Source organism: Carya illinoinensis, chromosome 9 (genome assembly GCF_018687715.1).
Source record: "Carya illinoinensis cultivar Pawnee chromosome 9, C.illinoinensisPawnee_v1, whole genome shotgun sequence".
NCBI classification, from domain to species: Eukaryota; Viridiplantae; Streptophyta; class Magnoliopsida; order Fagales; family Juglandaceae; genus Carya; species Carya illinoinensis.
This window is the reverse complement of record NC_056760.1, coordinates 24,841,810-24,902,757: the sequence shown is the minus strand read 5'-3', so window position 1 is coordinate 24,902,757 and position 60,948 is coordinate 24,841,810. Positions and strand designations below refer to the sequence as shown.

General features: G+C 36.8%; 1 protein-coding gene and 2 long non-coding RNA genes across 5 annotated transcripts; 2 read left to right on the top strand and 1 right to left on the bottom strand.

Moving 5' to 3' along the window:
- The first annotated feature begins 6,908 nt into the window (after nucleotides 1–6,908).
- On the top strand, nucleotides 6,909–12,859 carry LOC122276281. The gene is made up of 2 exons (XR_006228819.1): nucleotides 6,909–7,447; nucleotides 12,525–12,859. It is a non-coding gene; the product is annotated as an uncharacterized LOC122276281 (long non-coding RNA).
- On the bottom strand, nucleotides 8,249–34,950 carry LOC122276280 (anaphase-promoting complex subunit 4). 2 transcript variants are annotated; one of them, XM_043085876.1, is made up of 19 exons: nucleotides 34,704–34,950; nucleotides 34,498–34,609; nucleotides 34,332–34,423; nucleotides 31,409–31,492; nucleotides 30,432–30,671; nucleotides 18,385–18,462; nucleotides 17,680–17,831; nucleotides 17,272–17,432; nucleotides 17,082–17,182; nucleotides 16,930–17,004; nucleotides 15,630–15,809; nucleotides 14,926–15,008; nucleotides 14,735–14,833; nucleotides 13,221–13,325; nucleotides 12,502–12,640; nucleotides 10,970–11,197; nucleotides 10,739–10,891; nucleotides 10,234–10,269; nucleotides 8,249–8,624 (listed from the first exon to the last, which is right to left on the bottom strand). In XM_043085876.1, exons 1-19 carry the CDS (start codon nucleotides 34,770–34,772, stop codon nucleotides 8,448–8,450), a joined length of 2,364 nt encoding a protein of 787 aa, XP_042941810.1. In that variant the 5' UTR covers nucleotides 34,773–34,950; the 3' UTR covers nucleotides 8,249–8,447. The 2 variants fall into 2 exon arrangements, with proteins under 2 accessions (XP_042941810.1, XP_042941811.1); XM_043085877.1 differs by having other exon boundaries at nucleotides 10,188–10,269; nucleotides 34,704–34,947.
- A 6,952-nt stretch (nucleotides 34,951–41,902) lies between these two features.
- LOC122277529 lies at nucleotides 41,903–46,213 on the top strand. 2 transcript variants are annotated; one of them, XR_006229027.1, is made up of 4 exons: nucleotides 41,903–42,149; nucleotides 42,694–42,728; nucleotides 43,239–43,332; nucleotides 45,317–46,213. It is a non-coding gene; the product is annotated as an uncharacterized LOC122277529 (long non-coding RNA). The 2 variants fall into 2 exon arrangements; XR_006229026.1 differs by lacking the exon at nucleotides 45,317–46,213 and having other exon boundaries at nucleotides 43,239–43,599.
- The last annotated feature ends 14,735 nt before the right edge of the window (nucleotides 46,214–60,948 follow it).

Sequence of the window (60,948 nt, the reverse complement as noted above, 5' to 3'; positions counted from 1 at the left end):
GTCGTGATCTTCCCACCACCGCTAGAAATATTCATGATCGTGGCAGAAACAAGGGACGAAGACGCCTTGAGACAAGGGGAAGCAGACGAACCCTTGGAGCTTATCAACTTCAATTCAACCCAACTAGAAAAATATGTAAAGATTGGAACAAAAATAACTAAAGATGAAAGGCAACAATTGAAACAACTCCTCCTCAAGTTATAGGTGACAACTAAAACAACTTCTCTTCACGTGGAGTCATAAAGACATGCCAAGAATCGATGAGGATGTTATAGAGCACAAATTGAATGTCAATCGAGATGCACTGCTAATTAGACAGAAGAAAGGAAATTTTAGTTCTGAGAAGTATAGGCAATTGTAGAAGAGGTAGATCGGCTATTAGCAACAGGGTTTATCAGAGAAACTCAATACCCTAAGTGGCTGTCAAACATAGTGTTGGTGAAAAAGTCCAACAGGAAGTTGTGGATGTGCGTGGACTTTACGGACCTTAACAGGGCCTGTCCAAAGGATAGTTTTCCTTTTCTGCAGATAGACTTGATAGTCGATGCCACAACATAACACAAAGTATTGACCTTCATGGATGCCTCAAGGTATAACCAAATCCGGATGAGTCAAGTCGTCCAAGAAAAGACAACTTTTGTAACTAATCGAGGATTGTACTACTACAAGATTATGCCTTTTGGCCTGAAAAATGGGGGAGCAACGAACTAGAGGCTAGTAAACAGGATGTTCAAACATCAGATAGACCAAAATATAGAGGTATACGTGGACGACCTGTTGGTGAAAAACATAGAGTTCAGACAACATATGGAGGATCTAAGTTACAGGCCATGACGCATCCACCGTTGCTTAGCCAGACCAAGCAAGGAGAACCTTTTATCGTTGTATTTAGCCACAACCCCAAATGCTATATCAGTTGCTTTAGTAAGGGAGGAAGGAAAGGAGAAAAGACATGTATACTATGTAAGCAAAGCTTTAAAAGGAACTGAAATAAGGTATCGGAAGATAGAACTGATTGCTTTCGCCATTATAACAGCTGTGTGGTACTTGTGCCCCTATTTTCAAGCCCATCCAATAAAAGTTGTTACCTCGTCGCCTTTACAAAAGGTGCTGCAAAGGCCCGACACCTCCAGGCGACTGTTAAGTGGTCCATCGAATTGAGCGAATACAACATCAGTTATGTTCCCAAAACTGCTGTCAAAGGACAAGTCTTAGCCGACTTTGTAGCGGAATTCACAAATTTTCAAGTGGAAGTACCCAAGGCTCTCGAGACGACACAATGGCAAGTGCATGTCAAAAAGTCATCTTGCCAAGTAGCAGACGGCGTAGGTGTGCACATGGTGACGAGTGATGGGGTTGAGTCGAATTATGCAATACATTTAAACTTCAAAGTAACAAAAAATAAAGCCAAATATGAAGTGGTACTCGCAAGGTTGGCTGTAGCAGAGGCTTCAGTTGGGGAAGAAGTTAAGATGAGAGCAAATTCGCAAGTCATGGTTGGCCAAATCACAAGGGAGTACTAGGCAAAGAGACAAAAGCTGATAAAGTACATCCATCATGTTCAAGAAGGGTGCAATTGCCTTCAATACTTTCGAATCTTGCGGATTCCTTGAGTGGACAACTGGAAAGCTGATCAATTAACATGAGCAGCCTCCACAAAGCAAGAAGAAACTTTTCCATGGGAGGGCAGTCTTCAGGTCGTTGACACATCGACCATAGGGAATGAGGTCTTAGAAGTAGGAAGGAGCATAATAGAGTGGGCAGATGATATAATCAAGCACTTGGAAACTAGAAACCTTCCCACCTTCCGAGAGGAAGCAATGAAGGTCAGAAGTAGGGCGGCCCCGTCACCATGATAGATGGGACATTATATAGGCAAGGTTTTTTGACCCCATTGTTAAGATGCATCTTGAAGGAGGAGGTCGAATACGTTATGAGCGATGTGCATGAAGAAGTATGCGAAAATCAGTTAGGAGGAAGGTCATTCACTGCGAAGATCATGAGAGCAGGATACTATTAGCCCAACGCCCTAAGAGACGCAAAAGAATTCATAAAAAGATGTTTGAGTGCACACACCTGTCCCAAACACCCCCTGAAGAACTAGGTCGATAATCTCCCCTTGGCCATTCGTTCAATGGGGCATAAACCTAATCATTGTTGCCGTTGATTACATTACCAAGTGGGCAGGAGCTAAAGCAATGACAATAGTGATCGCCCAAAGCGCGATGAGGTCTTATGGAAAACAATAATATGCAGATTCAAGGTGCCACAAAGCATTATCTTCGGCAATGGAAATCAATTTGACTATGAACATTATCGCAAGTGATGTGCCAAACTCGGAATTAAGGTCAAATACTCGTCTCTAGGACAACTGCAAGCAAATGGGCAGGTTGAAGCAACCAACAAAACCATTGTTGGAATATTAAAGAAGAAGGTAGGCGATAGGAAAGGGACGTGGGTGGATGACCTTACTGGAATCTTATGGGCATATAGGACAATAGCAAAAACCTCAACGGGCGAGACACATTTTGCCTTGTCATATGAGAGCAAAACAATGATACCGATGGAAGTAGGATTGCCAAGCCATAAGATGAAAAGCTTCGACGTCAATGCAAATGACAAAAAGTTGGAAGAAAATTTGGACATATTAGAATAGGTGAGGAAAGATGCCGAAATAAAAATGGCAGCCTACAAAAGGAAGACGAAGCAGTACTTCAACAAAAGGTGAGACTGAGGTCCTTTAAATGGATGACCTAGTCCTAAAAGAAACCGTAGTAACTACAACAGAGGAAGAGAAACTAGGACTACGATGGGAAGGAACATACGTTGTGACAAATAGTTATCGCCCAGGAGCCTATTGTTTTAAAGATGCCACGGGCCATGAATTGCCCCACCCTTGGAAGGCTGAGCACTTAAGAAGATATTACATTTAATCCATGATGTATTAAGTTTGGTACAATAAATTAGTTGCATTAAGAAGCACGTGATTATGTTCTAAGTACTTTGCACATTTCTGTCAATTGGTTTACATTTGATTGTGTCTTGCTACTTCACACCCTTATTGCCAAGGTTACGAGGTCGAAGCTCCCTCCCACTACACTCTTATTGCCAAGATAACACGGTCGAGGCTTCCTCCTGCCACACCAATTGCTAGAGTTATGTGTGGTTGGTTAACCTTACCCTAACAAAAACATCCGAAAAGGTAGACGAGCCTAGTTTAGTGGTTAGGCGACTTCCTTGTGAAGGGAAAGTCATTGGGTAGAAACACAAATATTCAACGTTTCAATTGAACTCATTAGAAAAACAATATGGTCCAACTCAACGCAACAAGCACAACATAGTAACATAACATCCATTGAAACAACATTCATATCATTAAAATCAAAACACTTCCGCAAAAAAAAAAAAAAAAAAAAAAAAAATGCAGTCCACCAAACATATACAGTTTCTAGTTCCTAATACAAATATTTAAGAAAAATTTCAGGAGCTTTGAAGAGGGAAGGCGTCTGGTGCCCCTCCCAAGGGAATTGAAAATGTGATAAGTGGAAGAACTGGCTTAGATTGACTTCCAATCTAAGGTACAAAGGTCTATCCCAGGATGATTAAGTAAGAGCAACCTCGCTCTGAGAGCTACCTGACTCGACATTCAACTCGGTCACCTTCGCTTTTGAGTTTGACAACTGCTTTTTATGAGATTCCAGGATTTGATTTAGTAGCAAGTAATGGGGATCATGCTGCTTAAGTTCTTCTTTCACTGCCGCTAGATCTTGTTCTACCATGAGTTTCTCACCTTCAACTATGCTTAGTCGAGTATTGGCTTCTCGATGACCTTCTTCGGAGTTTAGCAAGCGAAAGACATAGTCAGTCTTTGCCTCATTCAATTCTTCAATGTCTGTCTCCATTTGGTTGAGGTGGGCAACCAGGTTGTCTCGTTCCATTCCACTATCTTCTACTTCGCGACGACAATGGCTAGCTTCCTCCAGAGAACTCACCAACTCTTATTTAAGCAAATCAACTTGGGTAGACAAGGAGACTACTTTGTTCTCAAGTTTACAAGAATGGGACTTAGCAAGAGATAACTCGCCAGCCATCTCCTCTTTCTCGGGTCAGGCAGCAAGGACAATGCTATGAGCACTATCGATAAAAAAATGGCATGGATTGATTCTCTTCCTCCAACTCAAAGCAAAAGAATACTTCGAAGGTTATGAACCACGAAGTGAAAGGCCTCTTCTCGGCTTGCACGGGAAGGCCGAGAGGAACTGGTTGGGCGAGAACCCGACGAACCCTAGGGATCAAGGACTCTAAAGGAAATGCTAGTAAAGCTTGCTGAGGTAGGAGTATCCTGAAAAGGCAAAGGCAAAACGCTGAGAGGATTAGAGAAAATGGGAGCTGGAGTGCTTGTGTTCATTCTAGCCTGTCGATCAAAGGTAACTCTGTGTCACCCTCTTGAGTAGGTGATACCTGAACGAGATCAACAAGAGGATTCCTCATTGGGAAAGTCAAAGAGGGTTCACCACCCTCGGCGGGGGAAATGCTGAAGGGTGGAGAGGGAATTGACACCCTACTTCCATTGGCAAGAGATATAGTTGGAAAGACGAAGGGCATCTTGTGGGTGACCCCACCCTAGATGGTCGAGGCGAGTGGTGAGCCAGAAACAATGGTTCCAGCCTCTGCCAATAGATCTTCAACATCCTATACTCGAAGGGATTCCCCAGAAGCATCAAAAGGAGGAAAGTTACTCGGCACGGTTGAAGGGGCACTGAGGAATTTGGTCCAAGGTCACAATGTTGTCACCCTCATCCAGATTACTGTAGTCACCTGTCTGCTGAGTGACTTTAGGGGGAACATTGGGTGACAAAGCAGCATTAGCCACTATCACCAACTCAAGATTAGCCTTAGCTTGAGCCATAAACTCGTCGTTGGAGTTGGTCGAAGGCACTAGGGGATGATTTGGTTTTCCTCTGCCACTCACTAGAGGTGGTGGCAAGGGCCCACCCCTTGTAGAACTAGACTCGTTTGAGGGTGCCACAACCAAACATGCTCTTCTGTTCTTTCCCTCTACTGTGGGCAGAGGGCCTCTTTTCAAACCAGTCATAGACAACAGGGCGCTCAAAAGTTCGTGACAAAAAAACGTGTGCCCTGCTGAGACCATCAAGAACCTGTCAATGTTGGAGGAAGTCAAAAAGAAATCTAACCAAGTGAAGTTGGCATTCTTTTCTACCCAAGTTTGTACCAATTAAAAGCGAGCCTCCTCTCAGGTAGAGAGGAGAGTCTCAAACCCGCGTTCATTGGGAACTGGAGACCATGAAGCCCTAATTGGGAACTCTTGATTCAAGGCCTCATCTACAGGAAACTCTCAACCATCACCTGATACAACGAAAAATTTCTTCTACCAATCATTGGCATGGGAGTATTTCTGTTCTAACTGGACCAATTTATTGCGAACCCTAAAACTACAAAGATTTCTATCCAAGCATTTGAACCCATGTAGAGAAAGGAATTTGCGAGCCATAAGGTCAGGATATTCATCACTTGTAGGCTCCAGCACTCGTTGCCGAAGTTTCAGCAAGCCATTAGAATCCGTCAGGCATTAGGCACATCACAATCAGGTCATACAAAGGGCAAATAAAGCCTCATCACAAACATGGCCATATATAAAGCAATAGAAACTATCATAACTCTCGAGTCAACTGCTCCACGACGCTGGTCAAATAGACCTAGAGCCATCGAATCTAGGATGTTGAAGCTATCCCTCACAGTGTCCAATTCGCGATAGGAAACAGTTAAGGACCATCGATGGCCCTCGAAAATCGAACGAGGGGCAGATCCCCCCCTCTATGGTGGGGTTAGCGACTGCCCCCTTGATGTGAGTAAGAAAATCGTAGGGTCGCAAAGAACTAGCACCACGAGATGAGGACGTGGGGTTGCCTTTAGAAGAGGCCATGGATTTATGAGGAAAGAAAAGAGAAGTAGTGAAGAAGTAGAGACAGGAATAAAGGAAGCCAAAAAGAGAGAAGTGAAAAAAAAAAAAGAAGTGAAAAAAAAAGAAAAGAGAAGTGTGCTGGAAAATAATAAATACACGACGGTTATAGGAAGTATGCGAAAGAGTGCAAAGATGAAACGACATTCTAACAAGGAGGCACAAAATGACAAAAAGCCCAAATAACGAAGCTAATTACAAGTCTCATCATGGTGCGCGTGATGAGACGTCACAAGGTAATTGGAAGGGGCTTAATATCTAGGACCTATTGGGCCATACCACATGCCTGAATGACAACTCAGCCCAATAACCCAATCAATCGAGAACCTAGTCCATCTCAAATACCATAGATTTATTCGGATAAGAAAAGCCATCAATTTATTTGGAATAGGCTAAGCCCCCAATAGCCGGAGGTTTAAATTTCAAATAATATATGAGATACTTAATCGACTAACAACAGAAACATCGTGAACTCTATTTATATCATCCAGGTATGACAATGGAACCTATATGATTCATTGGCTAGAGAGATATATATTTTTTGTTATTACTAACTTAGGCATCAAAGGCATTCCCTCGAACTACCAAACTGCATACTTGTTTGGTTGTAGGTGATCGTGTGTGAGAAGCTGCGGAACACGTCCTCAACACTATCCAACTTTTCATTTTATGTTTTTAGCATCTCTTTCGTCTATTTTTCTCCAAGTTTGCTAGAAGGAAGAAATCCAAACTAGCAACATCCAAACGTTCCCCTTTTTAGGTCCTTCATTTTTCCTTCATAGCCTAGCCCAACAACCTTTTCACCAATTGGGCAAATTCTGGCCGAAGCCATTTCACTGCCCACTCCTCCCAAGCCCAATGTTCTTTAGTTTATAATCTAGATAATTTAACGTCTCGTCTTCTCCCATCAACTGCATCAACTAAAGCCAATGTCATGGGTGGAAAGAATAGGTCATTAAAGTAGTTGAAGAGGGAAGCGATCGGGGAAGGCTGGAAACATTCTTGGAGGTGAAACGGTGGGCAGCAAGTGTTTAGTTAAACGGGGCGCAGTGATAAATGAAACAGGGAGTTTCTGGAAGAGATAAGAGTGAGTACGTGTGATGAGTGAAATGGGGCATATTGTACATTTTAGTTAAACGGTGCATTTTGTTCAAATGTTAGTACAAAAGACCACAGGAATGGGCTTAATAGGTATCTGAAGTGTATTGTATGAATCGATTGGAGGTTGAGTTTTTCCTCGAAATAAAGCTCAGTGTTTTCTCTCTTTTATTTCTAGTTCTTGTTCTTGTTGTCGTGCATCTCCAGAACTTCCCTAGTAGTCAGTATTAGAGAGGGAGATCCTCTCATGGCTGAAGGTACTCGAGGAAATTCTTTGAAGGCCTACCAAGAAATGAACCAAAAGCAACAAGAAGCTATGCAGCAGCAACTAGATGATCAGCAACAATCAAAACATGTCATCTCTGACAGGTTAGATCAAATGATTGATATAATTCGGACCTTGCTTGAATCTAGAAAAATGTTAATGTGCCGATTTGCACAGCCTATGTCCATTTCTCCAACAGTTTTACATATTCCGGTTCCAACAAATTTCACAAAACTACCATCCATTTCTTGGAGTTATAAAAGGGTATTAAGTTGATGATTTTTCTTTTTCCATGCACATATTTGATGAACCTCATCTTTGTTCCCTTTGTCACCTTGCTTAGTTCCCCTCGAAAGCTCACCATTCTTTACCTTCTCTACCCTCTTAGACCACCCCTTCCCCCTTCGTAATTAGAGATCTCCAAAAAGCGACAATGGTTGTTCGTACATTACTGTAACAAGTGTGCGCTGCTTTCCTCTATTGAATGATTCATGAATTCCTTACTACCCATCGACCTTAACATTGCATTCACTATGGACAATAGCCATTTCCACTTCATGCTTGGTTTCCTAAAATACAATGATCGACCCTCCTGGAGCGCTCAGTGACAATGGTGGCCTTAATGTACAATGTCATTGATTGGGGCAGGGGGCGCATTCTTTACTATTTGTAAATAAATAAATAAGGCTCAAACACGTCACAATTTATCGAAAATTCTCAAAGATTTCCTCCCTCCATCTCTTGGATGGGAAAGCAAGCATTCACAGAGATACGCTATGTTTATCTGTTGGCAATGCCCAAAATACAGTTGACTGAAACTTGACCATCCGGATTTACAACGTGAAAACCGGCAATCTCACCGTTGATATATATATATATATATATATATATAAAGAAAGCTTGAATAAGTAATCTGGACCCTGAAATAATCGACAATATCTCTGAAATGGGTGTATATACTACACAATTCACAACTCATGTAATGGATTCTCTTCATGTTAACCAAAAGGGAGGAAAATCCTATATCCCATTAAGACCAAGAAAAAAAAAGAAAGAAAGAAAGAAAGAAAGAAGAAGAAGAAAAACAAAACAAAACACAACTACTCAAATCCATTCAACGTGTTTTTGTTTTAAAGTACAGTAAAAAATAATTAAAAATATATCAAATAGAAGACACATCAGGTCATTATTCTGCATCTGAGACCTCATCTTCATCTTCCTCCAGGATGTAGACCAAGGCACGTTTTCTTGCAGCAAAAACACAAGCAACACCTCGGGATGCTGTTACAATAGGTTTCAATGTCAAGGTCAGGACACTAGCACAACTCATTTCAACATATCTACAACAAGGTTTATGTAACTGTCTAGGATCCAGTTTAAAGACACTGAACTTTCTTCTATGCATATATTCCCAATACTAGTTATCTTTGAGGTCAGATAATTGTCACATATTGATATAATAACTTCAAATGAGAAACTGAGGTTGCAACAATTTTGCTAATTCTTCAGCTTGAAAAGGTGAGTGCACGAATGCTTTACCATTTACAAGGTCTTGAGTACACTTCCTGTATGCACAATAACTTTTCTCTTTCTAATGAAATTTTCTCCCAGAAAAATACACTTTGCCCCAACTATAACTCCAATTCCAATTTGGCCACCAAACTATCAAATTTATCATTTTACCCCAAAACTACCACTTCCCTTGCATTTTAAAATTCAGTCATTAAAATCACATCAGGTTACCAGTTTTCCATCCAATGGTAAGATCTTAACAAATGGTTAAATTGTGATTTAAATTTCAATAAATAACAACCCTAATGCTTTGTTGGTCAAATTACAACAGCACTAGTTTGAGGGGGTAAAAGTCAATTTTCCCAATTTCTTATTGCTTTATATGTCTGTGTGTTAAAACTTTAATGATGAAGAAACGAGGTATTGGTCAAGTACAGAGGATGTATACACAAAAAACTCCTAATAAGAGACTGAAAAAAGAGTTTAAAAGTCCTGACAACTAGAGATAAAATGACTACGCAATCAATGATAAAGGTTTCAAGGAAAACAATCCTTCATATCTCCCAATGTCTTTCCTTATCTCGAAGCTCTAACAGATTCTCTCTCAAAATACAACACAAAGCATCCTGAGATAATCTTGCACAAAGCGTCTCTCTCGAACAACTGAACCTTCATTTTCAACAGGCCAACATTTCTTACAGGCTGAATTGTCCCACCCCCATATGGCCAATTAAACTCATTAGACTCCACCCTCCCCCAAAACTTCATATTTTGCATCCGCCACCAGTGGTCCAGTCTAAAGAAATTGGTACGCTCATCTGCCTAATGCCTAACCATTTCCCCAAGAAAGCACGGTTGAACCACATCAAATTGTGAGCCCCCAAACCTCCTTCCCACCAACACTGGAGATCACACTTGAGACCACTTTACCATATGAAATCTCAACTCCCCCGCACCACCCATGAAGAATAGGTAAACTCTATGGTTTTAAAGTACTCTCCTATTAATGGTGAATTAGACTTTGATATTATTGAATATGTAAACAATACGTACATAAAAATATCTCAAAATATCCATACATACATACACACATGTTAAAAAATACTCACACTCATGCTCATAAAAGGTACACACATACAATTATAAAAAAAAGTAGAGCATACACATACATACAGGACGCACATAAGCACACGAGAGATTTATATCAATAGTCAACATAATTAATTCATCATCATGATCAGTTTTTCCACTAAATAGAACCCCTACCAGGGTTATTGTTCTTCACAAAATTTAAAAAGCATAATAAACCAATACAAAATGAAAAAGACTCACTGCTAACTGCCAAGGGAGCAATTACAGAGTGAGGGATACTGCGAACCTTTTCATTCTCCATTTGCAGGTAGACAACAGAGTCCTGCACATAAAAACCTTCAGAGAACTTGGTTGTTTACAAAAAAGAAGCTTAAGAAAATAATCAAGAAAGAGCAGCAAGGAATGAAATTTAAATGTTCTTACAAAAAAAATTAACACATGCACACAAGTTCAGCAACCACACAAATAAGGAATAAGTTGAGAGAAGACAAATGAAATGCTTGACTTGAGAAATTTTTATTAAAAAAATGTAAAAATAAAGCAAATTAAGATGAAATAATTTTCGTTTCTAAAGGAACTAGCTGTTAGCCAGCATAGCCTGGAAAAAGGAGCTGTCACATTTTGGGGACAGAAGAGGTCAAATAAATAAAACACAGAAATCCAAAGAGAGCAAATTTACAAAAGTTAGACAGTTGGCAATGATATGGAAAAACTACAAATTCCGCACCAAACCTGCAACACCAACAACATTTTAAAGTGGAAACGAGGATGAAACAAGGGACCTAGATTACCTTTAGTTGGTGCAACATCCAATAGTCTAGACTAGTAGATTGTGAGATAGATACAAATGGAAGGTCACTTGCTTGTACAATCATCATACAGGCATCTCCAGAGCTTTCAGAAGAGGTATTAGTTTCATTTAATAACAAAACAAATTGACTTTCCTGTTTATACAAAATGGGTTAGACAACAACAGAAAAATCTAAGCCAAAAGACAGCAGATGGTATATCTTGGTCTTCACCTTATATAAGGAAAGATCCACACAGTGATAACCGCCAGGAACGCACAGCAATACAATTTCCAATGAAGTATAACCCTTCTTGACATTCATCAAGTGATTCATAAACCCTCTTGCTATGCCTACACAATTCGCAATCTCTGGGAAAGACTCATCAGGTATTTGGAAAGATATATAATCAATACACCTATTTTCACGAGTCTGATAGGCCGAGGTGGCATGGGAGGCGTCCTGCAGACATAAGAAATGAGACCTTAGAATGCAGAGTGATATTCATTCATACAACTAAGCATAACTCATTGCTGCGATTGTCTACAGTTCATATAGTCTAGAGCTTATTGAGGTCGTCACTCGAACACACTTAACAATCTATTATGCTCTCAACAACTATATTGTTTTTTCCAAGGGTGAATTTATAATTTTAAGAAATTAAAAAGGTGCACATGCATGCACGCACTTGTATATCATTTTTTCCATTGGTGAATTTAATATTTTGTCAAATCTCACTTTCTGTCCTCTTCTTTTTTTTCTGTCCTCTTCTTGAACCCAAACAACTTTGTAACACCTAGCCATCATAACCTCTAAAGCAATATAACTCCAACACATGACACCACCATTCCAACACAAAATTATCAGTTCCACTCCAATGACCATTTCAATTTGTTTGTTGGGATTGAAAGTATCAGTATTAAAACAATCCAACAAATAGTTTTATGTATATAAATTCATCAACACAATAAATTTCTTGAATATAACAAATTTAACCGGACGTTAAAGTTTGTTAATACTTAGACTTCAAATATAAAACAGAATTACTGATAACCGTTTGCATGAAAATTTGGCAAAACTGGTGCTGAAATTTATCAAAATGTCAAAAGATAATTTATGATAACTGTCTCAAGCAAAAACAGCCATTCCAAGGGGAGAAAAAAGGGGATCCAAAAAACTTGTTCCAACCTAGGAAATAAGCTCGTGAGCTAATAAGCTTATTTCACAGTCGAGACATGAAAGACTTCCATTCCCATGTTAATCCTAGACATAGATTGCTTCTTTTGGTGTGAAGCAATGTCAAACCAAGCTGAATATGCTGAGATGAGTGGAACATACCAGAAACGGACTGGAATTTTTTTTTTGATCAGGCTTTCTCAGAAACGGACTGGAATTTAAGCAAGATGGAACAGGGGATTGGGCATTTTGGGTTGCTTGGCAGTACAACGCATTTGCCATTCTGGCCAGAATGATGCAGAATTAATAACTTTGCATTAACAGTGCCCTGCCACAGTGAGTTTTAGCCACCGGCTCTAGAAATCAAATGCTTGCGATTTGGCCCGATTCTTGTAAAATTTGTCAACTCTAGAATTTTTTCAAGTTCGTAATAGGGTACACAAATTGTGTATCCTAGGTTGCGACCAACATCATAGAACCTAGATGCTGTTTTATCAGCTGATTTTTTTTATGGGTACTATTATCAATCACTGAATAATCATGCAGTTTTAACACTAACAATGTGACATAGAAAACACACAGCACAGTACCTCATAGTACGATATTGATGCAGGGACAGGGAAAGAGGTAGGTGCTGGCGACGATGGAAGAGGGAACAGTGGCAACAGATTCTCACAAAGTATCTTTTCAGATATTGTACAGTGAGGCATCTGAAAAGCTTCACTGAAACTGAAATAATGATATCATTAATAAAGTAATTTAAATTGATGTAAATTAGAAAAATATTACTCGAAAGAGATGAATTTCTGTGTATGTCAAAATATGTAAGAAATAGTAGTCTACATATTTATCTATAAGAGGGGGAAAGGGTTGGAGAAAAAGAAAAGATTTTAGATCATGCTTTCAAATTTGATTCAAGCAACAAAAGTCTAGCCAGTTTTTCTTCAATTTTGTTTATGCTCTGATTTTCAGAATCTTTGGCTTTTCCTGTTTCCCCTTCTTTTTCTTTCATTCTTTTCCATCCTAATAACATTATCACTTGAAAATATTTAAAAATGGTGTTCAGAACTCATTACTACATATTTTTATGCTTTGGAAACTAATACAACCTGCAATTGTGATTCTGTACTAAAAATTGACTTTATTAGAATTTACAGAATCAAAACAGCACTAATTGATTGATGACATACTGGAACAAAGTTCTCTTTGGTTTCGGAAGACGTTAGAGCATTGCGCTGGGGTCCATTTTCCCCTGCTATCTTGATTACAACTACACCATTTAATATTAAAAGAATGAAGAAGGGAATACCTAGACTCCATCAGCTGAAATTCTTTAGCTAGCGTCCTTCGCAGATATTCGCAATCCAAAAATCCCCCAAAATTAACTAATTCCTTAACTCTCTGCGTTGTTTCCCTGAAGCATTTAGACATCAGATTGCTTGAAGACTAACATTGACACTGCAAATACATATTGACATATTTGAAAGGTGTGCATGTAATCATGTCCACACATAGAATGGCATCAAAATGTAAACCAATTTTAGAGAACCAATGCCAAACTGTAGTTCATCTGGATTTCATTAGAGAAGTTGAAGAGACTTTCGCAGTTCCTATGTAATATAAGAGCATAGTTGTCCAATAATATATTTTTCTAGGAAAATTATGTGATTGACCGTGACCCTTGCTTCCATTTGGTATAAAGACCATAGTATAATCAAATTTTTCTATAAGCAGTTCAAGAAACTCTCTGATGCCCCTTCTTGTACATGCTCATCAATAATCTTGATCTGGTTCACACACAATATGTAATACCCCAATTCCACATTAGTTTCTAACAACATGAAACTGGGCTTTATATGTCATTTTATGGAATCTTCAAGTTGACTATTTTTTTTTTTTGTTATGGCACAAATGTGGCTAGTGCTACCCAAGGATCGTTATATATGGTATTAGGGCCAGGTTAGACAGTTAGCCATGCGATACTGGAGTATGGCCTTGACAAGCGCCTCAGGAATTTAGGAGAGTTAGTAAAACCCCAGTCCCACATTTTTTTTTTTTTAACAAGTAACACCTCAGTCCCACAATGGGAATATGGCTAACCTACATTTTTTTATCGACACCAAGTGTCTGGGAAAAGTCCCAACTAATCTCGATGGTGCATAGGTCTGAGCAAGGAGTTTCCCAGAAATGCACCTTGGATAATTCAAGAGAAAAATCCTCTAGCATGCTGGCCCCAAAAGTGTTTTGGGATGAGGTTAAGTCTCACCTTGGCTACATTGAGGAAAAACTAGGCTTTCTAAGTGATTATAGGGAAGTTTCAAATTGACTAGTCTTTTGGGGTTATAGCAAAAATGTGGCTAGTGATTCTCCGGATGTGATTGACTGTGACCTTTCCTTCTACCTGTTGCTATGGGTGGAGCAAATCCCATCCAGTACAAAGACCATGGTATAAATAAAATTTAAGTAGCGCAAGCAATTTTCCAATGCCCCCCCATCTTTAACATGTTCATCAATAATCTTGATTTCCATCTTGTGTACTTGGACTATGCATATTCTTTTTTTTGATAAGTAATATTAAATTTTATTAATGAGAAGAAGGCATAAGCCAGGTACACTGGAAGTATACATGTGACTTGGACTATGCATATTCTATTAATACAATTGTTTACTTATCAAAAACAAAAATAATCTTGATTTGATTTGCACACAGTATCAACCTCAAATGACAACACATGCAACTGCCTTGCAAGTATTAGCCAAGCTGAAATTATCACATGCACAAAAATAAGAGATGAGGATGTAAATGCCAAATGTTCAACTTACAATTCAATTTCGATATCACAGTCAACTTCAGATAGTTCCAGTAACTGTTTGACAGGATCTTGATCATATAAAAACCTCAAAAATATTACAAGAAGTTCACTGCCAAAATCATAAATAAATAAAATGACCCCCAAAAAATGTGTCAATAACCTTAAGAAATCAGAAGGAAACCAGAGAGGTGTACGGTGTACCTATCATAAGGTAGAAGCTGATCGCTGGGTTCTGACATTAGTAGCTTTATACATTTTAAAAGCCAATTGAAGAAATTTGAAAACTGAAAAAAAAAAAAAAAAAAAAGGAACGAAGACATCAGAAATACATATTCACAAACCCTAGATGTTATCCTCTCATTTGTTTTGGCCAGTTTTAAGGACTTCATAATTAATGTACACGCTGTTTAGTCAGGTACATGAAATCAGAAAACAACTACTATTTTAATTTTATAATTTCATATTACAATGTCGGTTAGAAACATTGATACTGAGAACAATGATTTCAAATAGAATATTGGCACGAGCATTGAGTAAGAGACAGCCAGATTGCTCATTAAAAAACAAAAACTGAAGGTTTCACTTATGTTAATAATTTATTATTTTGGTAATATGATAATGAAGATAGAAGGGGGAAAAGGCTACACTACAGGCTGAAACCAATTCTATCACTACAAATTCATCTTATAAAAGAAACTCTCCTCCATGCCCTCAAAGAAGAAACGATGAACAGCTATTTTTGACTCAACTAAAATTAATGCACTTAACCAATACTCATCAATAGCAGCATATACTGTCAAAGATTTTGACAATAATTTTGTAAGAGATACATAAATGGGAACTCAAGAATAAAGAAAAGAGTATTTCAATGTCAATAGTAGTAAGATACCCTTAAACAACCATACCTGCTGCACCACAGATGAAAGCACTCTGATAAACCGTTCGACTTGTACAAGTAACATACCCGCTTTTTCTGTTGCATCATTGATGAGTGTCTCATCCAAACCAACACCCTTATAGCGCGCACGCCACCTTGAAAGGCCTCTCAATTCTCCCATCCGGAATCCAATTATTTCAGCAGCAGGCTGGGGAAGGGATATTTATCATTTAGCTTTTAATCAAGCTCATTGGTATAAAGAATATGATAAACAAAACTATCACAGACACATACAACTTCACCAAATTGCAAGCAGCAACAAATATTATAAATAAGAAAAATGGCCAAGCTTTGGTGAGAAAGATATAGAGAAAGATATAAGAAATGCAAATTAACTACTTTACAAGCCTTGCTTAAGAAGATTGTAATGCAGTCAGCTTCAGCTCTTAGATATCAAGCATTACTTTGCATTTGCATGTTAGCTTTTGATAGTTGTAGACGGGCAGAGAGATTTATCCTGGTTTACGATAGTTACATTTCCATTAGCCAAGTATTATTTTCACGAGAAACTAGCTTTTACCTGGAACAGAATTTATTTCTTAAACGAAAATATGCTACACCCTTTATGGCCTGGTACTTTTGGCTTTTCAGATCCTAGTTCAAAAAGTGATCATTTGAGATTCGAGTGTTGAAACTTTTGACTTTAATAGACTTTGTAATGACCCAAGGAAGGCTCAAGCCACATTTGAGCTTATAATCAAGGACAAATCAAGATTTTTTTTATATAGGTAAAAGTAAAGGACTAATCAAGATCACAATTAGAATCCCTCGGAATTCATTATAAAGGGCAAGAAACTTTGCTTTCCCAAGCAATGTAGGATTTAATTCACCACCTTCCCTTCCTATACACAGTCTGGGGTATTAAATTATTCCCCCCTTAAATCCCTGAAGTCCTCATTAGGCCATCATAGTAAGTAGCACAACTCAAGTCTCATACTTCTGGTTAGGATTGGTTCTACATGGCTTATAATGGGGGATTCCCATAGTGGCCTAGTGCAAGGGCTAGAACCAAGTGGGAAGACACCCACCCCGCTGCAAACTTATTTTTTCCAGTTAAAAACTTTTAAAAGGCTATTAAAATTAAAGGTGATAAAAATGGAGTCTCAAATGCTCATTCTTTAAGAGTGTGGTCTCAAAAGCCAAAAGTGATGAATCATGGGATGTTGGATATATTTTCTCAGGAAAAAAGATCAGATTGCACCCCATAAAGGAGATCGTGAATAGAAAGTACCAAGTCATTAACTGTCTAAAATAAATACATAATGCACCTGTAGATGATCAAGGACAATGAGCTGAAGTTCTTTTCCAGCACCACAAACAACCTTCAACACACGCTTGACACCCTATTAAGTGATTAACTTGCCGTATCAAATGCAAAATCAGAATCTCCTTCACAAAGTTAACGCAAGGTTGAGCATACCACTTCACCAAGAGAGTTAACTAGAAATTGATGAACTGCTGGACTAGTCCGTGCACCACCTAAAAGGCTAAGAAACTCCTCTTGGGGAGATGAGTCAAGTCCTATATACAAATGGTATAAATGATTAAACAAAAAAATAGCTATGAATTACATTAATGGACTGTACTTTTGTGTTACTATTAGCAGTTACCATGGTCAATAATCAGTGTAGACAAAGAATCAAACTTCTCATGAAAATGGTGCATAGCATCAGACCACTGCTTACACATTACTGATAGTGATGCGCGGATAACCTCAGTCAAATCCTCAATATTAGATGCTTGTTGAGCCACCTGATGAAGCTCATTTTTCCTACAATGAGGGACAGAGAGACAGGGAGATGGGGATAGTTTGACACAGGGAGGACAAATATATATCATTATTATATCAACTTCATGCCAAGTAATCTTAAAGCCCAAAACTCTAAGCACATTAGCAAGAAAGAAATTGAAAATGTGAACAAAAAACAAAAGAGACAACCATTATATAAAATGAAAAAGGAAAACAATTCCAGGACCACACAATTTAGAATAAATCCCAATTTCTACTGCAAAGTTACCTCTTCCAAAATATAGAAGTATCAAGGACTAAGCAATGCAAGCCATCCGTACCATGTCCAACCAATTTACCATTTTGTGATTCATTGGTATCTTCAAAAAGTTCTCCAGAGCACATGACTATCAAATGACAAAGATCTTTTGATAAAGCAACCTAATACAAAAATAACGTAAAAGGATCAGATGTTTGTACACGATTAGGAGTTCACCTGCGAGCAACTTTAAAATAAGTATAAGAGGGTTTCTCTACAACATGTTCATGAAACTAAAAATTCTGTATGAATGCTAATCAATAGAATATGGAAAAGGGGCCATAGGTGGACTTTCCAACTAGGAGACTGATGGTCCCTTTACCCGTGCTCATGAAGAAAAAACCGATCCAACTCATTTGATCACTTATTTCCCTTTTTTCTTGTTGCATAATCTTTTCATCTATTCTAGAGAACTGTGGCCAATCATAAAAGAGGTGAGGTGACAAAAGAAAGAGAAACTCAAATAGCAAACAACTTGGATTCATTTCTTGGTATATGTTTATCATTAATGTTGCTCGTGTGAAAACAATCTGGTCAAGAAATTTAATTAAACCATACCATATGGATGTATAGAATGGTCGTGTAAACATCTTTTTTAGGTAAAAGGTGTAAACATCTTATTATCAAATGCACAGTGTAAAAATGTCAAGACCATTCACATGAAGGATAACATACCTTGTAAATGGAAGCATTAACAAGTCGGTAAGTAGCTTTGATATCCACAAGAGTAGGAAAACTGAACTTGTGTATGTTCTGAACAAGAATGAGGCAAAAAAAATTACTATAAGATAAAACAGGTAATTAAGCGACACGTCAAACATTAAACTGAAAATATATTGGACTAACTTATTAGCAAAAAGATGAAAATAAGAATAAAGAACCTGGAACAAGTTAGGTTAAAACCAAAGTAGTGACTATATTATAGGACTGTTAAAAAAAAAAAAGTAAAACCGAACCGACCAACCAGTTTTGCACAGTTCAGTCCGGTTTTTGGACTAGCACAATTGGTTTCGGTTTACGGTCTACATTTCACTTTGTTTTTTTTTTTAAGTTTTCAGTTTGGTCCTTGGGTATGCATTTTTCACCATGGACAAGACCGAACCTATTAGAAGCCATGTATGGTTAGTTATTTTTTAAAATTTTTATATACAATAAATATTATACAATTGATGTTCCACTAAAAATAACATTTGACTCAAGTGGTAAAGGCCTTGGGCTTGGGGGTATGTTCCCCCTAGGTCTAAGGTTAAAATCCCCTTTGGTGCAAACAATCTCTAGGGGACATCAGACTAAGGGATTTTCCCCTTAATAACCCGAGGTGCACTTGCGGGAAACTCCTTGCCAAGGGCCTGTGCACCCCCAGGATTAGTCAGGATGTTGTACCCGGTGCCAATCAAAAAATAATAATAATATTTGGCCTCTACAATTGATATTTGGGCTAAACATTTGTACATTTGGCCATAAAACCAACCAGCCCAAACCAAATCATCCTGGTAAACTGAACCAATAACTAACTATAGACCGCACTGGTTGGTTTCAGGGTCCATAAATATAGAACGATCAGTTCAGTTCAGTCTAGAAAACTACACAAAGACCAACCGAACCAAACCAATTTCATACTTACTGAATTTTTTATTTACAAGTATAATAAAACTTTATTAAAGCAAGTAACAAGGCATAGCCCAAGTACACAAGGAGTATACAATTGAGAACACTGAGATACAAATTAGGAGCTAGATGTGGATACAAGAAAATCATGAAAACTAATCCTAGAGAAAACAATAGCAAAGGCTCAAAGAAATAAGGTATATAGAAGAAACATCGAAGTTCATCCACAGAAGCGCCATAGCCAATTCCCAAGAAGCACCTTCTTAAAAATCCCCAACCCTCCATGAGGAATCAGCGAGCAAACCTTATCCCAGCTCACCAAATGAAGCTTGGCTTCCTCGCCAATTCCTCCCCACAAGAAAGCACGGAATCTCTTCTCAATCTGATTAGCCACACCAGTAGGCAAGGAAGATAATGATAGAAAATATGTAGGAAGTTTAGCAAGGGTGCTACTGATTAGAGTGAGTCTTCCCCTGTTTAACAAATATATTCTTTTCCAGCCAGTAGCCTTCTCTCAAAATTTTCAATGACACCATCCCATATCGCTTTGACTTATAAGCAGCATGCAGGAGAAGACTAAGGTATTTCATAGGAAGAGAAGATGCCTTGCATCCCAGAATACAAGCCTATTCTATTATATTATGCACATAACCCACTGAGACCATCACTGATTTCATAAAACTCACCTTTAGACTAGAGACGACTTCAAAGCAAAGCATAAAGGCCCTCAACGATTGAATGTGGCCTTGAGCCGGTTCAAAAAACAATAATGTATCATATACAAAAAGAAGATGGGAGATATTGACAAACGCAAGTCGAGTTCGAGCAAGTCGTGGGTAATCAAGCTATATTCATTTAATTTTTATTTGAATATGGATTAAGCTAGAGCTTATCATCAATGTATATTTTATGTTTACGACACCAATGGTTTATTTATTTTTTGAACAAGTTCTAGCTTGTTCACAAGCTACTTAGATGTGAAAAAATATATTATTTATATTATATCTGATAATTTTATTTATAAATTTTGACAAATCAACTTTTTGTAGATGCCTTTATATACCTTTCTATAGATTTATAGGAAGTTTTGAATCATGTTGCTCAATCGGTAGCATGTAATTATGTGGATGAACATAATTACAAGCAGTTTAGGTATTACCAAGTACTGAAACGAGTATCGATTTCCCAACATGTGGATGAAAAGAAAAGGTCATCAGAGACTGGCTCTCCTCCGGATGGTGTTGCAACTAAGGCTCTGCTCAAGGATAGCATTATTTAGTTGATTGATGAAGATGTTCTGCATGGAAAGAGTGTTGGATTAATTGAGATGGATAAAAATCCATTTAGACATAGTAGGATAGTGCCAAGGGGGCATCAAAAGAGTCAAGGGATATAGCTACAAGCTCTTCTAAGGTTGAGAACTCCATAAACCAAGCAATAATATCGTTATTGATTCTCCTTTCGGTCTCTGTAATATGGAAGATCATGAGGTGTCACTAGAGACAGACCATGGGAGGGGTTGACAAGATGAGTGAGTGGATTTTGACACTAAAAAGGGGAAAGAAAGTTTCACTAGGCTCGGTTCCACTACCTATGTTCAATATGAAGAGGGGGGGAGTTTGTTTATATATATATATATATATATAAGAGAGTGAAATAACAATGGAGAATGGATTGAGGTGGGCAGTAGTAGTAAAAGCAGTGAGACCACACCGATTTAAAAATAAATAAATAAAGCATCGAGACCATCATGTCCACTTTGGACCTGGAAGCTTACACAAAGGTGGAGCCAGACACTTGAGATCATGTAATCAATTGATTATAAAATTAATGATGTGATCAATTCTTCAAATTGGGTTATACAAATTGATAGGCATATGATCCTATTAACTTGGAGTTCCTTTTACATTTGTTTGAGGAGATCTGGTTTTGGGGAATATGGCAATCTTGGGTAGCTTATTGCATTACTACTATTTGTTTCTCTATTCTTTGTTATAGTCATGGAAGTACCAAGCAAATGCTAACAAAGTTGGTCAAGGGTGTTTTATTTCAGGTTTCTCTATGGGGGCTGCAAACATTGTTGTAATTAATCTATCCCATCTTCTTTATATAAATGATACTTTGCCATTTTGTGAGGCTGACCCAAATCACCTTCAGTGTTAGCAAGCTTTACCCCAGTGATTCAACTTTGAATCAGTCTTCGGATTAAAGATTAATTTAGCTGAATCAAAACTGGGTCCAATGGGTCATTTTTCTGATGTGGACAGTTTGGCGAGTAATCCAGAATGTAACATGTCCTCGTTGCAAATGAAGTGTCCCTACCTTCCATAAGGGACCACTTTTAAGGCAAAGATGATTTGGAATGAGATTATTGAGAAGATAGAGCATTTATTGGCCGGTTGAACGATGGTGTGTTTGTCTAAAGATGGTAGGATCATGCTTTCTAAGATTACCCATATATTTCATGTCTATTTTTTTTTTATTAGAGATAAATATTATTGATATGAATGAGATAGGCATAAGCCATGTACACCGGAAGCATACAGAAAAACACCTAAATACATTCTAACTGCGATGAATTAAAGACAAAAAATCATGAGCATTGTCCCCATTTAGTACAATAGCAGAAAACCAAAGCAATAAGGTGTGGAGAAAAAAAAAATTCTTCAGCTCCTCCCTTGTACATGCCTTATCATCAAAACAACGCGCATTCCTTTCTAACAAAATACACCACATGATACATAATGGAATCATCTTCCACACTGCAGCCACTTGATGACAACCTTGCAGCTTCCTCCAACAACCCAACAAATCCACCACCATCGAGGGCATCACCCAAGGAACATCAAGCCTTTGAAAGATCTCATCCCACCTTGCTGCCTCACAATGCAATAGAAGATGGTCCACAAATTCTCCATTCTTTTTGCACATATAACACCAATCTACCACTACACAACCCCTCTTCCTCAAATTGTCTGTAGTCAAGATCTTCCCAAGAGCAGCTTTCCATACAAAAAAAGCAACTTTAGAGGGCACCTGGGACCTCCATATATTTTTCCAAGGGAACGGAGTATGATCTTGTGTTATCAAGATTTTGTAATATGCCTTAACCGTGCATTTCTTATTATTAGACCTCCACTTCAATCTATCCCTCCGTGTCGTAGGCATCCCCTAGGAGTATAGTAAGCTGAAAAAATCTGATACAATAGCTAGTTCCCAATCATGAAAATTCCTATTAAAAAGAATATTCCACTGGTGGGAGCCATGCGAAAAGAGTCACATATCTGCCACTAAAGCCTCCCTATTCGCTGCAATACTATACAGAGCTAGAAATGCCCTTTTCAATGCATGATCTCCACACCACACATCCCGCCAAAAACTAATACGGTTGCCCTCACTTCTACAAAACAAATTTGTTTTTCAAAACATGGTCACTCCCTCCTTATAAACTTCCATAAACCCATGCCATACCCCCCTCTCACTTCATTAGAGCACCACCCACCCCAAGCCGCCCCATATCTAACATCGATGATTGCCTTCCACAATGATCCCCCCTCCAAATGATATCTCCACAGCCATTTCCCCAATAACACTTTATTAAAAGTTCTCAAGTCACATACTCTTAACCCCCCATGTACAACTAGAGCACATACTGTCTTCCATTTAACCAGATGGAATTTCTTCTCCTCCCCCATACCCCCCCCCCCCCCCCCCCCCCATAAGAATGCCCTAAATAGTTTCTCGATCCTATTCACCACCCCTAGGGGCATAGGAAATAGGGATAAATAATATGTAGGGAGATTAGTAAGGGTGCTCTTAATAAGGGTGAGACGGCCCCCTTTTGATAAATATATCCATTTCCAACCAACCAACATTTTCTCTATCTTCGCCACCACCCCATCCCAAATAGCTCTAGCCTTAAAAGTTGCACCCAACGATAGGACCAAATATTTCATCAGCAAAGAGGACACCTTACAATCCAAAGTGCTTGCTAAGCTGAGAACATTTGAGGCCGCACCCACTGGAACCATTTTAGACCTTTCAAGATTCATCTCGAGTCCCGACACTGCTTCAAAGCAACGTAACAGTGCTCGAAGAGTTTGAATCTGGCTAGTATCCGCATCACAAAAGAGAAGAGCATCATCTGCAAATAAAAGATGTGAAATGATAATGGAGTCACCAGTGCCATTGCCCACCTAATAACCAGATAAGAGACTAGGGGTGTCAAATCGTGTTAACGGGTCGTATTCGTGTCGTGTCGAGACATGTGTATTACAGCTAATGGGTCAACCCGAACACGACCCGTTAAGGGTTTCGTGTCAAAATTCTAAACCCTAACACGACCCATTAAGATAACGGGTTGACACGACACGACCCGTTATGACCTGTTAATGGATTTTAAGAAAAGGTTAACACGACACGACACGTTATGACACGTTATGACCCGTATAGACATGAACACAATCCATTAACCCATTTAATCTGATTAATTTTATATAAATATTAAAATCACAATGTCTCTAAAAAAATATAAAACTAACTACAACTACAAATTACAATCCAAATAATAAATATATCAAAATTAAAATCCCAACAAAATAACAAACTAATAGTGTTGTAGTGCATAATTAGAACACCTACGGTCCTACACAAGTCCAACTATTCTTGTTACATTACAATTGAATTAAATTTAAGGTTGAAAACTTGAAAAAGGAAAAAAAAAAAAATCAATTTAAGCTTAACAGGTCAAACGGGTCAAAACGTTAGTGACCCGTTAAGTAATCGTGTCTTAACGGGTTGACCCGTTTTGACCCGAACCCGATAAGACTAAACCCAAACCCGCTTTTATCGTGTCGTGTTCGTGTTGGGTTAACGGGTTGTGTCACAAATTGACACCCCTATAAGAGACCCCCATCCACAGCCGCCTTTCCCATCCGAATAAGAGCCTCCATGACTATAACGAACAGAAGAGGAGATAATGGATCTCCTTGTCGCAAACGAGAACTATTAAAGAAACCAGCAGGTGTGCCGTTAACTAGCACTAAGAATCGTGCAGTAGAAATACAGTGACTCATCCAGGAGATCCACCTCTCACCAAACCCACACCTCCCAAGCAGATATAATAAGAATTCCCAGTTCACATGATCATAAGCCTTTTTCATGTCTAACTTACAAAGAATACCTGGATCTCCCTCCCTCAATCTGTGATCCAAGCACTCATTTGCAATGAGGACTAAGTCAAGGATTTGTCTCCCACGAATAAATGCGTTTTGCGAATTGGAGATAATCTGTTCCATCACAGGGCTTAACCGGTTGGCAAGCACCTTCGAAATTATTTTGTATATACCACTAACCAGGCTTATAGGACGAAAATCCTCAATAATCAACGCCCCTTGTTTCTTGGGAATAAGAGAAATAAAAGTCGCATTCAGAGATCTTTCAAACTTCTGAAAAGAATGAAATTCACTAAAGACCTGCATAACATTACCTTTCACCATGTCCCAATAAGTTTGAAAGAAACCCATAGAGAAACCATCTGGTCTGGGTACTTTATCCTTAGCCATACCAGAAATAATCTTGTAAATCTCATCTTCATCAAAAGGTCTCTCTAGCACACTCACTCTGAGAATCAATAGTCTCAAAAGACAGGCCATCAAGCTTCGGCCTCCAATCAACCAATTCGGTGAGAAGGGACTCATAATAATACACAATATGGTTCTCTATATCAAGAGGCAAAGACAACACCTCAAAACCTGAATATAACGCCTCAATAGCATTACTACGCCAATGAGAGTTTGCCACGTTATGAAAGTACTTCATGCACCGATCCCCCTCTTTCAACCAAAGTGCCCTAGATTTTTGGCGCCATGAGGTCTCCTGCTCCGCCAACAAAACTCTCTCCAGATTTTTCATAACCATGCCCTTCCTCAACAACCCCTCCTCTGAGATATCAACCTGAAATTCTCGTTCCTCTATTTCCTGTAAATCCTCCAATAGGACTAACTTTTGATTTTCAATGTGACCAAAGACTTCCAAGTTCCAGTTCTTCAAATCTTGTTTCAGAGCCTTTTAACTTACCTATAAGGATGAAACTTGGAGTACCAAAGAACTGGTATGATGACCACCAAGCACTCACCAACTCTACAAACCCATCTGCTGTAAGCCACATATTTTCAAATTTGAAGTACCGTCAACCATTGTGAATGCCCCCACAATCTAGAAGAATAGGAAAATGATCAAAGCTGATTTGAGGTAACCGTTTCTAACAACCTCCAAATAATGGGCTTCTCACTCTGGAGAGACAAGGAATCTGTCCAATTTCGACCAAACCCAACCGTTTGACCAAGTGTACTCGCCCCTTACCAGGGGGAGGTCCATGAGGTTCAAGTCAAAAATAACTTTGAAAACTCCTCCATGGCCATAGAATTCCGATACTGCCCTAATCGCTCACTCTGAAAACGGGTAATGTTAAAATCACCCCCATACACCACGACACATCCCATAAAGAATAAATTCCCGCCAACTCCCCCCATAACCTTCTCCTATCCCTATCTACATTAGGACCTTAGGTACCTACAAATGCCCATTCCCATCTGTCCTCCAAGTTTTTAAACATAGTTGCTACAGAATACTTTCCAATACACTCTTCTATCGCCTCAACCACTCTTTTATCCCACATGAGTAAGACACCACCTGAGGCTCGCACCGAAGCAAAATAAGACCAACCCACATACGAACACCCCCATAAACTACGCAAAATGCTTCTATCAATGCTCCACAACTTTGTTTCTTGAAAACACACCACATCACCCTTCCACATCCACAATAAAGATTTAATACGAAGGCATTTATTGCGATCATTAAGCCCCCACACGTTCCAGGAAATAAGATTAGGCTGCATTTAAACATGAATTGCCCCTCCCTTTCGATCTCTCCCTTCCGCCACTCCTTTCCTTCACATCATAATTAATGGAACAAGTTAGCCCTTTAAGTTCCCTATTCCTCTTTATAGCTGATTTTGAATGGCTTTCTTCCAAAGCCACCAGAAGAGCCTTAAATAGTTCCTCATTGCCTACACAAGAGATCCCAATAAGAGCTTGAATCTCCTTCACTTTCTTAAAAACCCACGATGAGGAACAATTCCCCTCTTTTGTTCTGGGAGGGATTGTACACAGGGGAGTTAGGACTGCCCCCTCACTGACAGCACAATCATCTACAAACAGAGCCACTTGCAAATCAGCATCACCTCTAGAACCCAGTAGAGGTTCAGAGGGCCTCACCTTCTCAGGAATGTTGCAATCCCCCATAGAGAGGGAACGTAATGAAGTCCCCATTATTTTAGGTGGAGAAGAGACTTCAGAGACCCCAACGGCAGAAGGCCTCTCCTCACATGCCTCAATTTCCACTAACATAATGTTTATCGGAGAACCACCAAAAGATAGGCCTAGCTCCGACCTTTCAGCCGGCACGGAAGAGACAATGGAAGCTCCTTCCAACTTGAACGACTCATTCTGTGCGACCTCCATCAACAGAGTGCAGCTCTTAGCATTTCCCAGAGTGTTTATCGGAGGACCACCTAAATATAGGCCTTGCTCCAACCTTACAACCTGCACTGGAGAGACAATAATCTCCTTCTACCTCGTGCGACTTTTTCTGTGCGACCTCTGTCACCAGAGAGCAACTCACGGCACTTCTCAAAGTCAGATCTACCTCAACACTTCCACAAAATCCTGTGAACACACTTTCCAAAACCCCAGAACTCACCGGCAAACCCACCACCGTCAGCGACGACACCTAACCCATCGCCGTCGATGGTGGTTGTGGCCCACCCGATGACGATGGGAAGTCAACCATCGCGAGCCAGCTGCCTTCGCAAGCTGGGCCTTTGTTTGCCTTCGCAAGTTGAGCCTGCGACACCAACTGGTCTTGCACAAAGGCCTGCATTACTCTAACACTGGGCCTCTGGGCTACCTTTCGCCAATCCGCCTAAGGCCAGGCCTTCAACCTCCCTTAGCCCAAAACCCAAGCCCTTTTCTTGGTCCACACCCATTTCCCTTGTCAAGCCCTCCAGAATGCAGCGTTTCATAACCACCATATTAGACTGCAAGCTCTTGACTTGTTTCTCCATCTCCTCCAAGGCATGCAACAAGTATTCCATTCTCGGCCTCGACACGTCCCTGCCAACCCCTTCATAGTGTTGAACCATCGCCAAAGAAGGTAAAACTTCTGTCCCCTCTACGTTTTTTGGAGCTCAAGACAGGACCTCTCTATACGACAAGATGGGTTGGCCCTCTACGACTGGATGGATGGCAGCCATGGACGACCCCCCCCCCCCCCCCCCCCCAAAAAAAAAAGGCAGAGGAGGTTGCAGTGAGCTCCAACAGCAACTCCCCAAGAAGCCTCCAACCCTCCCCCTTCCTCCCCTCCGAGATCATTAACATTCCATGCCATTTCACTAGACCAAACTCCGATAAGGAGAAAAAACTCCCAAAGGAGTTGCGCTACGCTACCTCTGCACCATCAAAACTTGGGCACCACTTCGTCTCGATCTGAGAAAATCTGACGACCCCCCATTTGAGAAAATAGACATGAAAATAGGGGACGAGGTAAAATTTTACTTGGCAAGTTGGGCCAAGATTTGCTCTCTGATCCTAAAGGTTGGTTGGGGGCTCACAAGCAGCTCCTACTTAACTGTGCACTATTGGTTTAAAGGTTGTGGTGTGAATAAAATGATAAAGATGCTCAATGGAGAGTAATAGTATCTTTCAGGATGCTTGTGGGTTGAATGGAGTAAAACTGAGGTCCAAGGGTAGCATGGGGTAGGTCTATGGAATTCATCAGTAAAGGTTGGGGGGAAGTTTTCTAACCATATCTAATTTGTTGAAGAAGCTGAATCCGAGATAAAATTTGGCACAATTTGTGGTAAGGAAATTTCTTTGAATGTGTAGTGTTTTCTCATGACAAGATTGCTTTTGTGGCAAATAATTTGGAGATTTCGAGTAATGCTCCTGATTGGAGTGAGGTGCAAGATTGAGAGATGGATGTCATAAGCTAAGCTATTAAATTCCACCAAAAGGAGAAGAGGTGAAGATGTTCATTAGATCCCGTCCAAGAGAGTACTATCGAATGAATGTTCTTTCTACAACATATGCTATCCTCATGTTAAGAGCCTATTTCCATGGAAGAGCATGAAGCAAGCAAAGATCACTTTGAGAGTTGTTTTTTTGCTTAGACAACCTCTCTTGGGAAGATTCTACCATGGATAATTTAAGAGAGACCTGGGAACACACGAAACAAAGACATGAGCTAGGTAAATAGAAATCAATATCCATGATCAATTGGTATTGCACATGTAAGAAGGGTGAGGAGTCCATTGATCATCTTCTACTCCATTGCGAGATTGCAAGTGCAATATAGAATGACCTATTCGGTCAAGTTTGATTGGCTTGAATCATGCCCAGAAGAATTGTCAATCTTTTTATTGTTGGAGAAGACTAAGTGATGGCCCTACTAATCACAGTAGTGTTGTAGATGGACACTATTTGACTCATTTAGTGTAATTAGAACGAAAGAAATTTTAGAGCCTTCAATGATCACAAACCAACAATAGAATAGCTCAAGAATTTCTTTATTAATACTCTTTTCATTTTGACTACATCTATAGACTTCAATAGACCAAGGGCTTGTTTGGGAAGTGAGATGATCTCATCTCAAAATTTTTCATAATTTCCTTTCCAAACATCACTCAAACAAATACTTTTCAATTTCAAATCTTCAACTTTTTCATTTAATCATTACCTAATCATTCCAACTTTCCAAACTTCCCAACAAAATACAAAAAACAATACATTTTTATTCCAATTTCAAAACACAATTATATTAAACAAATATATTCTTTTTTTAATCAAGAGATTAAAAAAATTATATTTTAACAATATTTTAACTTTATAATATTTTTATTCAACTTTTTCTCTCTCATTTCCCAAAACCCAATAAAACATCTTTAATCCACTATTCACATAATTCTCATCTCATCTCATTACCCAAGCATCCCCTAAGCATGCATGATTTTCTTATATCATGTTCTCCTTCTAGATAGGTGCCTCTTGAATACTTCCTGTCTACTCAGGTTACCTTTTGCCCTTAATTAATTATTAAAAAAAAAAAAGAAAGAAAAAAGAAAAAAAGATATGTTGCTTTTCAAAACATAATAACAAATAAGAAGTTATATGAGTTTATGCGAGTCGAATCTAATTTATTATGCATTATAACATTAAATTCAATCATCTTTTTACATCAAAAGCTGACTTACAAAACAAACCTAGCTGGATTCAAGTTTGGTTGAGTCAATCCTAAGCGGCCTATCAAGTAGTCTTGTTTATTTACATCTTTAAAGATAACATGAGGCTATGACAAGAATATGGACAGGTAGAATACATACTTGAATGGCCCAATAACTAAATAGTAAAGATATTTTTTCCCTTTCTTCTCTAGGCCTAATTCATAAAAAAGTTTTTTGATTTGGCATCGGCCGGGGGTCCAGGAATAGCATCCCAACTAATCCCGGAGGTGCACAGGGCCTCGTAAGGAGTTTTCCACAAGTGCACCTCACGTAATTTAAGGGAAAAATCCCCCAATCTAATAACCCCTAGAGACTATTTGCACCCAAGGGGATTTGAACCTTAAACCTGGGGGGAGCACACCCCCAAGCCCAAGGCCTTTACCACTTGAGCTCTAATTCATAAATTACATTTCTAAAAGTTGTCTTGTCTATCCTACTATTTGGTAACAGGAACCCAAGTTCAAACAAATTTTGCACGAGAGAATCAAAGCCCTTTCACAAGTAACAAGACACTCTTTTAGCAATTTCGATGACCAAATTTCGCATATAAATAATATCACGTATAAAAATGAAATATGCATTAACAAAGCAGCTAATTATAGCAAAGCTTATGCACTTTTTGTGGATTGTACAGCTAATTTATAGATTTCATGATGCACACCTTGAAACAACAAGACATGGCTATTTAAGAGAGCCATTGACAATCAAAGTCACCAAGCCCATCGCTTACGCACTATGATAAAGAAGTATTCCGATGAAAGTAGTAACTTACAATTTTTCCGATTGGAAAAATGCCAAATATGCTAAAGCAAATGTTTCCATCCTTGTCTCCACTACACAAGATGTTAAAGCGTTGTTGTGAAGAATTTGAAAATTCTCGAAATGAATCCTCGTTGTCATCCATGAAGTTAGCATCTCCAGATACCATTCCAGGCATTCGAGGAACTGTTGGAGCAGGAGGAAAGAAACATGAAGTACGATCTTCATATGTAGATAAGTTATCATTGCCATCCTGTAACCCAATTCGAAAAATGAAATGGAAGTGAAAATATCAGCTGCAATCAAAGAAGTAAACCCCTTCCACACCCACCACCACTTCCTAAACATGAGAAAAAAATGGCTCGACCAAAAAAGAGGACAACTGAAAGAGTTAGCAAATGTTTCAAATAAAATAATGGCAATGGTAAGGGCTTTAGTATTGGGATATACTCCCCCAAGTCTAAGATTTGAACCCTTGGATGTAAACAATTTATAAGGATCACTACCCATCAATGAAAAGCTGATGATTTGTTTGATCCGTGTGATGTGGACCCATTACATGGATCAGAAGTTTAATAGGGTAAAAATATATGTCGTGTTTGCACGGTCCACAAGATTCCTTGTCATAAAAGTTAAAAAAATCTTGTGTACTTGGGCTATACCTATTTACTTGTCTGAATAAAATTTTCTTACCTATCAAAACTTTAATTTCAAGAACACCCAAGATTAACTTTAATTTTGAACTTAATGGAGTTTATTCAAAACTTATTAGTTTATAACATATATTCAACTGAAGTAGAAAACAATACCAGCTTAGTAAGAATCCCAACAAAAGTTTCTGAAAAATCCCAGTCATAATTCTTACAAATGATACTTTTTTATAAGTAATAATTACCACAAATGATATTTATTTCTTTTTTATCCATTAATCCATCAAACTCAAAATGGTACATGGAATGCACATCTATAGATTAAAAAGGAAAGGCATACTTTAATAAGATGATTATCCTCCTCCCAGTTAAGACACAAAACAGCAGCAGTATGGGACTTTAAACTTCTCAACAACCTTCCATTCTGCTTGACAAAAAGAATTATCAGTGATTAGAGAAGGCACAAACAATGAAAAGTTCACACTTTTAGAACATGGACCCTCACCAAGGCAAAGCCCTTTGGACTCACCCCTAAAAGTAAACTCCAAATACACAATCCCAACCATTCATAATAATGTATTAGCTAATTCCAAGTAACTCCTAGGGCAAAATTGAATTTAGGATGTCCGCGTATGCAGCTCACCCCAAGTCTGCCCTTTAAGCATTAGGTTGCACCTTGACGGGTAACAAAAAATATAATTTGAAGTATAAAACTCACAGTTTTAACCAATAAACACATTTAAAACGACAAGATGACATCACCACCGAGCAAACAATATGCACTAGATTTTGATAAGCAATATGCACTAAATTAAGAGCTTCTACATTCGTCATGTTATCCAAACACACTTCAGATTTCTACATGTTGGTAAAAGGTATAGCCATGTTTACGTGATAAAAAAATGAAATGAAAAATATCCACATGAATGAGAAGATGTACTATTACCAAATTTTTATGATAAGTTAAACATATGCAAGAGATGAAAAAAATTTGTTACAAAAGTGAAGCAACACAAACACCCAGCAAAAGAATCCAAATTAGGCAAAATTAAATCCTTATTTATAAATCACACCTTTAATCAAATGACCAGTCAATGTAAACAATATGATTAAAGAAAAAAAAAGGTAAATCTTCATCCAATCACAGTTGCCAACATAAACACAAAATTGGACATGGTGTAACAATGCAATGAATAGTCCCCAGAAACACTACCAGAGAAAAATTAAAATCATAATCTTGTATTTGATTCCAAAGCCACAGAAATTTTAAAGAAAAAACTCAGTAGTATCAAAACCCATATAAATTCTTTCTAGTCCATATAAAGTAGTTTCTCTTCCTATGAAATATCTTGGGCTTCCATTGGGGGCGTCTTTTAAAGTTAAGAATATTTGGGATGGAGTTGTAGAAAAGGTTGAGAAACGTTTGTCAGGTTGGAAGAGGATTTATTTATCAAAAGGGGGTAGATTAACCCTTATCAAAAGCACCATTTCCAATCTTCCTACATACTATCTTTCCTTATTTCCATTACCAATGGGAGTGGTTAATCGGATTGAAAAATTGTTTAGAGCTTTTTTGTGGGGAGGCTTGGGGGAGGAAAATAAATTTCATTTAGTGAGCTGGCAAATGGTGTTGTCTGATTGTTAATGGTGGTTTGGGGGTGCATAACTTGAGTTTTTTTACTAAGGCATTGTTAGGAAAGTGGCTGTGGAGATATCATCATGAAAGGGATTCTCTGTGGAGAGTGGTGATTGACAGGAAGTACGGGTGTGAGTGGGGAGGGATGGTGTTCTAAGGAGGGGAGGGGGTCTTATGGTGTTAGTTTATGGAAATATATTAGAAAGGGGTGGAGCTTTTTTGCAAAACAGATTAAGTTTAAGGTTGGAGAAGGTATTTGCATTCGGCTTTGGCATGATGAATGGTGTAGTGAGAGACCTCTTAAAATTGTTTTTCCATCTGTTTTCAGCGTGGCTGGAAACCAGCAGGCTGCTGTTTCAGAAGTGTTGTGTCGTGACAATGGGACTGTGCACTGGTATATCTGTTTCACTAGAAATGCTCAAGACTGGGAACTTGATGAGTTTGCAGATTTTTTCAGTTTCATGTATTCAGTGAAGGCAGCTGGGGTTGGGAGAGATCTTATTCTGTGGAAGCATAAGGGGAGTAATAAGTTTTCAGTTAATTCCTTCTACAAGGTGCTGAATGCCCAACAGTTAGTTTCTTTTCCGTGGAAGAGCATTTGGAGGGTCCATGTTCCTTCTAAAGTGACTTTTTTTTATTTGGATTGCTGCACTTGGGAAGATTTTGACGGTTGATAATCCAAGGAAATGTGGTATGATTGTTCTGGAGTGGTGTTGTGTGTGTAAGAAGAATGGAGAATCGGTTGATCATTTACTTTTACATTGTGAAGTGGCCAGGGAGTTATGGATTGGCATTTTCAGTAGAGCTGGGTTGTGTTGGGTTATGCCTAAGAGTGTGGTGGATTTATTAGCTAGTTGGAATAGGCATAATACCAGCTCTAAACTGGCTGAGGCATGGAGATTGATACCTTTGTGTTTAATGTGGTGCATTTGGACGGAAAGGAATGATGGGTGTTTCAACAATAAGGAGTGAGCAGTTGGGGAAATCTGGAATTTCTTTGTGTTTCTCTTATTCAGTGGTTTTCTGCTATTGTTCTTAAGGGAGGGAATGTTAACGAGTTTTTGTCTTCTTTTAGCTTTCTAAAATGTAATTAGGTGTCTCATTTTGTATACTTCCTGTGTATATGGGCTTTGCCTAGTTTCATTCCATTCAATAAAGTTTATTACTTATAAAAAAAAAAAGTATGACTGGTACAATGGCTAATTTATTTACGGGTCATCTTAGCGATTAATATAAACCCCTTTTATGTTTTTTATTGACAGTTGATAACCATGTTATGACCCAGAATAAAAAGTTGACAACCACGTTATGTGTTTGGCCAAGTAATTCTTGAGCTAGGTCTATGTTACTCATAATGCAGTGACGACCAACCCAGGCTCAGTTCACACGCAGCACAAAATACCTTCAAGCTGATATGAAACTGGAAAAAGGGCCATAAGCTGCATTTCCGCAGACATTATATGCAACCAACATTAGTTCGATTATTATGTTGCTCGCTAAACTAAAGAAAAAAGCAATATTCATGAAGATGATATATTGTCTACAGCATGGAAAATCTGGGTCTCAAATCTAGGTGTATAGCCAAAGTATAAATAGCAAATAAGAAAAATAAAGTAAGGCCATCAACTTCAACATCATGCAGTGTGATTGTTCCATCTTCAAGCCCAACAGCTATTGCCTTGCCGTCTGGTCTCCAACATAAGGATGTTATGCACCTTCCTGAACAGATTTTAGAAAATTAGCCAAAACCAAAGAAATGGCGGGAAGGGCGAGAAGATAAGAAAGATATTCACCAGGAGAAATCGTCCACAATCTCTGCCAATTGAAACGATGAAGCAAAATCTTTGAGTCCTCCGTGACCATGGCCAGCAAATCCTTCTCCGGATTCCACTCCGCAATTTTTATCTATAATTATAAGAAAGAAATTAGAAAACGCACATGGACACATACAGATACCTTCGAAACCCGTCGATCACAAAGCCATGAAAGAAAAAAGAACCTGAGAAGCGACCGGCTTATCGAATTGAAGCTGGAAAGTAAGCACGCGCGGGGACTCGTCGGTTTCCATGGATAAAGCTTGGAAAAGCTGCCCGAAAAACGGTGAGTAGCTAAATCAGGGACACCGAACTACAAAGAAGGTAGAAAACCCTAGGCGACCGAGCCACGCTACAATGCCAGTACGATTCGCGCGTCTTGTTGGCGGGAAATAATTCGGTAAAATGATAAAAGAGAAAAGATCAGGTAAAAGGAGTCGCGCGCCTTGTCGGAGGAAATGGCACCACAATCGTGAATTTTGTAATTATCGTATAATTATTTTTAAAAAAAATATAAAATTTATATAAAAAATTTAATTTTTAATAATAAGTTTTATTATTTTATAAAGTGATTATATCACATTTATACATTTTATAATTATATACAAAATTACTCACTCTATAAAGTATAAACAGTGGGGCATTCTGGAAAAATAAAAACCATGGGATCCTCGCTTTTCAGGTGCCCTTGTGTCTAGGGGTGGGCAGTGGGACCCCGGACCCTATTGCTCCGCCCCGTTTGCCCCACCTCCGCATATGTGGGGCGGGATATCTGCACTGCAAAGGCAGGGGACGGGGGACCCCAGCCGTATGTAAGGCCCCCAACGGAGGCAGGGGACAGAGAGGCCGTGAACCCGCTCTGGTTCTCTCCCACCCCGCTCCGTTATATATGTATATATAAAATATATTATATTATATATTTATATATAATAAATATATTTTATATATGAAAACGGCACCATTTTGTAAATGACAAAACGACGTCGTTTCATCTATAAAACGATGGTTTCATTAAGTTTTAACCCTAAGGCCTAACCCCCCCTCCCGCGTCGCCCCCTTCCCCTCGGCAGCTTCTCGAAATCTCTCTCTCTCAGTCGCACAGAGCACTCCCCAATCCCCAAGCAGCCAAGCCCGTTCTCTCCTCTCTCTCGCACGACGGCGAACGCACGCTGCACGATACTCGTAGTTTGCCGTTCCACTCTCGCCGTCACAAAGGTAAGACAACACTTTTAACATTTTCTCCGTTGTTTTTCATTTTTTAATTTTTTTGAGTTTTGATCGGAGATTGGAGGAAGGATGGATTGAATCGGAGATGGAGGATAGGAATTTGTGACTTGTGCGCTGTGGATTCATGATCATTGTGCATGTGTATTCACTATTTTCTTGCTGTGATTGTGATTGATTTCGTTTTATTTGATTTTTTTTTTTTGTAAATTTAATTGTTTTGGAAAGCCTAAATCATGAAACCCCTAAATCAATTTAGGCCTTAGGTTTCAGATTGGAACCCTAATTTAAATTAGGGTTCCAATCCGAAACCCTAATTTTTTTTTTTGGGTTTCAATCAAATCAATTTATGATTGAAACCCCAAAAATTGATTTGGAGTTTCGATCCAAATTAGGGTTCCAATTTTCATTAAATTGATTTAGGGTTTCGGATCAGAACCCTAAATTAAGGGTTCCAATCCAAATCCTAATTCTATTGAAACCCCAAAATCAAAAATATGGTAACTTAGGAACAAACATGGTAACTTAGGAACAAATTAAGGAGGACTTCGTTGAAATAAATTACAAAAAATTTAATCTCTATGATATAATTAAATATAAAGTTTCAATCTTTATACAAACATAATTGTTTTAACAAAGACAAAAAGAATGAAAAGAAAAAAAGCAGCACCGTGGTTATCATCTTACATTTTCAATATTTTCGTATTGGGCACTTTATTCTTTCAGTTTTTAAGAATACTTTTTAAGAGTAATTTTAAGAGAAAAATACGTGAAGAAAATGTTTTACATATACATGATGATGCATTTGACAATTGACATATATATCAAAATGCATGCATGTTAATTGGCAGCTTGTAACATATATATCAAAATGCATGCATGTTAATTGATTAGGGTTCCAATCCGAAACCCTAAATCAATTTTTGGGGTTTCAATGAAACCCCTAAATTAATATGTGGGTCTACTATTTGTATGCAGTTTTTTATGATTGTGTTGGATTGTACTTTGAAATTTTTTTATTGTGTTGGAGAATCAGGAATGTCTTCTTAAATGGATCTGGACTTCAGTGATAGCTTGCCTGCTTTAGCCAATACCCCTACCCTAGAACCTAACCATACTTCTACTCCTACAGGGAGTACACCTTGCCTTGCCCTAAAATCCACACAGGGCAAAAAACCTGTATCCATAATTTGGCAACACTTTACCAAACTAGAGGGTGGTGACGCCAACAACTCACAAACTAAATGTAATCACTGTGGGAAAATCTATGAATGTCACTATAGGAAACATGGTACATCCCAACTGAAGATCCATTTAGAGGAACAATGCAAGAAGAGTTCAATTTTAAAATCCTTAGTAGAGCAGGGTCAATCTAGACTAGATATTAAAATGGCGGATGAGAGTAGTGAGGCCTAAGGTCCAACATTGAAGGGGTATACGAAGTATAATCCCAATGAGTATAAAAGGAAGTTAGCGCATATGATTGTCATGAGCGAGTTGCCTTTTCAATTTGTGGAGGGTAAAGGGTTCCAAGAATTTGTCCAAGAGTTGGAACTGATATTTGTACTTCCTTCTCGTCACACTATGGCAAAGGATATTAAAAAGATGTACTTCAGTGATAAAGATGTTTTGAGGGGCCAATTGGCGGGTTTGGTAGTTTGCCTCACTATCGATACTTGGACTTCTATCCAAAATATGAATTACATGTCGTTGATTGTGCATATTGTTGATTTTGATTGGGTTCTTTACAAAAAAATTATTAAATTTTGTCAAATAACTGATTATAAGAGTGACACGATTGGGAAGGCCTTGGAGGCCGCAATAAAGGAGTGGGGGTTGGAAAAGATTTTGACTGTTTTGGTTGATTATGCGTCGTCTAATGATGTTGCCTTGGGATATCTAAAGAATTATCTTAAAGATGCAAATAAGACATTCTTGGGTGGTGAATATTTGCATGTTAGATATACTGCACATATGTTGAATTTAATTGTAACTGAGGGGTTGAAAAATATTGATGACTCGGTTGCACGAGTTAGAATGGCTGTGAAATTTGTGAGATCTTCTCCTTTTAGATTGGAGAAATTCCAAATTGCTGTAAAGGCTGCGGGCATAACATTGAAGAAGGGTCTTTGTATTGATGTTTCTACTAGATGAAACTTAACCTTCTTGATGTTGGAAGCAACCCAAGAATATAAAGCAGCCTTTCAATTATTGGGTGATGAAGATATCCAATATGTCAAATACTTTGATGAGCACAGGGGATTATGAAAGCCTAATGATGATGATTGGGTGATAGTTTCTACTTTTGTTGACTTTCTTGGATTATTTTACGATATCACGTTGAATATATCTGGTTCTTTGTACCCTACATCCCATGGATTTTGTTAACAAATATGTAGGATGAAAGAAAAATTAGAAGATATGCGTAGGGATTCTAATGAAAAGATGAGGGGGATGACAATGTCCATGATACTAAAATATGACAAGTATTTAGGAGATTTGACTAGAATGAATATTTTGTTATATGTGGCTGTTATTCTTGATCCTCGTCTAAAAGTTTCAGGCTTGTTATATGGTTTGGGGCTTGCCCACGATCAGACATGGACTGATCTTATTGGTGAATTGGCCCGAGATACCCTGATTAAATTGTATGATGAGCTTATTGTAATTAAGGGTGGTATTGCATTCAAGACGCATACACCTACCCCAACGCCTTCTACAGACACTGTGATCGGACCTTCTACAAAGAAGCACAGAATGCTGTGGACTAAGGCCCTCGCACAGAATTCCACGCTAGTCCATCAATCTACGGAAGTGGTTTCCAAGTTAAACAACTATTTGTCAACGGATATGGTCCAAGATAATGATGATAATTTTGATATATTAGGATGGTGGAAGAATGCCTCAAAGAAATATCTCATCATTTCTAAGATTGCCCGTTGTATTTTGGTCATTCCTATTAGCACCGTTGCCTCAGAGTCAGCCTTTAGTACTGGAGGTTGTATATTGGATCATTTCCGTAGTTCATTGTCTCCTACAACTGTAGAGGTATTGATATGCATACAGAATTGGACAATAGAAAATGATATTCATGTTCCAGATATTTTAGATTTTAAGGAAATCAATGAGGGTGATGATCAGTCTGGATTTGGACCACCTGGTAATTATTTTTTATTTTATTATTTTGATTTATTTATATTCATTTCGATTTCATCGTTATTAATTTTAATATTAATTCTTGTAGTAATACATGAGATAACGTCTAGCACCTCTGCAACATAAATATGTGCTCAAGCCTGAGCCGCCCCAAGTGTCACAGTCAAAGACAAGCCACAGCTAACAGCTCTCTCTTTAAAATATTCAAAATTTGAATTATTTGTTCATATTTTGTATTTAATGATTTGTAATATTGATACAATGTCTCTTGGACACTTTTATGTTTGTAATTTTATAATTGTTTAGCTTTTCAATTTTGTAATAGTATAGTTATTATTATTAGTTTATTAAGTATTAGACTCTTAGACTAGTAGCTTTTATTGGCCATAAAATCAATTACCATCTAAGACTTTTTTTTTTTTAAATTTGGTTTTCAAATTTTTTTTCTTTTTACTTATAATTTTATGGACTGAAAATGGCCTATAAGTTTTTTTGGGCCAAAAATAAAAGCTTGTAGGCCATTTTTGGCCCATTTCAGTGGTTTCTAGGTCATTTTTAGTCCAGAAATTGCTTCTTGGCCCAAGGTCCAATAAGGGTGTTGGGGGGGTGGATGGATTGCCCCCCAATCTGTACCCCGTTATGCAGGACGGGGTACCCCACCCTCGCACACCGGGGGTCGCCCCATGCGGGGGCGGGGGGGTCTACCCTGCACCATATGGTGCGGGTAGCACCCCTAATTATGTCTAAAATAGCTACAGTGAATTTAATTAACGTACTAAAGTAACATTTAAAACTCCATTTGGACATTAAGTTGAGTGGAGTTTTTCATAAATAGTAATAAATTGAGATAGTGAGGTAAGTTTTATGGAATTCACTAAATATAAATTTAGATATATTTATATATTTAAATGAGTTGAGTGGAAAGTTAAAAAAAATTGTGAATCATGCATGTAAATAGGTGTTGAGTTAAAAAAGGATTGTAAGTCCCACATGTAAAAATGTTTTAAGTTAAGATGAATTTAGTGATTTGAGAATTAGATATTTGGATGTTAGATTCAATTTAAAATTAGACTAATCTCAATTCAGTCAAAGTTTCAATGGGCTTAAATACGATCAAGTACCTAATTCCATTGATAGATTTACCTAAAGTTCTATTATAGTTATAATTTGAAAATGAAGACATATGTTTTGGGTACTTATTTAATATTAGTACTTATTTGATTTCTTTGTCAAGATTGAATAATTATTTTTAATCATAAGAAAATTAAATTATTTTCTTAAAGATAGTATAAATTAATTGGATAGGATGTTAACACACGCTATATTAGAAAATTTAATGACAACACATAACTTGTGTAGGTGATGAGTTAAGTGAGACATTTATGCATTAACGCTATGAAGTAACTAGCTTAAGCATATATTTAGGAAAATAAATTCTATTTAAAAGCCGGTATGCAAAGCACACCCTCTATTTAATTGATATGATAGGACTTAATTTGTAAGAGATTTTAATTTTAAATTTCCTTGGCAAATCAAGTCTTGTCATGTCAATTAAATGAAGCGTGTAGTTTGCACACCAGCTTCCATGTAGAAAAACTGATTTAGGAAATCATACAATAGCTACTTTAATTAATCTAATGATTAAAGTCATATTCTTAGAAGCCAGTTTTTATGTACTATGCATGATATGAAATATATAAGACATGTACATTAGATACGTGAGCATGCCATTCATCATATCATATGATCATGTTTATATTTATATTTTATTAACAGTCATATTATTATGTATATCATGCATTTTATGTCACATAAGATATGTAAATGTGATGCCCCAAATAAAAGTTAGACTTTTGAAGTCACATTTTTCAATTTTGGGACTAAGTAATTATAGAATTAGTAGACTTTAGGCCCATGGCAACTTAGAACACACTTGTCAAACCATTCAGGCTTAAAGAAAAATATTTAGTCCAACCCGTTAGTGTTTCTTAACTCTGGGCATGGAGAGTGATTGTTCTAAATTAGGGTCTTGAATTCTTGGTAAGGAGTTTATTTATTTATTAAGGTGTGTTCATCAAAACTTAGAATGAGTAACCATTCAAGCTATTTAGGGTTGTATGGTTTTCAGTTTTGAGTTTTCATAATAGGGAATCATCTTTTAGCTAAGGGAATGCGTGGTATCTTTATTAACTTGCAAGGATCCGAAGCAAGAATGAGGAAGCAAAGAGAGATAGAGCTCGACAGCCACTTGGCATTCATGTGTGTAAGAAATCCTTTGGGTTTCAATAGAAGTAATCATAAGGAAGAAAGAGGGAGATCTTGGCAATGTCACTTGGCATTCATGCATGTAAAGGATTTTTAGGTTCCAAGATAGGTAATCATACGGAAGAGAGAGGGGAGTTTGGCCATGTCACTTGGCATCCATGCAGTGTCTCTTATGATTACAAGAGAGCAATCATGAAGAAGAGGGAAGCATAATGCTCAGTTTTGGTCAGATTTCACCACTTGAAATCCATGCAATGGATTTCTTAGAGTTTTAAGAGAGCAATCATGAGGAAGGAAGAGAGAGGTTTTCGGTTTTGGCCAGACTTCGCCACTTGGCACCCATGCATTGAATCTTTTGAGTTCCAAGAGAAGGAAATGATGAAGGAGAAGGAAATGACACTTGGTAGCCGTTATTCAATGGTGTCCCTTAGACTTTTCAAAAATTTCAGATAATATGAAGGATGAAAGGGGGGAGGGGGGGCAAGACACATGACAAGCATGCATTGAGGTTTAGTTGACTCTTAATATTTTCAAGGCAAGTGATCATGAAGATAAAGGAAAAGGGAGAACTGGTGGGTGAGAGGGTATTTAAAGGGAGACATTTTTGGCACTCGGATACACCTCTAGATGATAAATTGAAAGGGGGGGAGGGGGGGCAAGACACATGACAAGCATGCATTGAGGTTTAGTTGACTCTTAGTATTTTCAAGGCAAGTGATCATGAAGATAAAGGAAAAGGGAGAACTGGTGGGTGAGAGGGTATTTAAAGGGAGACATTTTTGGCACTCGGATACACCTCTAGATGATAAATTGAAAGGTCTATTTATCTCCATAAGATTTTTTTTCTCACACTTTATCCTCCCCTTCTCACGCCCAACTCTAAGGAAACCCTAATTGCTTCTTTCTTCAATACAATCACCATTCATGTCCAAGTTGATTGAAGATTTGGAGTTTAGAAGCCAAGCATTGTGAATGACTCTTGATTGGTAAGGAAACTTTCATTCTTCTATGTTCTTTTCCATTTTCATAGGGTGTGAATCTTTTAATCCAACATTTCAAGATGGGGATAAAGAGAGTTCTAAGTGTGTTGATTTGTTGGTTTTGAAGTCGAGAAAGATGATGAAGGAAGACACCTGTGCCATATAGGTCATGATTAGAACATGAAAATCTATTTGGTTCGATTCTTTATGTAATCTATTGCTTATTGACTATCAATGAAGGATTTAGATGAAAAATGTGATAAACCTATTGTCATGTCCCTCCCATTGAGGTTATTGTCTATGAGTAAAGTTTTGTGATAAACCTATTGTCATTTGGTCTCACTAGGGTTCTTGCCCATTTGTGTATGTATTAGTAAGCCAAGTGTATGATTAAAGATTGGGGTTGGAGGGGTTTAATGGCCCCAAGGCCAAGTGAATTTAGGAACTTTTAGCAAATGGATTTCTAAATCCACTAAACACGGGTTAGTATGGTAGTGTAATGATTTCTTTTCAAATTCAAATTCTAATGTTTAGAACATATATTTTTCAGATTGCTCGTTCGTCGACATTGTTATTAAATCAAAAGTGTGTAAGTTGGTCTCTAAATTACTATTGGATAATGTACTCATATTTTCGTGTAAATATTGCATATGTACTCTCTGTGTTTATCTATAAACATCTGAATTATTGTTATAATATATCACGTGTTTGGTTTCTACCATGATTGAATCATGTGTGTGCTCAGTTTGTCATGCTATGTTCGAATCTTGTGAATACTTAGATCCTGCTCATGTAACATATTTTGATTGTTGCAAATCATACTTAAGTGATATTGTATCATCATAAGTTGTACACATATAGTATGTCCCAATGCAGAGGCCTTAATCAGTGATATGTTATCATCATTATGTTGCCATGCTACACGCATTCCAAATGCCATGCTATGATTATTATTTATTATCTAATGTCATGCAAGTTTATCCAATCGTGCATTATCATACGTTTTTTACACAATCCTATTACTAGAATGTGGGAATATCCTAATGGAACTTATCTGTTCATTTTAAAGTGACTAAAGATAAGTGGTATCTCCAGGATTAATGAAGTACGGTCAAAGGGCTTCAAATGGTACGACCAGCTTTTTTTAAAGTGAAGTCGTAGCGCCTAATGTTAGTAGATGCAAAATATGGTAAGCATGATGAAGATGTTACGAACTATCGTATTGATTAAGAGCTTTTGGTGAAGGTGTGCCATTCTTCCAAGAGTTTAAGATGACTCATGGTGAAGGCATGTTGATCTGTCTGTGAACCTCTCTTATAACATATTCACAACTAGTAAAAAGGCCTATGATGTGGTTTGGTAACTAGCAGGGGCACATGGTTCATAAGGGTAATCGTGAGGTATCCTTAATTGTTTATATTGATTCATTGAATAAGAATATATGTGATTGAATGAGAAATGGTAAGTTTGTGTAAAATGTTACATTGTTACAAGTTCAAGTATTTATTGAAAAGAAGTTTGAATAGGTGAAAATTTGAGTTTATGAAATTGCACACTCATGCTCATGTATCAATGTTGTCCATGTTTACCTTATGCATATTTATATTATCTCTGTGTAAATTTTTGGCATAACTTGTTAAGATTTCTGGAAATGCCACTAAGACAGTTTTCGTTACCATTTTCCTCGGAATAGTAGAAGTTATGATGGATTTAGACGACTATGAGTAAAATGGGAAAATGTAAATCCAATTGGCCGCTGGGATTTGAAGAAATTTGTACATTGGAAAATCACCTTGAGGTGATTGATAAGTTTATAGAGATCATTTTGAAGCTGATAATAGAGATCCCAGAAATTTTAGGCAAAAAAAAGGATAATATTTTTACTATGCAGCACAAGACTATATTTTGATAGTTCTAAAGGATCAACATTTTGGAACCCTACTTTTGTAAGGATGTTTAAGCTATGATATCTTTGGGATTAATAGATTATGTTTTGTTACCATGACGAATTGCTCAAGCCCTTGTCATTTTTCGTTGCGATCTATTCATACTGCTAGTAACATGTCCCGACAAATTAAAATTTATATGTTATACATGTCATGAGCATGAATGTGAATAAAGTCAGTTTTTCATTTAAACCAAACATTTTTAGAGAAAAAAATCTTAGGTTTTATTATGTTTATAGTATGGTGGGTTGCTTATTGAGTTTTCAACTCATTTTAGTTCTATTTCATACTTTAATCACTCAAGTGAGGAAAATGATGAAGATGAGCAAGTGGGTCAGGTTTAGATGGAGCAATCTAATGTTACATAGTCTTAGGAGCCTTTAGTTTGAATTATATTATGTTACCAGTTATTTCAAACTCTTTTATTTGAAAATATTGAATATGTTTTTGTTTGAGTCATGACCTATTTAATAATTTTTATGGAATAAAATGATTTTATTGGTTATGTAAATATCTTGCCTGACTTTTTATTTACAAAAATATGTGACATCCTAACCTACGAAATAGGTGTTACAATATATAATAAAGAGCTGAGGCTTGAGGTAGGAATGCAAAGTAAATGTAGGTTGAATGCGGGCTAGACCTTTGCATAAAAATACTATTTTTCTTTAGTTATAATTGTGACCAGTTTTGTCCAAATTGATTGCAGTTTTGGAACAAGCCTAACAATCTTTTAGATGAGCTTCTCTTACTAATTACTCAGAATTGAACATTTTTAATTTTTTGATATTATCAAGTATAAGATTGTAATACAATTTTATTATGAGTCATCGTATTTACAGGTCAATGTGAAAAACACATCATCCACATCAATGATGTATGATTGAATTGAAATATTGCAGATTTTATACAATTAAAATCAATACATTTTAATTATCTCATGACATTATTATTAGTTTTAAATGAAAAAATAGTTAATAAATATAAATAAGAGTTGTGATTTCTAATTAATTAATATCATGTTTATACTTAATTTTATAATTTTATAATTATGATTTAATTGGATAATATTTCCTCACATGCTCAACACATTGTTTATATTCTATTCTTCCTTTAAATTTATATTTAGATTTCTATTTCGAGTGTATTACTTCTTTTCCTCAATTCTGCTACTTTTAAATAAGACTGATAATTTACTTTTTTTGCCTTTTTTATGTTAACATGCAGTGTAATAAGGAAAGTTGGATGCAACAGTTGTTCTGCAAAGCCAATAAGAAGGGGCATGCTGAAGACACTGCATTTGAGGTGCACAAGAGCTGTGGTCTAGAAAGGGGAGTTGGATTTTTCTCATTTTGGAATGGAGACAGACGACACTTTTTTAGGGAGTGTTTTATGGAGAAATGGAGGGAATACGTGGGGACTTCACGAAAAAGAAAAAGGGGCAAAAATTAATTGAGAGGAAGGGACAGCTGTGACAGATCGGGAGGAGAGAGTAGAAACGTAAATGAAAGTTGGGTCAAAGTAGGGATTTTCGGCAGGATTTATTTCTGGCTATGGACTTTCAGCAGTTGGGGAGAACGACAGAATGTTAGGAATTTTTATTTTTTCTTCTTTTTTTTTTTTCGTTGGGTTCACAGAGGAGTTTTTCTAGGGCTGTGAGAGCTGAAACGAAAGAAAGAGAACAAATGGACATTCTGTGAGAGAACGGGACTGGAGCTGCTCTGTTTTGAAAAAAAAAATAGAGGTGGTTCTTTTTTATGAGTAGAATGGAGACCCAGTAGGGGATTAAAAATCTGGAGTTTTTCGTGGAAGAAGTGGAGGGTAGAGGGATTTATTTTCGTTTGGCTTTGGATTTTTTGGGTTCTTAGATAGAGATGTGGTCTCGCTTTAGGAAGGTCTGGATCCTTGAATGCTAGACGGAGAAAGGAACGCAGCGTAAGGACTTCCATTTTAAGAGAGTTTTTATTTTTATTTTTGGGTTCTATCTTTCTCCATTTTTATTCTCTTATCTAAATTGTTTTCGAGTGCTAGATTGTATATTTTATTTTAGTTTCCTATGGAGAATTTGTTTTTTAATTTTCATAACTCTTGGGTTGAATATGATTGACTAAATTTTCGGATCAACATTGAATTTATTTTGTGAGCTTGATTGATTGAAAGATTTTATTATTGGATATTTTGATTGTCTATATATTTATCTTAATTCATTGTAATTTTTGAATACAGTGAATGCTTAAAAAAATCTCTGTGATATTCAAATGAGTTTGTGAATGTTATAATCATTAATTGTTCATGCTTAATCATTAGTGACTATTTTTATTAACCTTAAATGCTAAATTTTTCAATTCAATGGAATAATTATTCTAATTTAATTGAAGTAAATCGATCAGAAACAATATTCTAAATTATTAGATGGATCCTCAAAACCTTGGTAATTCTTCATATCAATTTATTTTATCATATTAGTTTTATTATGTTACTTAAAAATCTTCACCTCAGTAATTTTCTTTTTTATTTGATTGCACGTTCATTTTAGTAATTTATTTTTATTATTTGAGTTAATTTTCTTTATCACATAAGTCAATCCTTGTGGATTCGATCCTGTTAGGTACTACAATACCTCTATACTTGTAGGTAAAACTGCACCAAACTTTTGGTTCACTAGTTTGAGTCAAAGTTTAGGTGCAACAATATACTACAATTTGATTTGTAAAATTTAAATTTATAAATCTTTTCTACAATTTAAATCATGCCACATCATTAGTATGTAGTGTGCTCCACACAGTTTTCGAGGGAAAAAAAAAAAGGTTCTTTCATTATCCATATATATTGATTGACAATTCAATATATCTTTGTTGGTTTAAAAAAATTGATCTATTTTATTTTAGTTGAGGGGAGTGCTCAATTAATCAAAATTGCATCTAGTGAGTGAAATTCTTGTAATAGGACAAGTTTGGAGAGTGAGATAAAAAATTTTTGTTTTCAATGAAAGCTTAAAATATTATTTTTTTAATATTATTATTATTTTGAGATTTAAAAAATGTGAATTGAGATTTGAAAAATATGAATTGTTTATTACATTTTGTGTGAAAATTTGATAAAGTTGTAATGATGAGGTGAGAATTTTATGTCTCATCCCATGCTCCTAATCTGCCCTAACTAAATGTGCTAGTCTCTCGGCAATGGAACATATTTTTCATTATATGCTTATATGGTGCGAATTCTCTCTTTTCCTACACTCTATTTGAGGACAACAATGTTTTGCATTTATTTGACTTGAACACTGTCCCTCTTATTGATTTTGCCTCATCAATCTTAGATGTCTGCTTCTTGGTTTGGCATAATATGCATGCAATGAAAAAGTTTTTAAGCTTCTTACCATTCACCATCTCTAGTAGTTGACATTCTTTCTACACTCCAAAGCTTGTTTGGCTTACTCTCATACTATATTCCATAACATCTTCCCAATAATCAAATAACATTACCAACCTTCAATTATTGAGTTTATTTGATTGTCAGCCATAGATAATCGAGATCTAAATTGTTGCGAGATCTAAATTGTTGCTCTTAGTTTATATTAATAAATATGAAAATGATAATATGACTACTAAATATGCCCGCCAAATATTGGTGCCCACTTATATATTTTTTTATAAAAATAAAAATAAAATAAAATAAAATAATTCATTTGTATTAGTGTGCACATTTAGTAGTCACCCTAATATTATCCTAATAAAAAAATATAAACACAGTAGGAAATAAGAACAATTTAAAACTTCTAAATTTAAGAAAAAGACTCCATTAACAATTGGATAATGTCTAACCTCATTGAATGTCAAAAGGTTCATTGCTGACTTTTTCCTCCAAAATAAATTGATCTACACCATCTTATATTTCTTAAAATTTAACCTAAAAGTTAAAGCAAATGAGTTGGAACAGTGCAAGCAAATGTTAAGAAATAATGCTTCCCTTGTAGTTGTTTTTTTCCTCTCTATTTAAAGGAATAAAAAAGACAACATTGAGAGATATTTTAAAACGACAAATATTAGTTAAAAAAGCTCAAAATATGATTTCTAGCTTTATACTTCAAAAGAAAAAAAAAATCCAATAAACTAATTCAGATTCACAATTCTTAACATCTTTTAAATCAAAACAAAACTCTTCCTTTTATAAAAAAGGAAGCTAACTTCACATCTTTGATGAATAGGGATTCTATTAAAATAATTGATCGGTCTGTGAAGTCCAACTTCACAATTCTTGGAAAGATACCTCTGTAATCTTCAATCATCAACTTCATTCATTCAAAATATTGTTCTAACATTTTCTTCCCCTACTCCTTCTTGACTATAAGCTTCATCTTTAGATCTAAGATAGGCAACTCTTCTTAAAGACTCACTTTGATTCAGTCTCAAATTAATAATCGCTAAGTGTTACTTGATGATCTCAAACATTTGTTATTGACTTGATTTTCTTGGTCAACTCAGCAATGGACTCATTTGAATAGTACTTCTACAAAGTAGAAATAGCTTCCTACATCTGGATGTAAGCCTGAGACACAACTTCTTGTAAAGAAAGCAAATTGTAACACTCTTCTACCAAATGGAACACTATAATACCAAGTTGTAATACTCTTATAAATTCAAAGAACTATTGGAAAAAAAGTAAATGAAAATGGAATTTGAAATGACTAGGTTTGAGGCTAGCCTTCCTCCTTGTAAAAACCCACAGTTATTTATTAGAACATCTACATTCGGCTCTCTATACCTCTCATTTTTCTAAAATTTAGGGTTCACATTCGGGGAAAACCCCAAATGCACTCTCCATCAAACTCCCCAAAGTAGGTGGATTTGGGGATATTATAGTGGATCCCTATATTTGGGAATCACTCTACATCCCTCTTCCTCATTTTGGTTCCTCACATCTGTTTATTTTCTCTCTTTACATCCTACTTACTACCAATAAATGTTTGCACCAAAGTTTTTAAAACCGTTCCCTTCTAAACGAAAATGCCAGAATTTGCCATTTTGGAATGGTCTGGCTGAATATTTCATACTAGATTCAATTTTGACATTTTCGGTGCTTTTCATGTCATTTTGCCAGAATGACCATTTCGATCCAAAATCATACTAACCCAGAACTTTGCAAAGTTGTTTCTCTTTTCGCTTTTCTATTTTTGCTTGAACTGTTATTACTGTAACAATTGGTTTACCAAATGGCAAAACTTGTTCTCAAAGTTCATCATTTTCTAGATGGTCTTCTAAATCTCAAGTATTTTGTCGAATTGTTGTATTGTCATATATATTTTTGGGAGGATTTGAATTTCTCCCCCTTCCTTACTATATATATATGTATAGATTCAAGGTGAAAGTAATTATTAGCTATAAGCTGGATATATATATGTATATATGCATGTGATATTATATATTATCTATAAGTTGGAAATCCATGCACTATGTTTTAGTATATATTATATACAATATATAATATATATTATTTTGGAATATAGTTATATATAAATATACATATAATTTATTCATATAATGTCGATCTTGAAATGTTACATTGAAATATACCGGTATTGAAATATTATATTATAGTGTCTCAACCCGAACGGTCATCGGAACGAAATTCAAAACTTTCGTCTGCACTTCCAACACACACACACTCTCTCTCTCTATCATGGGAATGCTCTGGGCCAATTATACTTGAACCTGTATTGTGGCAACATTGGGGCTTTGATTTGTACCATTCAGTCTCTAATTTGCCTATCTTTTTCTTTAATTTTTATAGCTTATATGCTTTTATTTTGGGACTTTGACAAATTTTCAATGTGGCAAAATTTTCATTCTGTAGAAGTTGTGATTTGTGATTTCTGTAATGTGCTAGTCCAGGTTGTTAGTTGCATGTGATTTCTTAGATTTGCGATTTGTGGATAACATGTTGTGATTTTTGCTTTATTGGGGCTTTGATTTATACCATCGGGTCTCTAATTTGATTATTCAATCATTGATTTGTACAACTTCTATGCTCCTATTTTAGAGTTTTGATAGATTTCCATTGTGGCAAAATTTCCATTTCACAGATTCTGCAATTTATGCTTTGTGTAATGTGCTCATCTCGATTGTTGGTTGGTTATGATTTTTGAGAATTGTGCTTTATGGTATGTGATAACATATTGTGATTTATGCTATATGCTTTGTGATTTATGAGATTTGAGCTTTGTGATTTTTGTCAATTAGTCTATTGTTGACCACTTTGTTCTTGAGTTAATGCATTCTCATTAGCAGCTTTAGGAGTTGATATGCGTGGGCTATTGTTGGAGTTGTATTTGTAACGTTATGAGGCTGTGATGATGGTAGGATTAGCAGCTATAGTGAATGCTCATGATCGGTATGACAAAGTAACCCAAATGACTATCTTTGATTTTACAAAGGTTTGATCATGTGTAGGGAGAGCTCGGTCCGGTTTGGTCCAGTCCCTAAAGGTTTTGTGAACCGGACCGGACCTATTTGGTCCAAGGTTTTCCTACCCTAAACCTGACCGAAAAACCTAAGGACCGGGCCGATTCGGTCTGATTGATTCGTTCGGTTCTCCCTGCTAAATGGGCCAAAATTTCGACTCAACAACATAAACCCACTAACAGTTTATTTAATTTTAAGCCAAAAATACAACAAAAAAACTTGAAAGAAAAATAAAATCAATCATAAATATAATATTAATATATATTAATATAAATATAATACTATTAGTATATAGTAATAGTTATCAACTTATTTACTATAACTAATCAATTTAACTTATTTTACTATAACTAATAAATTAATAATACACTATTACACTAGTACTAATACTATACTATATTAACTAATAACAATACTAGTGGTATTACTAAAATACCATATGTTAGTGATAAATTAGTAATACTATATTAAATAATAGTATTACTCTTGTTACTAATAATCTATATAGTTGTAGTGATTTAATACTAACATATTAAGTTAACTACACTAATACTATTATAAATTTATACATATATTATAATTTATACTATAACTATTATGATATGTTAATATTTTAATATATAGTAGTATTATATATTATAGTTATACATTAAAAAATATAATAATATATTGATACTAAATATATATAGTTAGAGACTTATAGTGATCTAGTTATTATGATTAGTATAACTATATTCTACATTACTATATTAGAGACTAGAGTATTACTGTATTAGTATTAATATAAATATTAGTATTTATTATAGCTATATAGCCTATTTTAGAATTTAGAATGTATAATATAATAATCATATTAGTACAATAGTATAAATATATTGTATAGCTATATATTAGTATTAATAGTAGACTATTGGTATAGCTATAAGCCTATATATTAATATTACTTATCGTGATTTAGTAGAACTATATTAGTATAAGTATAACTATAGTTTATATCAGACTGTTAGTATTACTTTTTTTTAATACCATATTAGACTATTAGTATTAGTATAAATATTAGTATTAGTGTATAATTATAAATATTAGCATTATTTAATAATTATATAAAAATTATATAATTAATTTATACAATTATGTGTATAAGTTATTTTTTTTATTCGATCTAGTTCGGGGTGAAAAACTCCTGTACTGGGACCGAACCGAATGAATTCAATCCTCTCAAAATTTGACCAAACCAAACCAGACTGAATTGGGTCCGGTCCGATCCAGTCCAAAAATTGCCTGTCCAGTCGGTTTTTCCGGTCCAGACCGGCCGAAACCCACCCCTAATCATGTGTCATTTGCAATACTTGAAATTGGACAATTTTGAGCCCCCATGTTATTGACTTATAACTTGTTGGTTGATGTGATAGCTCCATGAACCCTTGTTATCAACAACTTTGTTAGTTCTTATAACCTTTTTTTGTTATATTATTGTGCCTTATAACCTGATTTGTACTTTGTTGAGATGTTGAGTGTGTGTGCAAGGGACTCAACCCTTGTTGGTTAATGTGGCGGCTATGTCCTTGAACCCTTGTTGGTAACAACTTTATTGGTTTATAATTTTTTGTTTACATTGTTGTGTCATATTACATGTTTTGTAACACATTTTGTACTTTGTTAGATATGTTAGGTGTGTTTGCAAAGGGGTTTTACCCTTATTGGTTGACGTGGTAGCCTCATTGCAACTTTGTTGGTTCATATAACTTTTTTTTTTCTTTTTGTGCCTTATAACCTATGTTCTAACATGTTTTGTACTTTGTTAAGATATTAGGTGGGTGTGCAAGGAGGTTCGGCCCTTGTTGGTTGAGGTGGCAGCTCCATAAACCCCTGTTGGCAGCAGTTTTGTTGGTTCTTATAACCCTATTTTTTTTTTAAGTCAAACTTAACATAGTCTATTGTTGATAGAAGACTCTCCACCCCTATCCCAAGTAGACGTTCTTATAAACAAGAAAATACAAAGGGGTGCTAACTTCACCCAAGAAAAAGACAAACTACTTGTCTTGACATGGTTAAATACTAGCTTAGATGTAATTGAATGACCAATAAAAAATACGCCCAATTTTGGGAGAAGTTTTCTTTATACTTCAATCAATATAAGCAAAGTACAATAGAATGAGCCATTGGGTTCTTAATGCATCAATGGTCAGCGATTTAAAAAGCGACAAATAAATTATGTGTGAAGCTAGCCCAAATTGAATAATTAAATCAAAGTGGTATGATTGAGCAAGACAATGTATATCTATCCACTACTTTCAAGATATATCTTATTGTTCCCTTGTGGAGATGAGATGGTTTTCACAAATGCTGACTACTTTGGATAAATATAATCAGCAATGTAGTACTTAATAGTATAGTCATTATCATTAATTGAGTAATTGACTAAGTGAGCACGCCCTTAGGCGAGTTTAGTGAAAATAGATTTCTCTAACACATTAATATCATTATGAGAACCGAGTAACCCAAAAAAGATATGTCATATCCAAATATCATATGATGCCACTAATTCTAATGTAATAGTTGGTTTACTACTGTGATCAGAGTACATACCTTTCCACATAGAAGACAATTTTTTCACTTCCAATGCATACAATTAATGCTTCCTAGCATCTCTAAGAATTCATGTTGTTCATTAACAGCAAACAATTAAGCAATATCATTGACACTTGGAGATCTCAAATATTCATTAGAAAAACTTTCACGATCGATTCCACAAATTTTTTCATGCTCTTCATTGCGGCTCTTTCTCCATTCTGTATGTATTCATCGATGAACTCAGTAGTTATTCCATATGCAAGCATTCTAAGTGCATCAGTTATCTTTTACAGGAAAGATAGACCAAGTCTTCCAGCATTATCATTTCTTTGAATGAAGTAGGGCTCTTAAGCCTCTATCTTGTGCATAATATGAAGAAAAATATAATGATGCTTACGAAATCTCCTCCGAATTATATTCGAGAGATATATTAGTGATTCTGTAAAATAGTCACAAAATAGCTGTTCGTGCCTTTGTATATGATCACGTTTAATGTATTTATGACATTGATGAATACAACCACGAGTAGATGTTGATTAGGGGCATAACTGGTTCAGTTTTATACATATTTTAAAACTGAAATAGTATATACCTATTTTGAGAATTGGAAAACCAATACTGGATCAATTCATAACTGGGACAGGAGCTTCTAGTTTTACCAGTTCCGGTTTGGTTCGATATGGTTTTCCGGTCTTTGTCTTAGGCTTTTATCCATAAGTCTTTTTATTTGTGATTTTATAAATTTTTCAACACTAATTTTAATTGTTATAACTTAGTATTTATTATTAATAATTACTATTCATTATTATCTAATTATACTAGTATCAAACTTAGTAGTAAGATTAATGTCTCATTTGGTTATACAATTCAGATGAGATTTTTTTATTAAAAATTGAATAAAATATTGTTATAATATAATTTTTTAATATTAGTTTTGTTTTAAAATTTGAAAAAGCAGAAATGTTTATTATATTTTGTATGAAAATTTATGAAAGTTATAATGATTATATGAAATGAGATGAGATAATTTAGATTTGGGTATCCTAACTAGCCCTAACTTATTAGTTACTTCTGAGATTAACTTAGTATCGTATAATTAGTGAGATAAACTTATTATACTACATTTATTCCTATAAATAATTCTACTCTGCCGCTTCCATAAGTCTGCTTCCAATTACCACATTACGTGGAGTGCGCCACGTCATATAAGAAAAAATGAAACTTTTATCTTTTGCCAAATACAATTTCGTGGACCCCGGACCTTAGCCTCCCCTCCACCATCTCGCACCCACCTACCCTCTCCCTGATGTCACTGACCATCACTCCCGGCAGCCCAAACCCAGCGAGTATTTCATCAACAAGTATTTCAATATGACGAGAGGCTGGTTTCAGTACAGACACGCTGGCATCAATGCCTTTATCTCCCACCCACCTACCCTCCCTCCCTAACGTCATGGACCACCATTCCCGTCATCATCTCCAGCGAAAAATTGAGTCAATACAAGCCACGATTCAAAGCCTCCATCTTGTACCTGTCCTCCCTCTCTCACAAGTCACTCTGCACCGGTCTCCTAAGGTGAAAGTGAAGCTCTGTTTTGAACAATTTTTCAAGGTGAAAGTTATGCTCTATTTTGAACAGTTTCTTTATCTGTGTTTTGTCTATGTGTATTGAACTTCTATGGACTCATCGAGCCCAGCTTCTAGGTAGCTTCTATTAACATCCATAGAAATTTAATGTAGAATGCACATGTTGGTGTAAAATGTAGATAAATAAAGTAAAATACATTGGATTATCTATTACCCCTTTACAATATTTTTAAAGAATTTATCTTTATCGATATTGACTTGGACTTGAGATTCTAGCATTTGCCTCTTTTTTAATAAGGCTCATGCATTCAGATACTCCACTTGTTTAACCTCAAGTTTTATTATTTATCAAAAAAAATATTTTTGATGGATTTATTAACATCTATATAAATTTAGTGCAAATCCTCACATGCCATCTAAGCGCCTTTCAATATATTGTTGAAATACAATGTAGCTTTGAGTGCTACTTGTCTGCTAATATCCAACACTCATAAAGAATGGATGCACTCTTTTTTTTTTTTTAATGCCAGTTTTATTTTGATGGCTTCTTTATATTAATGGTATTACATAATTAAGATGTTTATTTTATTTTGTACTTGCTACCATACAAGATATATATATGCCCCTTTTGTGATCTTTTGGGTAATTGAAATCAAATAGATATTTATTTGCCGTTTCCATTGGTTGGGTATTTGAAATATTTTTCTTTTCTTTTCATTAGTTTTTCTTGCATTTGCTGCATTGGAGAGAACATAGTATGTCTGATAAGAATAAAATTGGCTTTATGTTTGTAGTATTTTAATTTCATATCTATTTTCTCAAAGAAAATTATATGTTAATTGAGTTCTTGGATACTGATTATAGGTTCCAAAGGCAAAGTTGTTATGGCTTTCGACATAAAGTTGTTATAAGATAATAATGATGAGTTATTGGATATTGTAGGAGTTGATATTGTGCCCGTCAATGATGATGGGCCTAATAAACAGAGAGGACGTGATAATTATGATAGTATAGAAGAACTCAAGGTTGGAATGACTTTTGCTAGTAAAGAAGAAGTCCAATCTTACTATATGAAATATGCTAAGTATACGGGGTTTGGGGTGCATAGAAGAAATTCTAGACAATGAGACAATGGGAAGGTTAGATGGTTTATATTGATATGTGTGTGGCAAGGTGTGACAAAAATTCAAGTTTCAAATGTTCTCAAGCCAAGACAAACAAAGAGAATAGGGTGTAAGGCAAGAGTTAATGCAATTTTAAACGAGGATGATGGATATACCTTGTCTAGTGTAATCTTGGAACACACACATGTATATAGTCTGAGGAAGACAAGACACTTAGATGTTTTAAGAAAGTAAATGCCCATGTGGCTAAAAGGCTTGAAATAAATGATGAGGCAGGAATATGTATGTCAAAGAATTTCAAGGCTATAGTTATCGAGGCCAGGGGTATGAGAATTTGCCATTTGGAAAAAAAGAATGTCGAATATGATGACCCGCTTTTGAGTGTATTTTCGCTGAAATAGTTGTTTTTATTTTAATTAATATTTTAGTTATTTATTTTAATTTATTTGCATTTTAAAATTGTTTTTTTTATTTAATTGATGTTGTGTTTCATTTCTTTTAGTTGTTTTGTGGTTTTTAATATCTTCGCGGCGGTTTAGTGTTGTTTTTCCCGGACTGAGGATTAGATCTCGTCTTTTCCCTACATCTCTTTCCCTTTTTCCTTTTCTTTTTCCTTTTTCTCTTTTTTCCTTCTTTCTTTTTCCTTTCTTTTTCTTTTTCTTTTTCTTTCTTTTTTTTCCCTCTCTCTTTCCCGCTCGAGCCCCCCCGGTCTCTCTCTCTCTTCTCTCTCCCTCACGTCGGAAGCTTCTCACCCCCGGTTTACCGCCGTCCGGCCACCGTGCGGCTCACCGCCAGTCCCGTTCGCTTCGTCTCCCTCCGGCGCACCTCCTCACCGAATCTCACCCCCAACCGGCCGGCCGTTTGGCCGGAAATCCTCCTTAAAGCCCGCACGGCTTTGGCTCCGATCCGCCGCCGTCGCTCCACCTCCGGCCACCATTTCTTCACCACTTCATCACCGGTCCCTTGCCGTCCTAACCCACCTATTTCCGGCCTCCAACGACCATCGGAACAGCTCCTACGAGCTAGCTTTCCTTTTTGGGAAATCCGGCCTCTTTCCGGCGATTTCGCTGCCACCCACGGCCAACCACCACTTCCAATAGCTTCACAATCATCCTTAGACCATTCCCTATCAATCCTAAGCCCTAGTTTGTCCCCGTTCAAAAGTGAGTTTTTCACAACCCACGGCCACAGTGAATTTTCACTGTGACGTTGCTTTTTTGCCGCCGTTTGCAACGCCTCGTGTTTTCTAAAATTGCCATATAGCGCTGTAAGTATTTTCCAAACCCTATTTTCAGATTTAATACATATTTCTCTTTCAATTATTTTATCTGCTGTTGGTTGGTTGATTCCGGACTGAGTCCGAGGAGTTCGGGGGTTGGATGGATGGAGGACGGAGTTGCTTGTTTATTTGATTTATGTGTTGGATTATTTTATTTTGCATTGATATGGCATTTCATGGTGCATGCACGTGTGTTTTTGTTGAAGTGTGAAAAGCCTGTGTATTGGCGTAATTGGACTTACGGGTGCGTGTGTATCACGACCCCAAGCCGGGATGGGGTATTATCCCGGTGGAGCTCCTCTGGTCACTCGGGAGCGGAATAAACTGAGTGATGTCCCCTGAGTTGTCGCTAGACGACGGGAGCAGGGGCTAGGGGTTGCTTGGCTACGAACGCGCTGAGCGCGGAACCGGGCATCGCCCTACGCACCGACTCCGTGGCCCTTCGCTGGTGAGGGCTAGAGGATGCTTGGCTACGAACGTGCGGGGCACGGAACTGGGCATCGCTCGTTAGGTGTCACATGCGTGGTGGTACTCTGCGGGTGTGGCACTGGAGCCAGGGTGTGCGGATGACCCCTAGGGGAGGTCATGGTGCATACGGTTAATATGGATAATGGTTTGAGACGGATAAAGGCCAAATGTGACTTTTGGCGTGTTTTTCGGAAAGGATGTGTTTTTGGGCCAAAAAGGGTTTTTGGCGTGTGTGGAAAACTGTGTCTTTGGGTTTTGTGCATTGAGCATGTTTCATGCATGTTGTTTGAGTTCTATGTGTTTTTACCTGGTAGTGTTTGGGTTTTACTTACTTGCGGTACCATTTTTGGTTCCGTAGCTTTTGGTGCAGAGTTGGAGGACGAAGAGGAGAAGGCTGAGCCCGAGGATGCGGCTCCGCCGGGTTGCTGATGCTATGCTTTATGTTTGGTTTAAAACTGTATTTGTGTTTTTTGTAATATTTTATCTATGTATGTTTTAAACAACTTGTATTACGTTAAGAAAAATTCTGGTACTTAGTTATGACTTTCGTTATCCGCTGCGTGTTTCTTCGTGCACATATGTTGCTTTTGCACACACTTGGCACCCGTCGATGGGATGGTGACCTGGGTTGTCACCATCCGGACGTCTCGATTTCCCCGTGTTCTGGCGTGGGGATTTGGGGGCATCACATCGAAACTATATTGACAAAACACGACAACTTTGCCTCGAAGTTGGAGGTATTGAAGCTCTAATAAATTACTTCCAAGATATGTAGAAAAAAATCCAAACTTCTACTATGTGATTGATGTGGGCCCTGACATGAGGTTAATTAATGTATTTTGGATAAACGACCGAAGTAGAATTGTGTATTAATCATTCAGGGATGTGATCACATTTGACACAACATACATGACCAATGCTTATAAAATACATTTTGCGTCGTTTATGTATGTGAACCATCATGGTCAATTAATCCTATTTAGGTGTGGATTGATATCCAATGAGAATGCACATTCCTTTGAGTGGTTGTTACTTGTTTCAGTTGTGGTTAAAGTGTATGAATGACCGACCACTAAATGCAATCATTACAGACCAAGATAAGACAATGCAACTTGCAATTGCAAAAGTGTTTCAACTGTCTAGACATCACTTTTGCTTGTGGTATATCTTAAAAAAGCTTCTGGAGAAATTTGGATCACATTCTTGATATGACGAGATTAAGAGTATTCTACATAAATGTGTGTACGACTCATTAAGTGAGAAAGACTTTGAAGAAGAATGGTGCAAATTGCTTGACACATATAATCTTCGCGATAATGCTTGGTTGGGATCTCTATATGCTGATAGGCGGTTTTGGGTGCTGGCGTACATTAGAAACACTTTTGTGCTGGAATGTCAACTACGCAATGTAGTGAAAACATGAATGCATTTTTCGATAACTATGTTCACTCTATGACACATTGAAATAATTTATTGATTAATATGATTCAACACTTAGAGAAAATGTAGAGAATGAAGCAACTGCTGATTTCAAATCATTTAGCACTGAGATTCCTTGCATGTCTCGCTATTCTATTAAGAAGCAATTTAAAAAAACATACACAGTTTCCAAGTTTAAGAAAGTCAAAGAAGAATTTTGAGGGATGTTATATTTGACTACCTCATCTTTAGGGGGCAATGGTGCAAAAATATACGTACGTAGTTGCGGATGAAATTGAAGTGAGTGATGAATTTCTTAAACATGCAAACTATATTGTAAGCGTATATGAAGAAGATTCCCTACATGTTACATGTAGGGATGTCAAATCGTGTTAACGGGTCGTGTTCGTATCGTGTCAAAATATGTATATTATCGTGTCAAAACCTCAAACCTTAACACGACCCATTAACATAACGTGTCGTGTTGTGTCAACCCGTTTTGACCCATTAGTGAATATTACTAAATAGGTTGACACGAAACAATACAACCCGTTTCATACTGTTTATATAAATGAGTTGAATATGCCTGAAATTAACCTATTTGACGTGATTAAATTTAACATAATTTTCTATAAATGTTAAAATCACAATATCTATAAAAATTATAAAACTAACTACAAGTTCAAAATTACAATATAAACAATAAAAATATCAAAATTAAAATTCTAACAATTTTACTTTTAGGTAGAAGGGTATAATTGTAACTTTAACTTTCTTAACGTGTCATAACGGGTTATAACGTGTCAAAACGGGTTGACCCGTTAAGCAATCGTGTCTTAACGGATCAACCCGTTTTAACCCAAACCCGTTAAGACTAAACCCTAACCCGCTATTATCGTGTCGTGTTCGTGTTGGGTTAACGAGTCGTGTAACATATTGCCACTCCTAGTTACATGCAGTTGCAAGTTGTTTAAGTTTAGGAGAATATTATGCAGACATGCTCTTCATATTCTGGCCTAGTTAGGCAAGAGTGAAGTGCCACCAAAATAAATTTTGGATCAGTGGAAGAATGATATAAAGAAAAAATATACTTACGTAAAAAGTAGCTATAAGCTGACGAGCAACCCTGAGGGACAAAGGTATGATCGGATCCAAAATTGCTTTTATCGATTGTGTTCAAATGCCGCAAAGATAGAAAGAAACTGTGTGAAATTGATGGGTCAACTAGAACAGTTGAAACCAGAATACCCGAAAGACGATTCAAGAGAAGGTACTCCCACAACTGGTCCAGCTACTCCCATGGATGGCATGACAGGAATAGGTTTACTCATATAAAACTTAATAGATATATACCTAACAAAGGTTTTATTAATTGCTGAGATGAACCCACATTTGCAATAAAACCTTTCTAATTTATTTTGATAGAAATATGCTTCATTGCATTCATTCAGTAAAACGAAGTTACAACTGTGACTTATAAGTCAGGAGAACCAGACTATAAGATCAACTAATGCAACTGCTCAGGAGCTTCCCCGCACATAAAGTGACGGACATTGTCTTAAACTTCTAAAACTCTCAAAAGAGAGAGTAAACGCTCTGTATGATCAGAGACTGGATTGCTCCTCCAACCTTTAGGGAGGCAGAATGCGGAGACAATTACTATGAACAAACTAGTTCAATAGCATATACCTATACTAAAACTAAATAAACAGATAACCCAAAAAACCAACAAAACAAAAAGAAACACAACCACGAGCACGACATGGGCTCCGGCAGCACACCCTCCATAGGCAATCGGCATCACGAATCCAACAGCATGAGTACCAAGCTTGCATACGGACCACAGAAACCTCTATAACGAAGGTCGGCCGTACGACCACCGGTCGTAGCATCTATCGCCGCTCTAAGCTCTTTGCCTTAGATTGAGGCTGCTCAATAGCTCCTCAC

What these genes read in the sequence shown, in the direction of transcription:
- LOC122276280 (XM_043085876.1), bottom strand. Translation starts at nt 34,772, where the DNA reads ATGGAAACCGACGAGTCCCCGCGCGTGCTTACTTTCCAGCTTCAATTC. An exon ending in TTTCAGCTGATGGAGTCTAG is followed by an intron (nt 12,641 to 13,220) that starts GTATTCCCTTCT and finishes TCATTATTTCAG; the next exon opens with TTTCAGTGAAGCTTTTCAGA. An exon ending in TGCAAATGGAGAATGAAAAG is followed by an intron (nt 8,625 to 10,233) that starts GTTCGCAGTATC and finishes CTATTGTAACAG; the next exon opens with CATCCCGAGGTGTTGCTTGT.